Source organism: Humulus lupulus, chromosome 8 (assembly GCF_963169125.1).
Source record: "Humulus lupulus chromosome 8, drHumLupu1.1, whole genome shotgun sequence".
NCBI classification, from domain to species: Eukaryota; Viridiplantae; Streptophyta; class Magnoliopsida; order Rosales; family Cannabaceae; genus Humulus; species Humulus lupulus.
The window spans coordinates 11,821,951-11,893,149 of record NC_084800.1 but is presented as its reverse complement, the minus strand read 5'-3'; the positions used below and the strand labels follow the sequence as shown (position 1 = coordinate 11,893,149).

Genomic DNA, 71,199 nt, shown 5'->3' with positions numbered 1-71,199 from the left:
CAATAGAACTACACTTAAATTTTTAGAAATTATAATAACATTTAATATAATTAGTGGGGTGGTTGAAAAGTTGATGCTTATAAATTTCGAAATTATAATAGCATTAATTAATATAATTAGTGAGGTGGTTGAAAAGTTGATACTTACAAATTTCAAAATTGTAATAGCATTTAATATAATTTTGAAATTTAGAAAATATGTATAAATCCAATAATATTTCTAAATTTTCATTATAATTTTTGAAATTAGGGTTCAGATAACCACAATTGTGCAATATTAATTTTTTTTATTTAATGCTAGGATATAGATAGTTGGTTAGAGTCTTTGAATATAAAGATGTGCATTTAATATTTAACATATATTCAATAATTAATTGTTCAAAATAGTAATTAGTGTAAACCCTAATTAATGTATAATAATATAATTGTTATAATTTTCAAAATTTTCATTACAAATTTCGAAATTAGGGTTTAGAGAACCACAATTGTGCAATATTAATGTTTTTTTATTTAATGCTAGGATATAGATAGTTGGTTAGAGTCTTTGAATATGAAGATGTGCATTTAATATTTAACATATATTCAATAATTAATTGTTCAAAATAGTAATTAGTGTAAACCCTAATTAATGTGTAATAATATAATTGTTATAATTTTCAAAATTTTCATTACAAATTTCGAAATTAGGGTTTAGAAAACCATAATTGTGCAATATTAATTTTTTTTTATTTTAATGCTAGGTTATAGATAGTTGGTTAGAGTATTTAAATATGAAAATGTACATTTAATATAATTAGTGGGGTGGTTGAAAATTTGAAAGTATTATATTATATTTAAACATGATAAAAATTAATAGGATTTAGATAATAACAATTAAAAATTAATAAAAAATTAGAGAATATCATAAATTAATATGGGAAGTTGAACAATTTACATCCATAATAATTATCTTTGATGTACAAAATTATAAATTTCAAAATATTATTGGAATTTTTTTATTTTTGCATTACAATAGGGTATTTCGAAAATATGTATAGGTTCTATGAACCTTTGCCTTTTAATGTGAACATGTCATTTAATAATTGTAGATAAAGTTGTGTTGATAGAATAAATGTGGATTAGTTTATTTATAAATATATAACTATTATATTTATTTTTATTATTTTATTGGGAAGATGAATATGTATCTTTCAAATGAATAAGTCTTTCTAATTAAACATGCAATGTTTTGTTATATAAATATTGAAATTCAAATGTTCCCACATTTTTGAAATCATATGTAAAAATTGTAAATAAAATTCGGATTATTAGTATATAATAGGATTTAATACATGCTGAAATTTGTGTAACAAATATAAAAATGATTTTTTTAAACTATCTCAAATCCACACATTGGACAAAATTTACTAGTTTGTAGCCACTGAACAATACATTTTTCATGATATGTGTGTGAGCAAGGTAACTTTGTAGCTTCCAAACCAACATGAACATTCTCAAAGCAAATAGAACATACAATTTGATCATCTTTAATCAAAACTTTCTCCAATCTTTCAATGGATTGCTCGCTTGCCGCCACGAAATTAATAGTCATATTATCCATATACTCCTCACTATCAACACACCATCAATGCCAGAATCGTGTTGTGGAGGAAGATCATAAACAAAAACATGAACATCCACTTTTGCACAAAAATTAAAATTCTCTTCGTTCCACATCTTTCGAGCGTAATCAATAATTTTATCTGAAAGAAAAAATATAGAAGGATGGAGATAAGCCTCACCTAGCATCTCGTCAATGATAACTTTGGCATGATTATTTTCATTGGCCATCAACGTTTGTCTTGAAATAAATACAATAGTATCGCAGCAAATAGAGTCTTCCATGCCATTATCGACCATCCAATTTGTAAAATTTGGTTCGCTACTAGTTAGTGGATGTCGTGAAAATTTTGCGAAGAGGTGAATAACAAAGAAAGAATCAGAACCTTCACCTAGTCTAATGGTGTTATCAATATCACTTGTTACTATTTGGTAGTATGGATCACCTATAATTTTGGGAGGAGCCATAATCCGGGACTAGAATGGTTACTTTTCCGTTATAACTATAAGCAAAAGATGAGATAAAAAGGCCAACCCTACGTGTACATGCACAAAAAATTTAGTTTTCGTTGAGGGTAATTAATCTATGGTTAGTTTCATTTTTTAGGGAATCTTGGATTGAAATTTTGATATTCATATAATATCATAGAGTCTCGGATAATTGTACAATATATTTTCAGTTGATACAATTGAGAATTTAGAAGGGGATCCGATCCCGAAAAATTATTACTAGATAACATTGCACTAAGCAGACCTAATTATGACATAATGAACCGTTCCAACGTACACTAGTAAACCAATACTACCGCTAGGGTCTCATATAGTGGTCATTCTGAGTAAGATAGAGTAGTGAATTTAGAAGGGGATCCGATCCCGAAAAATACTACTAGATAACATTGCACTAAGATATAGTAGTGAATTTAGAAGGGGATCCGATCCTGAAAAATTATTACTAGATAACATTGCACTAAGCAGACCTAATTATGACATAATGAACCGTTCCAACGTACACTAGTAAACCAATACTACCGCTAGGGTCTCATATAGTTGTCATTTTGTGTAAGATAGAGTAGTGAATTTAGAAGGGGATCCGATCCCGAAAAAATACTACTAGATAACATTGCACTAAGATATAGTAGTGAATTTAGAAGGGCATCCGATCCTGAAAAATTATTACTAGATAACATTGCACTAAGCAGACCTAATTATGACATAATGAACCCTTCCAACGTACACTAGTAAACCAATTGTAATGCCCCAAATTTCCTAATAAAATTTAGGACCTTGATTAGGAGGCCAAGAGGGCCATAATTGATTTATTATGTTATTTAATGATAATATGCATGTTTAGGTGTATTAAATATGCATGTGAACCAATTTGTGATTAATTGGGTGATTTTCATATTTTGGCCATTTCGGGTATTTTTGGCATATATGTGAAATGGGCGTGGTGCTTTGTTATTATTTGGTTATGCCAGGGTTACACAGCACAAGACGATCCTAGGAGGTAAGCTAGTGGGAAAGTCACAACGGGATTTAAGCTTGACTTGGAGTAATTCAAGGGGTATTTAGAGCATTACCGGGTTATTGGGTAATGAGAATTAATATTTGGTGATAAATTGGGAGTTAGTAAGATCAGGGGGAAATTCTGGAAGTTTTGACTATAATATCCCCGTGGGTGTTTTCGGGACCCCGAGGATTAGGTTCTATTGGAAGCTACTTAAGCTTGAAGTAACCTTTTAAGAAAATAAAAGAACGTTCTGTACGTTCTCTCTCCCTAAAAGTTCCTTTTTCGTCTCTCGATCGCGTTTTCAAATATATCTTGAGTTCTAAGACTCGGATTCAAGCGAGGATTGAGGCATAGTCCTAAGGAGAATTAGAAGCTTATTATCCAGAGGATTTAGTTGGAAACAACTCAATCAGAGGTAATTTAAGTTTAAGTTTTAAGTTTTTAAAAGTTTTTAAGCTTGAATTGGATTTTGTGAATCGTTGAGTTTTTAGTTCGTTTGAGCCTCAGGTTTTGGTGGTTTTGGACCATTGGGGAGTTTGAGAACTTTGATTTGATGATTGGGAATGTTTAGACATGTTTTTGGGAGGTTTTAAAATGTTAAAAACAAAGGAAAATGGTTGCCCCGAAGTTGGGCCGCGGCCCTGTTCTTGGGCGCCGCGGCCCTTGCTCGATGAAGCAGGTGCCCTGTTTTGCTCTTGCTGGGCGCCGCGACCCTTGGTGTTGGGCGCCGCGGCACTTGCCTCTGGTTGTGCTGGGGGCCGTGGCTCAGGCAGGCTTTTGAGCCCGTTTGGGTGTTTTGACCCCGGGAACGTGGTTTTAGGCCTCAGGATCATTCCTACTACCCGGATTAGTGAGAATTGATGTCTTGGAGGCTAAGTTTTAGTTCAAGGATTGGTTTTAGAACTTGAACTCATTGGATCACCATTTGTGGTTGTGACTAGGTTTTCACTAGAGGCTTGGAATCGGGATCGTGCTTGTGGCTTATTTGTTGGTAACCTGTGCTTGGACCGAAGGTAAGAAAACTGCACCCCATGTATGACATGCATGGCTATTATTGATGCATGTTGGATGTTTAAATGTAAACATTGATAGCATAATGAATGCTTAGCAATCTTGCTCATTTGCATATGATTATTACTGAGGCATGCTGAATGATTAAGTGTGATGCATGTGATGCACGAGAAACATGTGATTAGGGCATGCCATGAATGATGAAAATGGGATCGGTCAGAGCTTGAGTCTCTGTGTTTGTGCATGATCAATATTATGCTCACAACTGTTAGGTAAGCAGGCTGAATGTTCTACTCTTGGATAAATGACATATGATATATATTGATAGCATTGCTTACCTGTGCATGGCTCTGACTAACTAGTCAGAATTGGCAAAGGTGTCAGTATCAACTGTGAAGTTGTGACTCACTAGTCAGGTTTGGCAGTGGTACTGGGCACTGGTCACATTGCGCTGACTCACTAGTTAAGACGGCCTTAGCGTGCTTCACGTAAGCCAACAAATATTAGATCTAATCGACTTTCTGCATTGAATGACTCAAATGAGCATTAGTGCCGGACCGACCTCAAGGTCGATGAATACTAAAAAAGCGCTTGTCTAGCCAAGGGCTAGCCATTTAGAGACAGGGCTAGTGAGCCCCATGACTGTTATGTCACATGGCTATGGGCACCGGCCCCACAATGACATGCTTGTCAGTCACTCATCTGATAAGAGCCATTGTAGGAAAGCCCAGGTAACGGTGTCGTTACATGGCTATGGGCACTGAGGCCCTAGTGACTTGTTTGTCAGTCACTCAGTATGGTTTACCAGAACCTCAAGTGATATTCACTCATTTGATCAGAGTTGTGAGCTCTGTATGATCATCTTGATCATCATATGCATGGCTATGGGCACTGGCCTCACAGTGACGTGCTTGTCAGTTACTCAGCATGGTTTACCAGAACCTCAAGTGTTGAGACACTCATCTGATTAGGTTTGACTTGATAGTCCTCCAATCAGAAGGGCAGGATTTCTTATCCTGGATACCCCAGCATTGGTTGAATTCATTTGCATGCTTGAATATATCTATGTTTGCTAGGCATGCCAGATATGATTTGATATCATGATATGTCTGTTCATGAGCATATGAGTTTTCTTGCTGGGCTTTGGCTCACGGGTGCTTTGTGTTGCAGGTAAAGGCAAGAGGAAGTTGGACCATCCTTGAGTTGGAGAGCTTAGGTGATGACGTGTACATATGCAGCTGCTCGACCAATACTTGGGCGAGGATTGAAAGAGGAACTAGGGTTAAACCCTGTTTTGCTGCTTAGAACGGCCTGTTGTAAATATTCTCTTGTAATAGACTCTGAAATTATATTTTTGGGATCCCAGTGTATATCGTAAACGTTCTAGGGAAACATTATATCTTAACCAAAAATTTTAATCCCTAAATCGCTAATCATACTTAGTTACACATTTATGGCCAAATGACTCGATTAGCAAGTTTAGCACTGTTTGCAATGTGCACTGTAGCGGTCCCTGGAGTTGGAGTGTTACACCAATACTACCACTAGGGTCTCATATAGTTGTCATTCTGAGTAAGATAGAGTAGTGAATTTAGAAGGGGATCCAATCCTGGAAAAATATTACTAGATAACATTACACTAAGATATAGTAGTGAATTTAGAAGGGGATTCGATCCCGAAAAATACTACTAGATAACATTACACTAAGATATAGTAGTGAATCTAGAAAGGGATCCGATCTTGAAAAATTATTACTAGATAACATTGCACTAAGCATACCTAATTATGACATAATGAATCGTTCCAATGTACACTAGTAAACCAATATTACTGCTAGGGTCTCATATAGTTGTCATTCTGAGTAAGATAGAGTAGTGAATTTAGAAGGGGATCCGATCCCGGAAAAATACTAATAGATAACATTGCACTAAGATATAGTAGTGAATTTAGAAGGGGATTCGATCACGAAAAATTATTACTAGATAACATTACACTAAGCAGACCTAATTATGACATAATGAACCAATCCAACGTACACTAGTAAACCAATACTACCACTAGGGTCTCATATAGTTGTCATGCTGAGTAAGATAGAGTAGTGAATTTAGAAGGGGATCCGATCTCGGAAAAATATTACTAGATAACATTGCACTAAGATATTGTAGTGAATTTAGAAGGGCATCCGATCCCGAAAAATTATGACTAGATAACATTGCACTAAGCAAACCTAATTATGACATAATGAATCGTTCCAACGTACACTAGTAAACCAATACTACCGCTAGGGTCTCATATAGTTGTCATGATAAGTAAGATAGAGTAGTGAATTTAGAAGGGGATCTGATCCCGAAAAATACTACTAGATAACATTGCACTAAGATATAGTAGTGAATTTAGAAGGGGATCCGATCCTGAAAAATTATTACTAGATAACATTGCACTAAGCAGACCTAATTATGACATAATGAATCGTTCCAACGTACACTAGTAAACCAATACTACCGCTAGGGTCACATATAGTTGTCATGCTGAGTAAGATAGAGTAGTGAATTTAGAAGGGGATCCGATCTCGGAAAAATATTACTAGATAACATTACACTAAGATATAGTAATGAATTTAGAAGGGGATCCGATCCTGAAAAATTATGACTAGATAACATTGCACTAAGCATACCTAATTATGACATAATGAATCGTTCCAACGTACACTAGTAAACCAATACTACCACTAAGGTCTTATATAGTTGTCATTATGAGTAAGATAGAGTAGTGAATTTAGAAGGGGATCTGATCCCGAAAAATACTACTATATAGCATTGCACTAAGATATAGTAGTGAATTTAGAAGGGGATCCGATCTTAAAAAATTATTACTAGATAACATTGCACTAAGCAGACCTAATTATGACATAATGAACCGTTCCAACGTACACTAGTCACCAAGATAACCTATACTATATGTAATAATATATAGTGCATTATATTTTTTTCAACTTGTGCTTACATTTTTCTAATTTTTTTATTTTTCATATTTTAAACAATACATATAAATAATATTTTTTTAAATATTTAAATAAATAATATTAAAAATTATATATATATATTAAAAACTTGTTAAAATAAGAGGCTTTTTCATAAAAAAAAGACATTATTTTTTAAAAATAATGATGAAAATAATATAAAATAAGGTTTTTGAAATTAACAAAAAAAAAATTAAATAATGTCAATAATTTTTTTTGAGAAAAAAGTGTTAAAAATGAATATAAAATTAAATTTTTGTTTAATTAATGGAGTGTCTTTATATATTATTGGAGTGCAAATATAATGTCCCTAATATACAAATATATATTTTTTATTTTGAAACAACAAACAAATTTTTATTTTAAAAATTTCAATTAAGGTTTTTTTAATTCTAATTTCGTTTTGTATTATTAAAATAATTCTCATTATTAATAAAATCAAATCAATACTATAATTTAATGATTTATTAAATTTTCGAATTTTTTTTAGTTTAGGATAAGAATTAATTAAATTTGTGAATATCTACCAATAATAAAATTATACAGTTTCACATTATCAAATTTTTATTTAATTTTATTTTTTTAAATTCATTAAATAAAAAAATTGTGGTAGTTGTATTAAGTGTCTTAAATTATTAATGCTATTTTCTATTTATTTTTTTAATGCATTTAATTGGTCAAATTTGTAATTAAAATTATAGTGGCTGAAATGAATAGGTGATTTTTATTAAAAATTTAATATTAAATTATAAAAATTGGTAGTAGCCGAAATTAATTTATAAATGATTCAAAAAGACAATATTAAATTAAATGTTGCTACATGATTACTAATTACATTTGGGAAGTAACAATATATTAATTATTTATTCATTAAATTAAGAAAGTGTGGTTCTTGCATTAAATAACATAGTTTAATATTGTTATTATTTTTTTGGTTTTTTATTTTTTTTTTTGTTTTTTTAATGCATTTAATTGGTCAAATTTGTAATTAAAATTATAGTGGCTGAAATTAATGGGTGATTTTTATTAAAAATTTAATATTAAATTATAAAAATTGGTAGTAGCCGAAATTTATTGATAAATGATTCAAAAAGATAATATTAAATTAAATGTTGCTACACGGTTATTAATTACATTTGGGAAGTAACAACATATTAATTATTTATTCATTAAATTAAGAAAGTGTGGTTCTTGTATTAAATGACATAGTTTAATATTGTTATTATTTTTTCGGTTTTTGGTTTTTTTTTGTTTTTTGTTAAATGCATTTAGTTTGTGAAATTGCTTATTAAAATATAGGTGGCCGAAATTAATGGGTCTCTTTTATAAAATAGAAATAATATTAATTAATGTGAATGCATGATTAGTGTTTACATTGGAAAGTTACCACATATTAATTATTTATTCTTTCAATAATATTTTATTATTTATTTTAAAGAAATCCAAAATATTTTATTAAGAATGTGAAATGTTGCATTGTTTCTTCATAACACACACTATAAATATATTCCCATATAACCCAAACGATTGTCCTATTTTTTTTTTAAAAAAATCAAGTTTTACAAACATTCAACTACCATGTCTATCATCAATATATCAGATTCAACCTATTCAAAAAATGAAGATAACTCTTCACCCTTTGATTCTAAAGATGATGAAGTAAATTCCCCATTGAAGAAGATCAAGGTTGAGAAGTTTGACAATGATGCAAAGTCTCAATTGAAGAATATCAAGACTGAGAAGTTTAGCGGTGGTGAGAAAGATGTGAATCCACTTGATGCTCAACTAAAGTACAATCCAAATGTAATATATTTTGATATTATGTTCCAAAAATTTAATGAAAATATCAGTCGTCTACTTGAATTGAAGAACAACATGGATGAATTTGTTCGAGAGATGACAAGATGCACTTTTGCGATGCAAACTCTGCATGAATCAGTGGCCAACTATTTTGATGCAGAGAGGAAAAAGAACGAGGTGTGGAAGAAATATTTGAAGGAGCATGAGAAGAAGATGACAAAGAAGAATGACAATTTCTAAAATGCTTCAAGTGTTTTTTTTTTTTTTTTAAATTTATTGTTTCTATGTGTTTCCTTAGGTCTTACTATAATATTTTTATTCTATTATGTTTTAATTTTTTTTATGGACATTTTCTTATGAGGATTTGTTATGAAAAGAAACTTTTATTTCTTTTTGGGTCTTCAGATAAAATCTTATTATTATTTATTTATTAATAATGTTAATAATTTTGTTGGAGTGAAATTGTCTAATTTTTTTTTAAAATTAATGCCGAAATTGTATATTAATTTTCGATTTTCAATGTAAAATTTTAATTAAAAATTAACAATTTACCATTAAGCAATCTCTAAATTAATGGATTTTATAAATTACCTAACCAATTATATTAAATGAATAAGATTCCTTATTGGGCAATATAGGACTAATGAATAAATATCTAATTTCAAAACAGCATAATTTGATTTTCCCAAGAGAATACAAAGAGATGCTTCTTTTAAAAAATCAAAATAGTATTTTAATGCTAGCCGATTTTTTTTTTAATTAGTGCATGCCGAAAATAATAATTTAAAAAAAGTTTCAATTAAAAAATATTTTCAAGGTAAAGAATATCAATAGTTATTGGTTATGATATAATCTTATCAATAAATGCTCATTTATTGATAATAGAAAATTTGAAAAGTTGTATTGTTTTGTAGTTTATGGAAAAAATAAAATTAATTAAGTTAACATTTTTTGGGAAAAAATGAAGAGTTGTATTGATTCATTTTACCTATAATCAAAGTACTTTAGCATAAATCAAAGTTGTTTTTTCTTTTTAAATTTGTATTTTATACTGTAATATGGAAATATTTATTTCTTATTTTTGTTTTGATGTTCTATTATTGTTAGAAAAACCAATAGTCATCCATTATTTTAGGGTACATAAAAAATCATTAACTAGTTGTGATTTCTAATATAAGATTTAAATAATAAAATCTCAAATTTGAAATAATAATTTCGAAATTAAAATTTAATACATTAAAGAAATTAAAAATATATATTTCAATTAGTTCATTGGAAATTACATATACTTACACCAAATAATATTTAAAATGCTACATTGGAAATTAAACAAACTTATTTCGATCAACAATATAAAAATACAAAAGTAGACCAAATTACTACTCCACATCTCCCTATTTATTTATTACATTGCTACTATCAATGATATCTTGATTATGGTCTTCAGATATTTGAGATGTTTCACATAGTTGCTGTACAAAACAATAAATAAATAAAATTAGATAAACATATACCAACCAGATAATGTTTCATACTGTAAAATTATGAAATTAATTAAGATATACCAACCAGACGACGACGAAGTTGATGGATAATATTATTTGAACCATTTAACCTATCTTTAGATTCAAGGATCTTTGTAACCAAAATATTTTGCAAACCAACAACCATTGTGAGCAAAGCATTTACTTTTGCCACCCCAACCTGTAAAAAATAAACTAATATAAAAATTTTAAAATAATTAAAATAATAATAATACATACACATTTTACATGGTCTGGAATTTGAAGGTTCCCTTTGTTTACATCTGATGGTATATTAATGGTCATTGTATCACCATCTTCATCAAGTATGACAAAACTCCATGGTGGGATAGGAACATCACGGTCTACCTCATCTACACATACATGGTTTTCGTATTCCTAATTTTTCAATAGAAAAAATATTTTAGAAAAATATAATCGAAGTGTTCTAACATAAACATAAAATGAGATCTCAATCATAAACACATATATGGATATGAAGATATTACCTTACAAAAAGAACAATAAGACTCATTATGAAGACAACGCCGAGTTCTACTTTCGAACATTGAAGAGGACGACTCCAAACTTTTCATAGGAGAACTATACCGACGAGCGCGATCTAAAAGCAATTTTGACCTGATTCGATTAGGAGACAATGGGTTATCATAAAAAATTTGTCTCTTCTTTCCAACCCTTCTTTCTAAATCCTTAGATCTACTTCTTTTATTCTTTATCCCCTTCCCCTCTACTCCCATGCGTTTTCTCTCTCTCCCCCTCTATTTTTTCCTCACACGTTTTTTTTTCTTCTTTCTCTTCTTCACATGCTCACGAAAATCATGGTACAATTCTGATTTTTTTTATGTTTATTTTTTTACTTTGAATAAAGAAGAAGAAGAAGAAGAAGAATAGAGAGTTTAAGAAATGAGTGTGCATTTATTATGAAACCCTAATTTTTAAAATTTTAAATTAATTCAAAACTTGAAAAGAGAGCTTACCTCTTATTGGTTGGAATCACCATTCCTAATGACAAAAAAAAAAGCCAATTTCGAAATTAATGCAAAAAAAAAAAAAAGAATATATGCCAAAAAAAAAGAATCTTTACTTGTTGGTAACTTGATGTACCAAGTCACCTACATGCCATGTCAGCATATTTGCACATTTATTTAGGTACCTATGTGTGGGTAATAACTATTGAGAACTTTTCCATATATATATATATGAAACTATATTCTTGATTTACTTAACAAAATAATAACAATAATAATTAAAATTACTTAATCATAATAATTTCCATATTAATAGAAAATCAATTAAATATGTATTTTTTTATAATTTATTTAATATATAATATTTTTTAGAAAACTGGACAGCACAACGGCTATAAAATGGACAAACCCAAAATCAAAACCTGTATCAGAAATACATATAATCCCAGACAACCAGTATAATTACAGAAAAATATTCAATATATCAATGATATATAATTATATACTATAAATACACATAATAACAATTACTCTAATCAATAACAATATAGGTCAGAGAATTTATACCACAATGATCGGGTTCCACAACAAGTCAAACGATGATATTCTGAGACTCAAAACATACTTCGGAACCTCGAACACTAAGTTTCGACCGTCGGTCTACGGTGGATCGCGATGGCTTGTGGTGGACCCACCACTCAACTATGGTAGATGTAGGAACAAGTTATTGGGTTTTGAAGCCCACAACACGAGGAACACGATGGTGGTGACGGATCGGGAAACGAATGCCCGAGGTGGCCGAATCGTAACTTTGAAGTCGCGGGGTAGTCGAACTTAAATTGACTAGTTGAGGTGTTTAATCGGCGAATGAGCTCTAGATTCCCGCGTGATCGATAGTTCGGAGGCCTCTGAATCCAACGGTTTGGCGCATGGCTATAAGTGGTGACCGCCAGTGGATGTTCGGTGGTCGGGCAGACGCACGCACGCGAGAGAGAGAGAGAGAGAGAGAGAGAATAAAATTTTTCTGAGGAGAAAGAGAGAAGAAAATTTTTATGAGGAGAGAGAGAGATGCTCGGTTAAAAGGCTGAAGCCTTTTCTTTTCTTTTTTTTTTAAATTAAACTTGGACCCAAAATACTAAAATTCTTTTCAAATAAGCCCTTTAGCAAAACTTTCTTAATTTTATAAAAATCCCCAATTAAAATTATATGACATTTGTGTCAAATACTTGACTACTCAAGTTTCTCTATCTTTAATCTCATTAAAAACATAAAATGATATTTTAAACACTATTTTTTCATTATTATTTCTTAAATTTGTAAACTTGTACATTTTATGTATTGAAACTCTGATTTATAATAAAGAAATGTATTATGAAAATGTTGGATATTACATCTAACACCCAATAACAAAACTCAATTCTTACCTTGGCCTTGGTTGAGTGCTCCTTGGTTAAAGCTGAGCTAATTCCTCAAACTTCAACTCAAATCACAAGATTTCTAGCTGAATTCACCTTAGTTTCCTATAGCTTTCTTGAGAGAGAAGAGAGAAGAGGAGAAGAACTATTAAAGGGTTGATTTATCTCATTTATTCCACTGGTTTCTATTTTGTTAAGTCTAACATTGGCTAATTAAATCAATCCCGGGGCTCGGGGTACCGAAAACGTCCTCGAGGGCAAAATGGTAAATTTCCCCAAAATTCTCGCTTAAGCTTCCTAACCTCAAATATATCTCCATATATTTATTTCCATAACCTGATAGTCTAAATAACCACCCGATTCCTAAAATACCCCTGACTTGACCAAAGTCAAACATTAAGCCCCGTTGTGACTTTCCCGCTATCTAGCTCCCTAGGATCGCCTCAAGTCGCTTGCTGCAGATCAACCCACATAATAACGTGGTTCTCACAAGTATAACATTTAACCACACTTACATCCATATAATCATACAAGCATGCTTATCACATAATCATGCGTTAAATCAATAAATTCACATACACATAAACCAATTATACCCTCCCGGCACGCTAATCAAGGCCCTTAAGCCATAACAGAAATTTTGGGTTGTTACAACTATCCCCTCCTACCGAGAATTTCGTCCTCGAAATTTACCTGAATAGCTTGGGATACTGATCTCACATCGCTGACTCTAACTCCCAGGTTGCTCCCTCGACCTTGCTATTTCTCCACAATACTTTAACTAACGGAATCGTCTTATTCCGTAGAACTTTGTCCTTCCGATCCAAAATCTGAACTGGTCGCTCTTCATAGGACAAATCTGTCTGTAACTCTAAGTCTTCATACTTCAGTACATGTGTCGTATCTGAAACATACTTCCGCAACATGGAGACATGGAATACATCATGAACTCCTGACAACGACGGTGGCAAGGCCAACCTATAAGCCACCTGTCCAATCCTTTCTAGAATCTCGAAAGGTCCAACAAACTGAGGGCTCATCTTGCCCTTTACCCCAAATCTCCTCACCCCTTTCAATGGTGACACTCGCAGAAACACGTGGTCCCCAATTTGGAACTCTGCGTTCCTACGCTTAGGATCAGCGTAGCTTTTCTGCCTACTCTGCGAGAAAAGCATTCTAGCTCGAATCTTCTCAATAGCCTCATTAGTCTTCTGAACCATATCTGGCCCTAAATACTTCCTCTCACCCCAATGAATGGATGATCTACACTTTCTTCCATATAACATTTCATAAGGAGCCACTCCAATCGTGGATTGATAACTGTTGTTATACGAGAACTCAATCAATGGTAGATACTTGCTCCAAGATCCCTCAAAATCAATCACACACACCCTAAGCATGTCCTCCAACACTTGAATCGTCCTCTCGGACTGTCCATCCGTCTGAGGATGGAAAGCTGTGCTAAACTTCAACTGGGTCCCCATAGCTCTCTATAGAGCTCCCCAAAACTTAGAGGTAAAGATAGGATCTCGATCAGATACAATAGACTTTGGAACCCCGTGGAGATGAATTATCTCTCTCACATACAACTCTGCATATTGTTCCAATGTATATGTCGACTTCACTGGCAGAAAATGAGCTGACTTGGTGTATTTGTATGCTATCACCCACACCGAGTCACAAAGTCCCACTGTCCTGGGTAGTCCTCCCACAAAATCCATCGTGATGTCCTCTCACTTCCACTCTGGGATACCCAAAGGCTGAAGCAATCCCACTGGTCGTTGATGCTCAGCCTTTACCTGCTGACATGTCAAACATCTAGACACATATTCTACCACATTCTTCTTCATCCCAGGCCACCAATATAATGTCCGTAGATCCTGATACATCTTCGTGGTACCCGAATGAAGCGAGTATGGCGCAGTGTGAGACTCATCCAGTATCTCTCGTCTGATCCCCTCATCTGCCGGAACACAAATCCGTCCCTGATATTGAAGCATACCAGTCTTAGAAACGGAATAATCTTTAGCTGTCCCAGCTAAGACATGCTGCCTAACGCCTTGCAACTACGCATCCACCAATTGTCCCTCCTTGATCCTCTCAAGCAGGGTCGACTGCAAGGTAATATTAGCTAACTGGCCCACCACCAATTCTATCCTTGCCTTGGCCATCTCATCAGCTAACTCTCTCGAGATCTGGGTGGAACTATACAATTGTCCTGGACCCCTCCTACTCAACGCATCTGCCACCATATTGGCCTTCCCTGGGTGGTAAAGGATATCGCAGTCATAATCCTTAACCAGCTCCAACCAGCGCCTATATCTCATGTTCAGATCCTTCTGGGTGAAGAAGTACTTCAAGCTCTTATGGCCAGTGTATATCTCGCACTTTTCCCCATACAGATAATGACACCACACCTTCAGCGCGAATACCACTGCTGCTAATTCCAAATCATGAGTAGGATACCGTTGTTCATACTCTTTCAGCAACCGCGATGCATAAGCTATAACTTTCTCATTCTGCATTAGCACGCAGCCTAAACCCATTCTCGACGCATCACAGTAAACCACAAACTTTCCTTCCTCTGAAGGAAGACTCAGCACAGGTGCAGAAATAAGCCGTCACTTCAACTCTTGGAAATTGTTCTCACACTTCTCTGACCAAACAAACCTTTGATTCTTTCTTGTCAATTCTGTCATCGGTGAAGCAATCTTTGAAAATCCTTCCACAAACCGCCTGTAATAACTTGCCAACCCAAGGAAACTCCGCACCTCTGAGGCATTCCTTGGCCTCGGCCAATCTCTCACCGCTTCCACCTTAGACAGATCCACCTTAATCCCTTCTGCACCAACTATATGCCCAAGGAAAGTCACCTCCGGTAACCAAAATTCACACTTCTTAAACTTAGCATATAACTGGTGTTCCCTTAATCTCTGTAAAACCTGTCGGAGATGCTGCTCTGCCTCTGAACTGGAGTATACTAGAATGTCGTCGATGAAGACAATGACGAACTAATCCAAGAAGTCCTTGAACACCCTGTTCATCAAATCCATAAAAGCTGTCGGGGCATTAGTCAAACCGAAAGACATGACCAAGAACTCATAGTGCCTATATCGTTCGGAAGGCCGTCTTCGGTATACCCTCATCTTTGATCCTCAGCTGGTGATAACTGGACCATAGATCAATCTTTGAGAACACCATCTTTCCCTGCAACTGATCGAACAGGTCATTAATAACTCTACAAAATAGAGTTATTTTACCACTTTTTATGTGCTAATTGTTGCTTAATTCTTGAGTTTTTAATTAATTTATTAAGTTTCAAAGTAATTTTGAATTTATTGGGTTTATTTTGATTTTATATATTTTTGTGTGTTTTTATAGTTATTTTGTTGTAAAATGTTATAGTCAATTATTTGATTTATTATTGTTTAGTTGAGGTAAAAAAAATATTGTATTATTGAATTTAAATGTTAAATATAAATTAAGTTATAACTGATATTTTCAAAGAATTAATTTGATTTATTTTATAGTTGAAAATATTTTATTATGATTTATTTTATATCTATTTTGTATGGAATTTATGACATTTTTGCTCTTGAAAAGCAAGCAAAATGAGAGAAAAGTGGTATTTTTTGGAGAAAAGCTAAGGAAGTGGGCCTTTTCTTTCAGCCAAGCCCGAAGCTGGCCCAGCACACACCCAGCCCATCTCCTTGGCCCAGACCGAAGTCTAGCAAGCTGTTGCTCTTAGGCACCAAGTAGCTCCCGTGCACCTGCTGCCACCTTCACGTGCACCAATTTCCTTCATCTCCATTCGACCAGCACTCCACAAGCATGCCCAGCTACATTCGGAAGCTCCAGCCACTCCACTTGGGCCGCACCTCAACTCCAGCACACGGGCCCAGGCCCAAACTGCAGCCACAACTGCCCAGCTGCCTCAACATGCACCCAAGCCCACGGTTTCCCTCCCAGCTACAACCTTCGGCCCAAGCCAGGCCCACATCTGCCAATCTCCCAGCTCCCTGATGCTTCAACCCTCCACCTACCATCAACACGCCACCAATGCCTCTCCACACATCCAACCGTGTCCTCTCTTCCCGCCAATGCCCAACATTGCACTTGCCAGGCCGAAGCTCCCACAGGTCCTGCACCCACTGAAGACCAAGCCTGCCACCATGTGCATTTTGAGCCCAACAAAAGCACCATTTGTCTCCTTGTCCAAAAATACCATATTTTTTACCCAAACTTTTCTACACATTTTATCCCAAAACATCATTATTACACCCTATAACTTACCCCTATTTGCCATATTATAATTAATTTAATCAATTTAATTAATTTAAATTGATTATTTTAATACCTCATTTTTTGGCTATAAATAAGGGATTTGGGTGCATATTTTGGAGGAGGTTACCACACTACACATTCTACACTTTCAAGACCTCTCAATTTTCTTCTTCTTCTTCTTTGTTGTAAATTTTCTATGTGTTTTTAGAGGAAAATTTTGGGGGTTCATCCTCCAAATTTTCCTATTTATGTTTGTAATTTTTAGTTTGTATTTGCTATTGTAGTTATGAGTTTCTAATCTTTTTAAGATTATTAAGGTGATGATGAAACAATATGTAACTAGATAGTATTTATTTTGTATGTTGATTTCCCATTTTGTGCAACAAAGTTTATGGAATTTTCTTCTTCAAATATCTTCTTTCATCTTAAATATCATGTATTTTGGATTTTTAGCACATATTTACACTTTGTTATTCATTAGTGCAAAAACATAATATTCTTTGTGTAAGATGTGTTATTAAATTGCACACATCCATGCTTAGAACAAAAATATTATGTTTTGCCTTATAAATAATGTTCATTGATTTATTTGTTATTTCATTAGATTGATTCACACTAAATGCTTTGAAATTATAATTTTGAAAAGTGAAGAAAAATCTTATCTTTTTAGAAGTAATTTGTGCTTAAAATTATAAATATATTTTGAAAATGATAGTTTGATTTATTTTACCTATCACTAAAACTTGAGAATCAATGTACTTATAAATATTATTATTACTTATATTTTGTAGATTCGATTATCTTAATAATCTTTCTTTTACCATCTTGATTTCTACTTTTAATTTATTGTCTTTAATTTCTTTATTATTGTCTTTTATTTTATTTTTATTGTTGCAAATTTTCATCAATCTTTGGAGCTAGGTTATAATTTATTAATTTTGGTTTAAAATAGTTTTCTTTTCGATTTTAGACAACTCCTTTGGGTTCGACATCCTTGCTTACACGATCACTATTCTATATGAACGATTCGTGCGCTTGCGATTTATAAATATTTAAAACATACCCGTTTTGGGTCCATCAGTCATCAATCCTTGGTAGAGGGTACTTATTCTTGATAGTCAACTTGTTCAATTCCCTGTAATATATACACATCCTCAATGTCCCGTCCTTCTTCTTAACAAATAACACTGGAGCGCCCCATGGAGAGTAACTAGGCCTGATGAATCCCAAATCTAGAAGCTCCTGCAACTGTATCTTTAGTTCCTTCAACTCAGCTGGTGCCATTCTATATGGTGTCCTTGATATTGGCTCTGTCCCCGGTGCTAACTGAATCTCCCTGCGCGGCGACAACCCTGGTAGATCCTCAGGAAACACGTCCAAAAACTCACACACCAACCTGGTCTCTCCCGGCCCTATTGGCATAACCCTAGTAGTATCCACTACACTGGCCAGAAAACCTATGCATCCCCCCTGCAACAAGTCTCTGGCTCTCAACACTGAAATCATGGGTATGCGGGGTCCACATACCGCACCCACAAAGACAAAAGGATCCTCGCCCTCAGGCTCAAAAGTCACCATCTTCTTCCTGCAGTCAATAGTAGCCCCATATCTGACCAACCAGTCCATCCCTAAGATCATGTCAAAATCCTCCATGTCTAACTCAATCAGATCTACCGAAAGTTCCCTACTATCATCCATCACTGGCAGTGCCCTAATCCATCTTCTAGAAATTACCAATTCCCCCGTAGGCAATAAAGTCCCAAACCCTGCAGTCCGATATTCACTAGGTCTACACAATCTATCAATTACTTTACTAGAAACAAAGGAATGTGTAGCACCAGAATCAATCAATACAGTAAAAGGAGAGCCAGTGCTAGAAAGCTGACCTGTCACTACCGAGGGACTAGCCTCGGCCTCTGCCTGTGTTAAAGTGAATACTCGAGCTGGAGTCAAGCATCCACCTTTCCTGCTTCACCTTTCTTCACTGTTGGGCAGTCTTTCCTGAGATGCCCCACTGTTCCACACACAAAACAAGCTTTGGCCCGACATTCGCGTAGGTGACGCCTTCTACACCTTGGACACTCTGGATAGGTCTGCCACGCCTCGCTGCCACCCTGACGACCACCCTGACCTCCCCAACCCCTCCTATCAGGACCAGCAGCGGTCGAAGTGTCAAGAGTCTTTCTCTTGAAGTCACTGGGGCCTCCGCCCCTACCTGTCCTTTAATAAGGAGGCATCACTCTGTGGCCCTCGCGCCTCACCGCACTTTCCCTCCAAATCTTGTTCTCCGCTTCCTCAGCGGTAAGATCCTTCTCAACGGCCTGGGCATAAGTTGTTCCTCCAGGCACCGATGTAATCCTAACATCCCGGGCTATCATAGCATTAAGCCCCCTGATAAATCTATCCTGCCTAGCAACATCAGTAGGCACAAGATCTGGTGCAAACTTCGCAAGCCTATCAAATTTTAGGGCATACTCAGTAACAGTCATATTACCCTGCACCAAACCCACAAACTCATTAACTTTTGCTGCCCTGACGGCAACATTATAGTATTTCTGGCTGAACAAGTCTCTAAAGCCTTCCCAACTCAAAGTAGTGACATCCCTGGTCTGTGTAGCCACCTCCCACTAGATGCGGGCATCCTCTCTCAACATATACGTGGCACAAGCCACTCTGTCATGTCCCTCTATTCTCATGAAATCTAGGATAGTAGTAATCATAGTCAGCCATTGCTCGGTCTTTAATGGATCAGGTCCTTCCTCAAAGATTAGGGGTTGCTGCTTCCTGAACCGCTCATATAACGGCTCCCACTTGTTCCCAACCTCCCCAGACTATACAACTGGTACCATTGCAGGTGGTACAATAGGGGCAGCGCTCCCTGATGGAGCCTGCTGTCGCAGTAGACGAATCTGTTTATCTTGGCTCTGTAATCGAGCTTGCATATCTGCCATGAGTTGCTGCTAGTTCTCAGGGACTGGCGGAGGAATCTGACCCTGGTCATCACCCCCGGTCCCTGACCTAGTGCCGGCTAGTCGCGTAGATTTTCTTGGATGCATAGCTATCCATGTCAATCTGCAATCAACGACTCGGCAATCAGATCATGATGACAGGGCAAAAAAACTTCTCCAAAATCCATAAAAGGAACATAACCAATCACAATCAATCAAAATGTAGGCATTTGTCCACATGCACCGGCTGCTGATAAGCATGCCTCAACATTACCACACAACAGCTAAGATAAAAGCATTCACCAAAACACAATATGCAATTAATCATCCAAATATTAATTTACATGCACAACGATGATAATAAGCATGCCTTAATATTTTCATACAGCAGTCAAGGGCCAGGCCCTATCAGTATCTCATGCTTCCTGTTGATCCAATAAATAATAACATTCATAGTTCATTCCAGACATACAAGCATATATGCACATATACACATTACCAAACCCTGAATTGAGCTTGTCTCTAGCAGCAAATGTACATGTCCAGTCGGTCTTCAGGAACCCTTAAACCTAGGATGCTCTGATACCAAGTTGTAACGCCCTGGATAGCCAGGACCACTACACTGTGTACTTATAAAGGTGTAGGACTTGCTAATAAAGTCATTTAGTTAAAAACGTGTCACTAACCATAAATGTGCTAGGGTTTAAAAGGGTTTTGGTCTCAAAAGATACATTTTATATAATTAAACAATTTTACACATGGGATCCCAAAAAGAAGTAGTGTTTAAAAGCCAGTTTATAGAATCTCCAAAATACAGACAACCATTAGTCATTCTAAGGCAAAACAGATGTTTATAGCTCTCCTGTTCATGTCATCCTCACAACTGTGGTGGCTGAGCAGCTGGTCATGTACATTCAGCTCATAGAGCCCTCCAAGTCAGGGCTAATCAAGTTTGCCCTTGCCTTTACCTGCACCACGTAGCACCCGTGAGCCAAGGCCCAGCAAGAAAACATAATATGCAGCACAACGAACAATAACAGATGAATAGTCTTATAAGCATGACCGAACACCTAGCACTCATATTAACCACATAACATGTATTCAGAATCAAAGATGCAACCAAGCATTAATATCAATCAAGTTACATGATTAACAGGGCCGACAACTTAGGCCGCACCCTCTGTTTACCCCATTGACTCCGGCCCACTTAAACCGAGCTCAGTGCATAATAAGCTGTCCTCGGCTACCAGTGGCCGAGCCGCGCCCTATGCGCTAGTGTAACCTTGGCACTCTTAGGCCATTGGTATACTGTTTACATGGCATAATACCATTCTTTCAAAGCATACATATTAGGGAACCCTTAGTCCCATTACAAATACACAACCGGGTGCAGTTTTCTTACCTTTAGTTTCCACGTTCACCGACTACGAGTGACGACTCTCGAGCACGATCTGCTTCCCGAGCCCTAGCTTAACACCTAGTCACAACCAGGGTAATGGATTCCATTAATATTCAAATGAAGGTTTCTGTAATGCCCCAAATTTCCTAATAGGGTTTAGGACCTTTATTAGGAGGCCGGAAGGGCCATAATTGATGTATTATAGTATTTATCGATTATATGCATGTTTACGTTGATTATATTATTATATGACGGTGAATGCATGCATATGGGAGAATTTATTATTGTGAGGGTATTTTGGTAATTTGGCCACTGTGAGCATAATTGTGTATTTTGGGTGCATGATTGTGATTAATTAATATAGCCACACTATAAGGTGGATTGGTTCGAGCTAATCGGCATGAGACGATCATGAGATGTAAGTGTTCGGTCTAGTCATAACGGGTTTAAGTCTGGGGCTCGGGGTGAGTCTCGGGGTGAATTTAATGATTAGAACATTACCGGGAATTAAAGGGTAATGGGATATGATTTATTGGTATTTGGGAATATTGAGAATAGCGGGAATTGGAGAGCGTTAATTATAATTAACGAGATAGGCGGGTAAGGACGATTTTACCCTCGAAAGCTTTTAGAGGGGTTTATTTGGCTTAGGGGCATTATGGTCTTTTGACCTTAAGGATTTATATCAGTTTTTGGGGGTTTGGAAGGCTGTATAAACAGAACTAAAACAGAGCCTATCCCCATCACTTCTCTTTCTCTCCCGTACAAGTCTTCCTTCATCATTTTCTTTGAATTTTGAGAGCCACCTTGAGGAGTTAAGCTTGGAGATCAAAGGGGGAAGCTAGGGAACTTGTCACAGCCATTAAAGGGGATTCAAAACCGTGTTTGAGGTGAGTTCCGGTTATGAATTTAATGGTGTGCTCTATTTTTGAGTTAAGTTTTGAGTTTCTTAAGTTTTTACGCTTAGAATTGGACTTTGGCAATTGTTGAGTTTTTGGTTGGTTTGAGCTTCAGGTTTTGGTGGTTTTGGACCATTGGGAAGTTTGGTAACTTTGATTTGGTGATTTGGAGATGTTTAGATGGGTTTTTGGAAGGTTTTAGAAGTGGAAAAACGAAGAAAAATGGCTGGTGCGAAGTTGGGCCGCGGCCTTATTCTTGGGCGCCGCGGCCCTAGCTTGAAGAAGGTGGTGAAGGCTCTGTCAGGGGGGCGGGCCGCGGCCCTTAAGGGAAAAATTGCCCAAAAATGTGTTTTTGTGATGGAAACTTAACTCTAAGGGCCTAGAATCGATCCTACTACTTAGTTGAGTGGGATTCGATGTTCCGGAGGCTTGGGTTGGGTTTGGAAGTATTTAATTACTCATTTTGATGATACTTATATTTTGGTTATGACTAGGTGACCGCTAAAGGACTGAAAGCTGATCGTTCTCAAAGGTCGTTTCTTTTATTAATTCTCGCTCGAACTTAAGGTAAGAAAACTGCACCCCATATGTGACATGCATGGCTGTGATTGATGCATGTTGGATGTCTAAATGTAAACATTGATAGCATAATGAATGCCTGACAATCTTGCCCATTTGCATATGATTATTATTGAGGCATGCTGGATGATTAAATGTGATGCATGTGATGCACGAGAAACATGTGATTAGGGCATGCCATGAATGATCAATATGAGATTGGTCAGAGCTTGAGTCTCTGGGTTTGTGCATGATCATGATTATGCTAGCAACTGTTTAGTGAGCATGCTGAATGCCCTATTCTTGGATAATTGGCATATGATACATATTGATAGCATTGCTTACTTGTGCATGGTACTGACTAATTAGTCAGATTTGGCAAAGGTGCTAGTATCAGCTGTGAAGCTGTGACTTATCAGTCAGGTTCGGCGGTGGTACTGGGCACTGGTCACGTTGCACTGACTCGTCAGTCAGAATTGGCAAAGGTGTTAGTATCAGCTGTGAAGCTGTGACTTATTAGTCAGGTTCGGCAGTGATACTGGACATTGGTCACATAGCGCTGACTTATCAGTCAGAACGGCCTTAGCGTGGATCACGCAAGCCAACGGAGATTAGATCTAATCGACCATCAGCATTGAATGACTCAAAGAGCATTAATGCCAGACCGACCTTGAGGGTCGATGAATGAAATAAGAACTTGGAGGCTAGTGGCTTACCTAGCAGCCACTCTCCCTCTTGAATCGTGTGATGTTCACTCACTGGTTTGAAAGCTTTATGCTCAGTGTGATTATAATGATAATCATTTGATAACGTTTATGTATAGTGTTATGTTTTCTTGCTGGGCTTCGGCTCACGGGTGCTACGTGGTGCAGGTAAAGGCAAGAGGAAGCTAGACCATCCTTGAGTTGGAGAGCTTAGGTGATGACGTGCACATATGCAGCTGCTCGTCCGCCACGGCCGAGGTTTAAAGTGGAACTAGGGTTGAACCCTGTTTTGCCGCTTAGAACGGCCTGTTGTAAATATTTTCTGTAATAAACTCTGAAATTATATTTTCGGGATCCCAATGTATATACTAAACGTTATAGTGAAACGTTACATCTTAACCAAGGTTTTTAATCCCTAAACCGCTAATCATACTTAGTTCACGATTTTGGCCAAATGACTCGATTAGCGGGTTTAGCACTGTTTACAAGGCACACCGTAACGGTCCCTGGAGATTGGAGCGTTACAGTTTCCGAGTACAATGCTAGCTTCCGGGTCATCGAATTCCACCAAACACGGTGGTGAAATCGATCCCAAGCACCCTAGGTTAGGTTCTCGCGCTTAAAATCCCCAAAAGATCAGAGATGCATCTAAGGGCTACGGCCCCTGAAACCTAGCCGTGGCCCGCCCCTAAAATAGAAACCAAGCCCCTCAGAGGGCAGACATGCGCCACGACGCTCCCCTTTGGCCGAGCCTCCTTGGCTCCTTAGCTTCGTAAGGCCGCAACGCTCTAGAACAGAGCCGTGACCCAACCCTTCGTGCCCAGAAAATCCACCATTTCTAACATCCTAACTTTATTCAAAACCATCCTAAAGCACCCTAATACCAAAACCCATTAATCACAAGACTTTTAGCATGATCCTAACAGCACAATCCAACAGAAATCCAGCTTTAAAAACTCATTAAAACTCCACTTTGATTTCTGAAACCCAGCAACTAAAGAACTCAAAATCCAGTCATGCAATCTTAGAATTTAAGCTCTAAACTTCGAATTGAAGCTTACCTTCTTTGATGGACCACTTCCTTAACAACTTCTGAGCTAAAACCCAAGCTTCTCAACTTTAATTCAGCCCTTAAACATCAAAACCATAAACACCTTAATATTAAGCCAAAACTCATAATTCTAACACCCAAGTACAAAACTCAATTCTTACCTTGGCCTTGGTTGAGTGCTCCTTTGTTAGAGCTGAGCTAATTCCTCAAACTTCAACTCAAATCACAAGATTTCCAGCTGAATTCACCTTAGTTTCCTATAGCTTTCTTGAGAGTAAAGAGAGAAGAGGAGAATAACTATTAAAGGGTCGGTCTATCTCTTTTATTCCACTGGTTTCTATTTTGTTAAGTCTAACCTTGGCTAATTAAATCAATCCTGGGGCTTAGGTACCGAAAACGTCCCCGAGGGCAAAATGGTAAATTTCCCCAAAATTCTCGCTTAAGCTTCCTAACCTCAAATATATCTCCATATATTTATTTCCATAACCCGATAGTCTAAATAACCACCCGATTCCTGAAATACCCCTGAGTTGACCAAAGTCAAACATTAAGCCCCATTGTGACTTTCCCGCTATCTAGCTCCCTAGGATCGCCTCAAATCGCTTGCTGCAGATCAACCCACATAATAATGTGGTTCTCACAAGTATAACATTTAACCACACTTACATTCATATAATCATACAAACATGCTTATCACATAATCATGCGTTAAATCAATAAATTCACACACACATAAACCAATTATGCCTTCCTGAGACGCTAATCAAGGCCCTTAAGCCATAACATAAATTTTGGGTCGTTACATTACCAAAATGCCCCTATCATGAAATGTGGACCCACATGCATGCATTTATCATCATATAATAATATAATTCACATAACACATGCATATAATCATTTAATGGTATAATAAATCAATTATGGCCCTCCCGACCTACTAATCCAACCATTAAACCTCATTAGGGATTTTGAGGCATTATAATCGAGGGCTATCGAGGCCAATGTACAATCAGAAAATGCACAGTTCTATCGAGGCAATGCAAAATCATAATATATCTATTTCTATTGAGGCCTATCGAGGTAGATGCTAAAACAATCATAAGTCTTATTCTATCGAGGCAGGTGCTAAAATCAGCCATATGTCTATTATCATCGAGCCCTATCGAGGCAGGGGCTAAATCAACCATTTGTCTAATCTCATCGAGGCCTATCAAGTCTTATCGAGTCTTATCGAGGTCAGTCGAGACGCATTCAAAAACAGAACCTAACGCATACTATCGAGTTATATCGAGGTATGTCAAGGCCTATCGAGGTGGGTCAAATTTTTTGAAAAAAAAAACTCGGATTTCTCAGTTACCCTGCCCCGATCTATCCTATGAACAAAACATCAACAAAAAACCAGACATTACAGATTAAAAAGAAAACCCTCACCTTCGCGTACTTGGAAGTTGTTTTGCCTACTTCGGAGTTGTTTGGTTGCCTCTGGGTGCTTCCGGTCCGATGTTCAAGTGCTGGTTCCGAAGACCTTCTCCGACAATGCTTCTCTTCTCCGATTTCGTTGGGTTGCGACAGATTCAAATTTGGGTTTTGAGAGTTTTTTTTGTTCAGGACCGAGAGTAAAGAGACCAAGAGAGAAGAGAGAGAGAGAGTTGGAACAAATGGTAGGGGAATTTTGGGAACTAAGATAAATAATATGACCAAAATGAGATTCATATGGGTTTTTTTATTTTTAAATACAATCCTTTTATATGCTTTAAAAATCAAATTTCTCATTTTAAGTGAAACATAAAGAAAAAAAAAATTTGAAAATAAAAAAAAGTGCAATTTGAAAACTGAATTTAAAAAAAAAAAAAAACTGAAATTTTTTATTCTTTCACGTGCTACTTCTACTAGTTTTAGTATTTTTTTTCTTCGAGAAAACTAGTTTTATTAGACAAAAAGCCTTATTAAACTTTTTTTTTAAAGAGAAAAAAAAGCCTTATTAAAACGATCGTTTTTGTCTTCTTAAGTTAACCTAAACGGTGCGTTCTGGTCTAACTCGATAATCCCTTTAAACGCTGTGTTTCCACCTCCATGTCTTTCCGGCTAAGTTAGCCTTCCCGCGCTCGAAGCTTTTTTTTTCTAGGGTTTAAGCTTTAGCGAGTCACTGTGATTTTCGGCTTATCACTCTTATTTTGAGTGATCAGCGAATATGGACGTCGACATGGATGCTTCTCCAAGATACTTCGATCCCGAAGACCAGACAATTAGAGAGCGATTTCGCCGATACGGGTGCGGCTTCAAACAACTTTCATTCCCCTTCATTTCATACTTCTTTTGTTAGTTTTGCATCAATGGTTTCTTGGTTTGGTTTGGAATTGCCTAGTTCTTATTGCATTGTTTGTTTGAAAAACTATCAGCTTAAAGTTTTGAAATCAATTCTCAAACATAATTATTTTTTGGTGAGTTTTGCCTTTTTTTTTTACTGGTACATTTGGTTATGCTCATATGTGGATTCTGGTGTTATAAAAACTGTTAGCTCTAACTATGAAAGACTCCTTGTTATTGATCAGTTTTGTGATTTTTGCTGTGCATATTTAAGGAATTATATGTATTATGTGCAGGAAGAGACCCTCAGCGTCAAGCTTATCACCCCACCAAGGGAGTTCACCTTCAAAATTCAGCGAAACGAGATTGTTTTATGATGGGAAAAGTATCCATAGCCCCACAAATGCTGCACTTATTCTAGACAATATTAAACAAGAGATTGAGAGCATGGATGGTCATGAAATCCCAGAAGCAGATGTCGGTTTTGATTCAGTGCGCTCTTCACTAAAAGCTTGCAAACGAGAGGATGAGTCGCTGTCTGATAGTGGATATAATACATTTGCAGAGTTCGCATGTCTACTTGATCCTGCTATTCAAGGTGCTTGAAGCAGAACTATACATAAGTGCACCCGAAGTTTTGATAGACCATAAAGTAGTGGCAAGATCAGGACATAATTTAGAATTATATTTATAGTGGTGTCAGAAGTTTTTTTAATTGTTAACAGTCATGGATAATATTGCAATATTTTATTTTTCAACATTGGCGTAATTTTATTTATAACTATTGACATCATAGTTACCTGTACATTTTGTTTTCAGGACATATTCCTATTCCCGAACTTATACTACAATTTGAGAAATGCTGCCGGACTTTTTCGAAGTCAATTAGGTTTGTTACCCAAAACTTATAAAGTATTAGAATTGCAACAGGTGCTTGTACTACTTCTGCTTATTATTATTATTTTTATAAGGTTAACAGGCTATATTCTAATGGGAATTGAATATTAACATAGGCAAAGGGGTAGTATAGATATGATATTATAGTTTGTTAGAATGGGCTGTAGTTTTCCTGGGAGGAGGAGGAATTAGTTAGTTGCTGTTAGTTTTAGCCTAGAGATTATTTTATAAATAGCTAGTCCTTGTTATTGGGAGATATATCTAGAGAATTGAATTGTCTAGGTCATCTTGGAGAGACCATGCCTCTTGAAAGCTTGGAAGTTTTGTATCTCACTATAGCACTTTCATTCAATCTATCCTACTTTCTGACTTGATAGAGTTCTAAGACCCTATCATATTTATAATGATTTTTATTGACACGAGAGTTTTAGTCCTTTTAATGAAACAAAATTAGAGAAAATGAGTACAGCTGATTTTAGCTGTAAAACTTTCTTACATTTGGCTTAATCCCATAATGTAGTTTTGCTATGGAACAAACATATCTATTAATTAATTATGATTTTTTTTGGTATCTTGGAATTTCTTTAATAGGGACGACTCCACTTCTCGGCACCGGGTTTTGGAGGACAAGTTAATGAGGCAAAAGGCCCAGCAGTTGCTTGATGAGGCTGCCTCCTGGTCCCTCTTGTGGTATCTTTATGGGAAAGGAAATAACCCCTAACCTTTAGATTTATGTTAGAATTGACATCCTTATGCCAAGTGCATGCACAGACTCAGAAACACACACACACATACTGTACAAATACATGTAGGCAAACAGATGATGCAGGCATTGTTCATTTGCCAATACATTGTAATATGGCTTCCAGTGCTTAACACTTACGTTGCTTTTGATGCCCACCCTCATCCGGTGGGTTCCATTTTTTAAAAAGAAAAACATATAAATATGTCCCATGTCTATTAGTCTTATAATGCCAAGTGTATTGTGAGCAAGCTATTTTTGATGTCTAAAATTGAAATGTCATGTGAAGTTTTAGGTTCATATCATAGCTATGAATCATGGTATCACTTGTTCTAATTTGCCGATATACAGCATCCATGATTGCTTCCATAGGTCATTCTTTGCATATTTATAATCACTGCGAAATTGTTCTTGATTCTGATGATGGATTTTGAGGGGACCTCAAGAAAAGTATTTTGGTCTCTATAGGCTATAACTAATATTTTATCTCTATTATTAAACTCATTTGCATACATACACTGCCTCTAGACCACTGTCTGTATTTGTTTTTGTTAATTTTGGCTGTTTTGATTCTCAATGTATGAGCTTTGTTCTTTTTTTTTTCTGACAGTTTTTCTTCTTCTTGCAGGAACTGAAGATATCCCCAGAGAGCTCATCCTGGTAATGCTTAAAACACACAGCAAAACATGTATTGTTTTATTGGAAAAATATGTCCACTTTCTTGTTTTTTGTTTTCTTCTTCTTTTTAGTGTGAAAATGCTTGAAAAGTGTTGAATAGATTATTTTAATTTAAATCATTCACTCATGACAGTTGCCCCCAACATCACATTTGGAGGCTTGTCAGTTTGTAGCAGAGGACCATACAGCACAGTTGTGCTTGCGGATTGTTCAATGGCTAGAAGGTTTAGCCTCCAAGGCAATTGACTTAGGATACAAGGTTGTCATTTTTGCTTACCTATTTATTCAGAATATCTATTTCTTTTTCGTAAATGTAATTGTCTAATATGCTTATTTTTCTTTCATGTTGTTGGATGGTTGGTAAAACTATTTCTTCATCCTCTTGTATGCTTGCCCAAAGATTTATTTTGCTGGCATATATTGACTAAGTAATTTGATAATCTAAATTTTGTAAATCTTCTGTTGTCATTTTTGTTCCTTTTAATGTGCCTGATCATATTATTCTTTTTTCCCTCTCGGGCTTGGAAGTATATTTATAATTTTTAGGTGCAGGGATCGCATATTGGTATGTATCTTCCAACTTCTGGTATTTGGCGTCAGACCCAAAAGTATCTTAAAAAAGGAGCTTCCAATTCAAGCACTATACATCACTTAGATTTTGATGCTCCAACACGAGAACATGCTCATCAGCTACCTGATGACAAGGTACTCTCTAACTTGGGTTAATTTTGCAATTCTGTGCCTCACCACCACCATTTGCCTCAGTTATGAACTTATGGTGTACATATGTGTATTTCTACTGAATAGTTTTTTTCACCTCTTTGCTACACAAAACTATGCAACTTTTGAAACTAGTTTAATTTTCAGCGATCTATGGTGATTGCTGAATTATTTTGAACCACGCCAGTAGTAGTAGGATTTTCAGTGGTTGGTGAATGTAATGCTTATATTCCCTTTTTTACATTGCGGTAGATTGTGCAAATTTGGTTCTTTCGTGATCTTGTCTGGCTCCTTTGCTGTAAATATGGCAAATGAAAATTACATATAGGACACTGGTTCAGAAGTATTATTATATTTTATGAAAGTATGACAAAGGAAGTCATGATTTTATGTAAGCAACGTAATTGCTGAATATTTATTTAACCGTCAAAAAAGAACAAAGATTTTTTTTTTTGATAAAAAAGCGCGATCATGTTTTTTCAAATCAAACATATGTTCAAATGTTTGGACCAAGAATCTGATCGTGTTAATGGTACGCTAGTAAACAGATAATATGGAGTAGTAAACTGAAAAGAGACCAAAAGATATTTGGAATAAAATTATATGAGTGTAACTTGTGAGTTTATTTTCTGGTGTTGAAATAATACTGGTGATAATAATTCATCAAAGCTTTGTCTATGACGTGCAATTGAATTTGAAAGTACTTAAATAGTACTTGATTTTGTTCACTTATAACTGATACAGTACTGTATGTAGATGTGCTTAGCATATATACTTCAATCTTTCGAATTTTAGTATCTCAGTTGTTTATTTTGTTAATAAAATGTTTTTTGCTCATTTTCATTGTAATGTAACCTAAGGGGACTTCTGGCAGTTTAAATTTCTCTGCTACATTTTTTGAAAATTTACTGTGGCTGACTAGGTTGTAATTCGGGTGATAACCCATCATCTCTTTTCTTATTAATACGACTTATGTTTCTTATTGAAGAAAATGAAGAGAAGAATACTGAATTTTCTTATTTTCTTGAGAAAAAGATGAATTACAAACTAATATATATACAGTAGGTGGTTGGCATACCAAATTACAGAAGATAAAAATATAGTCCCTAGGAATTCCACTAAATATAGGAAAACAGAAAGACAATAATAAAGAAAAGAAAACTTAAATATATTCTAATTAAAGACAATAAATAACTTCATAACTTTCTACACTTATATAAATATATATTTTTTGTTGGAAATTTACGAAAAATCTGACCTGTGAGTGTGTGTGCTCTTCTAAAGTTCATATTATGTTTCACATCAACAGAAACAAGATGAATCACTTTTAGAAGATCTCTGGACTCTTTTGAGAGCTGGTAGACTTGAACAAGCATGTAACGTTTGTAGATCTGCAGGACAAGTAAGCAGACTTATTAAATTCATGAAGTTATTACCTTAATTATGTTTTCAGTTTCTTTTCTGATTTATGGTGACATTTTGGCAGCCTTGGAGAGCTGCAACTTTGTGCCCGTTTGGGGGGCGAGATCAATTTCCTTCTGTTGAAGCTCTCTTAAAAAATGGGAAGGATAGAACTCTACAAGCCATCGAACTAGAAAGTGGTATTGGTCACCAGTGGCATCTTTGGAAATGGGCATCTTATTGTGCCTCGGAGGTAGAGTTCAAAGAATTTATTGTCTAGCAGAACAAGCTCACACATGCTCTATATTGAATTTTTCTCTGCCTATGTATCTGTACCCATTGGTAAATTGGATATGCATTTTTCTGCTGTAGCTCTTCAAAACTTTGAATTCACCTTTATTTTGGTTGTGTATATGATCTATTCCCTCGTGTATGTTTCCTTGTTCAGTTTTCTTTTTAATTTGTTATATGCGGGGTGCGTCTTTTTTGGGTGATTATAATGTGTGCTCCTGTCATTCTTTTGATGAATTAATATACTTTTTCTTATCTATCATGAAAGAAAATATCTCTTCAAGATGGCGGGAAGTTTGAAGCAGCTATATATGCAGCCCAATGTAGCAACTTGCAACGCATGCTTCCCATTTGCACAGACTGGGAGGTAATCTTTTTCCAATTTTCTCAGACTGATAAAAATCAGTAGGTAGTGCATTTATATCCTCGTTTGAGGATATATTTGTTATTTGCATTGTTTTTTTTCTTTCTTTTAGGTTCGTAATTTGTTCTAATCTTTAAAATTTATTAATATTTTGTATCATCTTTTGTAATAATTATATCAATAATCAGCTTTGTTTATTTTTTGTATATAATTATATATAAACGTGGAAGAGGGAATCAACTTTGAATATTCTGATATAATATTAGTAGCACAACCTTCAGGAGTCTTGTTTGTATTGTCTTGATAAAACACATGTCATTTATGTATATTGATGAGTTTATTAATCATAATTTTTATATTATGAAAGCTTTTGTTTGCCCATGAATGTTTGAGAAACTTTTCTGTGGTTTGCCATTGTAAATCCCAATTGGTTGCTATGCATTGAGTCACATTTGGCTCCGTTCATAAATCTTTGATTTTGGTGGCTTTTATTAGATTTCGTTAGTTTTTCATACATGTTAACCAACACTTATAGACCTGCGGCTAGACATCATTTTGATCCTTCATCTTTGATACATTGGTTTGTGATGCTTGTTTCCGAAGAAAACTAGAATAAATCATTGTAACTCATGGGGAGTAGTTGTCTTGTGTATCATGTAGGTATAAAATTATATATTCAATTTATTATTTTATCGAGGGGTCATAAGCTAAGCACAAAAGAATACACAGGACCTGATCTTCATCTTAAATGGTTAATTAACTTCTGTAAATTTTTATGACTGGATGATCGTTAGTGTTGTTCTAATAAGTTATGAGATATTCATCTCCAAGTGGGTTTTTTTTTTCTCTTTTTTTTTAAACGAGGTTAATCTCCAAGTGGTTTGTTGATGAAGTTTGTGTATATGGTAAAAATGTTTGATGCAGTATTAAAATTCATTGGCATGATTTCTATCCACTCACAGGTCACTCTAATCAATTTTGAAGCCACCAAACACACTAAAAAAATTGATACTTGATATTTTGTGTAGTCAGCATGCTGGGCAATGGCAAAGTCATGGCTAGAAGTTCAGGTGGATATGGAATTGGTTCATCTGCAACCAGAAGGCCTGGATCAATTTAGAAACTCTGGAGATGTGATTAGTGGAAGTCCTGGCCATAGTGACCAAGCTTTTCAGCCTTCAAATGGACCTGAAAATTGGCCACGGCAAGTTGTGAATCAGCAACCACGACAACTCTCTGATCTTCTCCAGAAGCTTCATTCAGGGTACCCTGTCGGTTTAGTTATATTCCAAAACTTTTTTTCCCCTCTTATTATGTTCCTTACTAATTAAGTATCAATCAATACGATTTTAGGGAAATGGTGCATGAAAGTGTGACCAGAGCATGCAAGGAGCAACAGCGTCAAATTGAGGTAAAAGTTTTTTTAGCTTGCTTGCTATTCTTATGCTTTACTAAATCATGGTGTGTTTAAGAAGTGCTTTTTTGTTCAAGACATTTTTGTAGCTGTGGACCTTTAATTGAACAATATTTTTCTCCAAAGATATGCTGTAAATTAAAGTATTATTTGATGCACTACTTATCCGAAGGAATATATATATATTTATATAATACATATAAAGGCAATTGACAACATTTTTCCCATCTTAGTCTGATCTCTTCTTTTGACTGACCTCTCTTTTCACATTTAACCTTGTTTGACAGATGATTCTGATGTCAGGGGATATACTAAGTCTTTTGGACCTTATATGGTCATGGATAGCACCTTCAGAAGATGATCAAAGTGTATTCAGGTACTGCTTAGACTGCATGTTGCTCTTTTTCGTTTTTGCCCAGAAACCTTGTTAAATGAGACAACTGGAAGGATCTGATTGAATGCAAATATGCATCACCATGAGCAAGGATGAAAATATCAGTGTCGATGGAAATGTCGGTTGTAATTTTACATCGATGGAAATTTCAAAAAATTCATAGATATCACATATATTTGTCTAAAAATATAAAAATTCTTGATAAAACTTGTAGAAAAACAATTTAATAATAAATAAAAGTCTTAATTATATATTATAACATCGTCTTGATAACATTGTCATACAAATATGATAATATTTGACATTTACACTCAATAAGAAAACATCAATACCAAAATGAACTCCTAGGAGATCTAAACAATATTGATACCAAGATATAGGGTTAGAGTATGTTTACATGTAATTGTGAACATGCCATGAATATAATACTGGGTGTTTTTCTATATAGAGTAGAAAGAGTGTTTTTCTAATTAAGAAGGAAAAGAGAGCAACAAAATAAATCAAAGTTGCTCCCTATATATAATATGCTAGAGTGTTGAAGTTTCCATTAAAAAAAAATACCAAAGAAGAGTTAAAACATATCTCTGCCAAAGATATGTTACATAGATATGATTCCTTATGCATTCACGTGAGGCGCCCTTCTTTATTTTTTTAATAAAAATAATTACTTTTTATAATAAAACCTAAAATCTGCACATTTGGAGTCAGTATCACGTTATACTCAACTTTTTCAGCCATTGTTAGTTATATATAAAAATCAATTTTTTACCGATGCACACCAATGTATTCCCGATATTTCTGTGAATACCCAGACCCAATACACATACTCAATCCGATAACACTGTATATTGATTTTGACTGATATGTCGTCGGAAATTCGAAGATATTTAGCTGGAATTTTTTTTCCTTGCTGCTAAATTATTGGGACCCTTCAGTATCCGATATATCTCCGAAATAATCGATTGAAAATTTCAATTTTTTCATCCTTGACTATGAATATATATGATTTGCAGAAATTTGTGGCTTTTAGTGCTTTTTCTTCCATTACATGTCTGGTTTACAAATTGTTATTTGTTTGGGGGAATATATTTACTTATCTCTTATATGTGCCTATGCAAATAACCGGTGGTTTGTTTTTCTAATTGTTTGGCATTTATTTTTATGTTAGGCCTCATGGAGATCCTGAAATGATTCGATTTGGTGCACATTTGGTTCTTGTTCTTAGATATTTACTCGATGATGAAATGAAGGATACTTCTAAAGACAAAATTGTAAATGTTGGTGACCTTATCCTACACATGTAAGTAGTGCCAGGTCACGCCCCTTGTGCTTTCTTCTTCAAATTTGATTAGTATGACTGCAAAAAACTAAATGTCAATGAATAAATAACTTTTTAACTGGAAATGTAGCTTCCTACATATTGTGCTTTTCTAGGATGTGTCCAGCTGATTAAGGTTTTGAACTTTTAGTCAGTAAAGATGCTGCATCAAGCGTCTTGACCTTGTTAACATTGTTGGTCCACAGCTTTTAAATTTGTACTCAATTTTTTGCTGTTCTTTTTCTCGTGGTCTTTAAAGGAGCATAAAGCCTAATTTATTTGTCGGATTGGTCTTTTTTGATTATTGTGTTAGATTTGGAGCATACTATTTATTATCTTTCCATTATTGGCCTTGTATTGCTTGTCATAAATTTGTTTAGAAGTTCGGATTTAGCTCTCAAGATTCTTTGTTGCTCCGCATAGTGCATACTGTAAGTGTAATTGTTCTGCTTAATCTAAATGCAACCCATGCCATGCCTTCACAACCAAATTATATTTTTTTGAAACATTCACAACCAAATTTTATACACATCCTATAGACTACAGTATCTAGTTTTATTCCTTAAACAATGCTTCTCGAGTTGATTTTATATGGACACATTTGGACATTATTTATCTGTCTGAGAACAAACATACATATGTCTTCTGTCATCAATGCAGAAGTGTCTTTTGTATAAAACCCGTAATTGAGCTCAATGGAGAGATAGGGTGGTTCTTCTGTCTTTTGGTGAATGACTCATATGGTATAATTAGTTAAACTGAATACTTGTGGTCTGTGTTAAAAGTCTAGTAGGGATGCAAAAATTTTCATGATGCTCATTATATAATTGGTCAATCTCTTCTAGGTATGCCATGTTTCTATTTTCAAAGCACCGAGAGGATTTGGTGGGCATCTATGCTTCCCAACTTGCACGTCATCGATGCATTGACTTATTTGTGCACATGATGGAACTAAGGTTGAACAGCAGGTAACAGATAATGTGAAGATTATTTTTCTTACATGTCATCTGCTGGAATGGAGCCTTTTTTCTTTTGAGATTGTAATCATGGAGTGGAGATCCAATTTAAAATGCATGATATGTTTTACTTGGAATTTTATACTAATATATTATTTCATACAAGAGTATCTTGACTATATTTTTTTGGGAAGGAACTGAATTTTTTATGTACAACTTTCTGATTTGTTTTGCTCAGGCATTATTGTTAATGATGGAAAAACGCAACATCTAATTAAAAGCTAATCAAGTATTGAACGACTTACATTGACACTCTTTTAACTTGTAAAGGAAATATTTACTACATGAACATAATTGACAGAAGCACACTCAAACATTACTGTGTATCTTTGACCTTCCCGTAGTTTTTTCTTCATGCAAGGACGTAATTGTAAACTTTGTACTGTGTGTTGATTAGTTATTATATTATCCATTTTTTTTCTCAAAGTGTGCAAGTCAAATACAAGATCTTCCAATCTGCAATGCAATACTTGCCATTTTCTGCCGGGGACGATTCAAAAGGCAGCTTTGAAGAAATAATTGAGAGGTATTTGTGTTTCTTCTTAAGCGTACTTGGCTTTAAGGTAGGACTTTTTAACGATTCTATGTATAATGTAGCTATTCAATCTTTATACTCATTCTGTTTGCGCAACAGGGTTCTATCAAGATCTCGGGAAATCAAAGCTGGTACAAATAACAAGTTATCAGATGTTGCAGAGCAGCATCGCCTGCAGAGTCTTCAAAAAGCTATGGTTATCCAATGGCTTTGCTTTACTCCCCCTTCTACAATTACAAATGTCAAAGATGTTAGCACAAAACTTCTTCTTCAAGCATTGATACATAGGTAATTGATATACTATGCTTTGAAGTTTTATGATAGTATTCCAGAAAAATGAAGTTGCTTTCTGGTGAATCTGTACTTCAAATATTTGTAATGGATAATTTAATACTTCTGAAAATTATTTGCTATCTATTCATCGATGATGAGGGTACAGTGGAAAATTTTGGTGTCTTTGGTGGCCTGATAATTAGATAATTGGTTCTTAGGTTTATAGCCTTACAAGTAACTGGATATATGTGGGTTATTTATGAGGGTTACTAATTTGCACAATGGAGTAGATTTTCACTCTCTTGCCCGCTTGCTGTTTTGGCTATTTTTTTTTCCTAAATTTTTCTCATAATCAACCAATTACATCAAATAATCTGGCCCTTGTTGCCTTTTCTCCATTTCTCACCCTTTTTGTATTTTAATTTTATATTACTTGATGAGATGAAATATTGACCTATATTTATGTTTCTTGTCCTTATAGCAACATATTGTTCAGGGAGTTTGCCCTGATTTCAATGTGGAGGGTGCCAGCAATGCCCATAGGTGCCCACACATTACTTAGTTTTCTCGCTGAACCTTTGAAGCAACTATCAGAATCTACTGATACATTGGAGAATTATAATGCTTCTGAGAATCTGAATGAATTCCAGGATTGGGTATGCTTATCTTCTCTTTCTGCCTCTCTATTCCAGTGCTCAATTTTGATATATTAATACCTTCTCTTTTAAATTAGAGTGAATATTATTCCTGTGATGCAACATATCGCAACTGGCTCAAAATTGAAGTAGAGAATGCAGAGGTTTCTCTGCTCAAGCTTTCATTGGAGGAAAAACAAAGAACTATTTTAGCAGCTAGGGAGACTCTGAACTCTTCTATATTATTGTTATTGAGTAAGTGCATCTACTTCTTCCTTTTTCTTCAATTTTATGCTAAGGAACAGAACAGAGACTGAATTGGCTAGAACTTAATTTAGCACCAAATTTTGGTAGATTGTTGAAATTTTTATCACATCATATGCAACTTCTTGAAGCCTTTCAGGATAATATGTAAATACACTGATTTATATTCTGTACTGTTTAGGAAAAGAAAATCCATGGTTAGTTTTTACTGAAGATCATAACAATGAATTGGCGGAGCCTGCATTTCTCGAATTGCATGCCATTGCAATGATTTGCCTTCCTTCTGGTGAATGCATGTGTCCAGATGCCACTATATGCACTACATTAATGAGTGCCCTTTACTCTTCAGTTAATGAGGAAATTGTGTCAAATCGGCAACTCATGGTATGCTATAGTATCTCAATCTTGCTTAATATGAAAAAGAATGATGAAAAGAAAAACCATATAAGTATTACTTAACAATATTGAATTAATGCTATCAAGGTGCAAACTGTCATTGGAAATACCAGAAAGCCATCCTTTCTGCATGATCTTTGACAATCATACTCTTTTTACAATTTTACTCAACTTATTCAGAAACTTATTTTTTGCAGGTAAATGTTTTTATATCATCTGTAGACAATTACTGTATTGAGGTAGTGCTCCGTTGCTTGGCAGTAGCTGGTGATGGTATTGGGCCACATGAGCTAAATGACGGGGGTATTCTTGGTACCATCATGGCTGCTGCTTTCAAAGGTAAGAAATTGCATTGAATCTGAAAGTCTAGCATGCTTTTCTAGTGTGTGTTGTTGTCTTGTGAAGTATAATCACCATATTGGAAGAATTTGTTTCGAATAAAAAAATTGGATAATATCAGCAAGGGCCTTAACCTTTCTTAAAAATATCACTTAATTCCCCAAATTTTATTTTGTATCTCTTAGATCTTCAAACTTACTAGATGTGTATTACATAAGTTCTTTATGTTAGAAAATGATTTACAGAATGTGCATCGGAAAATAATTTATGACCTAGTTAATTTCAAAAAAATTAATTGGATCATAAATCGCCTTTTGTTGAGACAAATCGCTTTCCGCTGTGCATTCTGAATGTCATTTTCTAACAGAAAGGACTTATATGATACGCATTTAGTAAATTTAGGGACTCAAGTGATACAAAATAAAATTTGAAGACTTAAGTGATACTTTTCAAAAAGGTTGGGGACCTCTCAAACCCAAAAAAATGTTTTTTGAACAACATCCAGGTGTGTGTGCTTATTCATATTTGAATGATTTTCTAAAAAAAATTGTCTGTTTTGTAGCTTATTTTAGAGTTGAGAATAATAAATTACATAATTTTAATTACAAAGTTTGAAATCTCCTTTTTTTGCAAAATGATAAGTGAAGTAAATGAGTTTCTAAAGAAATCATAAATTTAGTCTTTGAAGCTGGTATAAGGAAAATGAAGATGAGTACACCGATTCACTTGTTATCTTATGCAGGCGAGCTTCCTCGATTTCAAACGGGGGTTACTTTGGAGATTTCTCGATTAGATGCTTGGTATTCAAGTAAAGATGGTTCTTTAGAAGGTCCTGCAATGTACATTGTGCGGGGACTCTGCCGTAGGGTCTGTCTTCCAGAACTCATTCTTCGATCAATGCAGGTAATTGTGCGAGTTAGGGACTCCATTTTCAAGTTGTCTCTGGATTACTAAATTGAAATGTGATAAAAGCGCAACCTTTTGTTTTTTGGTATTGTTTCCTTATTTCTGTTTTTTCAGATGACGTATCACGTCATTTGCAATTTCCACGTACATTGTGTATTTGCACTTTCCATGTGATGAAGATTAAGTTACATATGCAGGTCTCTGTGTCGCTCATGGAGTCAGGTGTCATGCCTGAAAGCCTGGATAAGTTGATTGAACTAGTGGCTAGCCCAGATACAGGATTCCTTCATTTGTTTAGTCAGCACCAATTGCAGGTATGCTACTAAGCTTATTTTATAAAGGAACAAGATGCGAGTCATTTGCTCCATACTTTAAAGCGTACTCTTATTTCAAATGTTGAACTTATATCTTTATCCAACATTTTATGGGACCGGGTGGACTTCCTTCCCTTAAATTAACATGTCACACGTTCGAAATAGTTTTAACTCTCTCTCCTTTCCTCTCTTTCGTTCTTTGAAATGTATATTCTTTCCATGTGGGGTATTTTTGTGCGGGAAATAGTCTTTTCAGTCGGAAACTGTTCTTAAAGATTATCCATTTTCAAATTATAGCTTTGTAAGATTGAATACAAGTCAATTATATTGGTGGAGGCTTACTGCTAGGCTTTCTGTTCCTACTTCTCTCGTGTCTAATCTAAACCTATATTTTGTGTGCACGTATCATTAAATCTCATCTTAATATGCCGATTAACTAGATTCGTCTGTCATGCATTAGGAGTTTTTATTGTTTGCGAGGGAATACACAATATATCAATTGGAGTTTCAAGAGGAAGAACAGACATGATTGTATTGCTGCTGAAGATTACTGAAAGCCCCGCAATTATATTTTACATGTTACAGAATTGGGGTGAGTTGCTGCATATGTGAAATGAGAAGAAAAAAAAAAATTTATATTTTTCTTTTTTCTGTTGTATAGGGATTTCTCTCTCTTGGTATGCGAAATGGAGAACCTGTGATACTTAATTTTAACTGCGGAAATTTTGTAGATGTGTTAAAAGCTTCCTAGTATCGGACTATAGGGTAGTCAAATTCCTTGGTTATCATCTCTTTGTGCTGATTCAATCAAATTGGTTTTTGTTGACTACGGATACGTAAATCTGAGTCGAGTCTAATTTTAATAAACATTATCCATTTTCCGAATCAGACGATTGATGTGCTTACTGAAACTTAATAAAAAGAAAAACTTTTGACTTAGTGAAAGATATGAAACTAAATGGGCAAATGCTAATTTTTTGCTTACTCTTTTTTAATCTAACTTCTATGACAGTCATTTTTTTTTATCGATTTATAGCAAATAATAAATTGTTGGAGTTAGTAGCTAGAATGGGATAAACTATGTTATGGAGAGTGATAACTTAAATTATGTTGATTCACATTAGTAATTTTTAATTTGATGTTTCATAGATGTTGGGTGTTAGTTGAGTTTATGTGATGCTTATTTTTTATAATTATTTTTTGAGAAATCGTACAAAAAATTTAAAAAAACATAAAAAATAGGTTTTTTTTTTCTTATTTAAAAAAAAAAGCTCATATTTGTATGTATTCAATTTTGGGTTGTAGAAGTAAATACGTTTTACTCAATCAAGCATGTGACAATGTAAAAAAAAATTACGGTGTTTCAATGTATGGTTTTATTTATTTATTATTCTCTTAATAGTTTTGAAGTACCAACTCCAATGGTTTTGGATCCCTCTTTAATAGATGCATCAACATTTAGTTTAAGTTGACTCATAGGTGGAAGCTCCCATATACTTAATGATGTACGTTAATTTGAAGCAGAAAAAACCTTTGTAGTCTATGCCTGAAGATGTTCGATAAAATAAATACATAAAAGCTAACAAATAAGAAATAACCATGTTGTATTTAAGTTTCTAAAAAAACTTTCACAATAAATGGGCAGAAAAATAATAAACCAATTCAACAAATTAAAGGTGAGATCATACTTGAGAATACTCTTGAAACAATGTATTAATGTGTGGAACAATTATGTGAAGAGTTTGTGGAGGTCATCCATGAGTAACCTTTCACTCCAAATATACCAATATGAAAGAATAAATATCTCATGTTGAAAGCACCTCAGAAACTTTTAGAATTACTTATTGAAATGGAACATCGAACAACACATTTTGAAAATGCACAAAATTTGGAGTTTGATTGGTTCGGGATTAGAAAATTGTGTTTTCTAAAACTGTGATTCTGAAATAAAAATCTGATTTTAATTACTGAAAATATTTTTATGAAAATGTGATTGGTTCAATATCTGTAAACTATTTTTGAATTTTAAAAAACTCAATCCGTGATTGGTAGAAAATTTAAAAATATAATAGAAATAGAATATAGGATTGATTTACTAAATCTAAAAATTATTTTAATTTCTTATTTATATGCATAGGTAATCAAATATTGAATTTTAATTTATCAATACATTATTCTATATTATAATTATACATGCATTAAAAACAAAAACAATTATTTCAATCAATATATAATATCTTATATAGTAACTGATGCAAGCAATATTAATATTATATATTCTAATCTTTATTGTAAAAGATAAACCGAAAAAGTTCATATCAAACACATATATGAAAGGTGTTCATATTCTAATATTTTGGAGTTACATATACAGGTGTTCCGGAATGAATTTTTTCATGTTCTTATCTTAGTTTCACATGAAAGTAGATCAAACATCCACATCATTATAGGAGAGCCTCTTGAAGATCATTGCACTAGTTATTCTTGTTAAGGCAAACCAACCACAATAGAAATGAATATTTGAAAAAGCACAGACACAAGTATAGGAGTGTTGACTATTTGTACTATGAATTATGGGATCCCATGTGTTGAATCTCTACACCGAGATATGCTTATGTCTGCTCGTACAAGTACCTGATTAAGATCATACAGTAAGTTAGGACACACATATATATATATATATATAATAATTATGAAAAGAATTCTAAAAAAATTGTCATGATGTGTTTACCATGCACCAAAAGCTTGGCATTTTGGTTTTATTCAAATTTTTTGGTTTTGGACGTAGTGTTTTGTTGAATTGTTTTGTGTATAGTACCAAAAAAACAAATGCAGAACTTGAATCAAAATATAAATAATAAAAAAAAAAGAAAACTAAATTTTATACTAGCTTAACCAAAGATAAAACTTTGGTCTACATCTAGTTAAGCTTCATCATGATCAACCCACTATTAACATTAACATCACACCACAAATTATATAATATAGACCCCTGAATAATAAACTCTCCCAAACAAGATGTAACATCAATTTCAGCAAGGAAAACAACTAGTAATTGTAAATTATTGCGGTAAACAATTCCATATTTATTTCAGCAAGCGTGGAAAACTTAATTAAGCATAAGATCTAGCTAAATACAAACTCCAACTTCAACTCAAATACCAGATTTTCTTACATGTATTTTAATCCAAGCATCCGACATAACTTCTAAATAAAAATATTAAGACTATAGTCATTTTAGATTATTGCTGCCACTTTTCTTTTTTAACCATATAGATATAGATTATATGTATAAACATATAATCAATGTGCAGAAAACATGGTGAATTTGCATATCTATTTCAAGCTAGACTAACAGGACATAAATATGCTTAAAAACATGGTTAATGGACTAAAAAAGTACTTAGAAATGAAGTTTAAATCCAAACAGTTCTTGCCATGTAGGAAAAATAAGTATCAACAACTTTAACACAATCATAGATTACTTTAAGCATTGCTTTAAGTTCACCTTCAAATATATCGCCAAATATATCGCCAACAACAACTATCCCAGCTGCCAAAATCTTAACCAGACCATTGCAATCTTTGATAACCACCATGCCTTGTCCTTACCTTACTTGAAATTACAGTCTCTTATAAAAAATTTAACAAACATTTGAAGGACATATTTCATATACAAATGGAATTAAACACAACTTCTTTCTTTCTTACCCATTTCTGATTGATATTTTTAAGTCAACTCATCATTTATCTTGTCATTTTACTTTCTTTACTTCTTTTAAGACCTCTAATGGTAGTGGAGCTCTTAAGGTTTCTATATTCACAAAGTGATAAAAAAATCTAGGACTTGAGGAAATGGAGAGAATAGAGGGTTAGAGAAAAAATAATAAATATGATTTTAGGGTAATAGGATAAGGGCTAGAAACAGATTAACAAATATGATTTTAGGAGGGGAATTTACTCATTTGGTACTCTATGTTTTTGCAAAGTATCATTTTGGTACCATCTGTTTTCAATAATGCTTATATGGTACCCTGTATTTTAAAATTATACATATTTGATACCCTAGACTCAGATTTGATAGATAAAATTTTGTCAATATGATCAAATTGTCATCAGTTATATGTAATTAAGTAATTAAATTTAAATTTATAATTTACATAATTAACAGCAGTTTGATTAAATTGATAAAATTTTATTAATTAAATTTGCGTTTAGGGTACCAAATATGTAGGCTTTTAAAATATAGGGTACTATATGAGTATTATTGAAAACAGAAAGTACAAAAATAATACTTTGTAAAAACACAAGGTACCAAATGGTTACCTACCTTTTAGGAAAAAAAAATATTCACACTTTGATCAAGAGCAAAAACACATTCAAACTCAAATCAAGAGCATTTAAACTTAGATTTATTGCTCTTTCATATTTATTTCTCTTTCAATATCAAATATTAAAGTTCAGATCAATAGCAAATGTATTCAAAGGCCAAGTTTTCGAACAAAACTTTCAATGAATTTTTGTTTTTAGATGTAGAGCATAGAGAGAAAGAGAAAGAGCTCACCTTAGTTGGAGTGTTGGCAACTATGTAGCGGACTAGTCGACTCTGCAATGGCGTGGTAGAAAAAGACCGAGTGTTGAGCTACTTAGAAAAAAGAACGAAGTGGAGATATGTTTTTAAAGGATTTTTGAAAAGTGAGAAAACGTAGTTTTATTGTTTTCTCTTTTACAATGTAAAATTATGATCTAATTTTAAAAAAATATTATACCAATTAAGAATTTATATGAGTCCCGCAAATGTTAAAATTTGAAAATGATAAAAGTGGATCAAAATACACTAACAATAAGAAATATTTTCTAAATCTTGCATAGAATCCAAGATACCAAAAAATAGCATGACTATTTGGAATCTTCATAACAACTACACAAATGACAACTTGAATTAGAGAGCACCCTCCGATTTTGATTTTTGTTTTAGATATTGAATTGTTGAGGAATTCTTCTGAAACCCTTCTAATCCAAATTCGCACCAGAAAATTCCCATTCCAAATCCAAATTCGAAGATAAGTAGGTTGTGACACATGCGTTCCTCAATTCAAATCCGACACACCCAAATTTGATAAACTCATATATCTTTACAATATCATAAATACTGTGACCTAGATTAATTTTGTTAATTAAAAATAAAATTATAATTCCAGCCTTTTATACTACTTTCATCGACAATTTCTCTATAATAAAATTTAAAACTAAAAGGAAAGCATAAAATTAAATTATTTTTAAAAAAAATAGTGTTTTACGTAAACCCTAAAAACCAAAAACTTAAAAAAAAATTAAAATTAAAATTAAAATCCGGTGATGTTTGAAGCTTGATCCCGGCAGTGGAGAGGGTGGACAGTCGTGAAGAAGACACTGGACCTGTCCACGTCCACCATCCCGTCGCCGCCGCACATCACAAATCTTGCCAACCGCCGTGAACTGCGGACCGCCTCACTCCGCTAGCGGGCAAGTTTCCTTCCTTTTTCTGAACTGAAGCATATTTCTCTTTTTATTTGTGACCGTCTCTGGAGTATTTTTATTTTATTTAACTGAATACTCATGTGGTCTCATGGTCTTTAATGGAGTTTATTCTGATAATTTAAAATAGCTGGTTTGATAGAAGGTTATGTTTAAGGGTGTTTACAGGAATCTAATGGGTTCAGAAGCTGAAACTCTTGAAGAGAAGCTGACAACTCTGCTTGCTCAGCTCCAAACAGAGTGTGGCATTCTTGAAAGAATGGTCTACAAAAACAAGAATCAACATAGGCGTTGCTCTTATTTCCAGTACTTACTCAAGGTTTGCAGTGTTTACTCTTCAGTTTCGAGCTTTCTTCTCACAGAACAAATCAGTTTAAAATTTTTTGGTTTCTTTAGGCATTTAATGCATGATTAAGGATTTGTTTATACTTCCCACATTCTTGTGTAGTTGACATCAGTGCTTTGGGATGCTAGGTAAGGAGAAATTTGAGACTTCTACAATCAGCTAAGTTGGGAGAAATTCTGAGTTCTTGCTTCCAAGTTATCACAGGGAAGAGACCTAAACGAAAGATTCATCTTTTAGAAAGGTAACCTCTTCGTTTTCTTTTCGAACAAGTCCTAACTAGAAAATTAGGTTCATTTGTGATTTGGCTTGTGACTCTAAGCTGCTTGTCAATTACTGGTAATTCCCGTCGTCATAAGTCTTAGATGGTCATTCTGATTTTTTTTTTTTTTGATTATCAATTTGTGCTTGTCCACGATTAACTTTTGATCATAGAGTTGTTCAATACGGTAAATGTTCTCAATGTGAACTTCTCATGTTCATATGATAACATTATATACTTATTTCATCATTTTCTGCAGTTTGAAGAGAGGGAAATTTGAAGTTGAAAACTATCATTTCATGGAGCGTCTGTTAGGAGCTGCACGCCTTCTGTCTCAGGTCCTATTCTACCTTTATTAGGTCATTTATCTACTTTTAGACATCACATTGCTGCATCAGTACCTTTTTCTTTATCTCGTGATGAATGATAAATGCTTTCTATTCTCTTGCTCAATGAGAAGAAAGTGTATAGAAAATATGTGCTTGCATAGAAAAAATAATAATAAAGCTTTTCTCATTTTGGCCCATTTTCTGATGCAGTCTTCACTGATCAGAGCAATAAATTTCATAGTATTGATATTGTTTGTTTGTCTTTCTTGCAGATGGTTGAGCCAATTCTGAAGGCAGCTGTGTATCCTTTGCTTGTTGGTTTCATATTTAAGTTTAAAAGTTTCATTCTTGCACCATATGAGTCAATTGATAATATGTGAATTTTCCCTTGACTATTTTACAGTGAGATATCTGTCTTGCTGGCTCAATCATTCTTCATGGGATTTTGTTTGACGATTTTGGCTTTGCTTGCACGAATTCGTGTTTTGGTTCAACAGGCATGTCTTGTTCTTTTCCCAAGGCTTCAAAACTTGAAATGTTCAGAATAAATGAACTCATATGTAAACATATTTGTACTTTTTACATTAACTTAATACCCCTGTTGGGTGGTGTAACTTTGATCCAGTCCTTAGATTCACATGGACTCAGGACATAGGAGAGAATTGAATGTTTTATGCAAAGTGAAGATGTGTCTTATTGCTGATGATCTTTCGTGCATTAAACTTGAGCTAGGTGTTAGTGATAGTGTTGATTCCAAGTTATCTATTTAAGATGCCTGAAATGGAATCTTCAGATATTGGTTTCAGCTAATATTTGCTTTGTTCTGCAGATATTACTTGATGTTGTTTCAGTATTCAACACGGTTTCTTCTCTCTCACGAAAGAAACAATCTGTAAAAATAACTGAAGATGGACTTGAGGTCAGTCTTCACTCTTAGATTTTCTGCTGTTTCTTAAATGTGTTTTTTTTCCTTTTCAGAAGCAGGTTTCATTATTGTCTATTTGATTCAGGTTTTCAGGGAGGTTTTCCCAACAAAAGAGGAATTTCTTACTTTGGAATGTGTGTGGGAATCGGATAAATTCATATTACTTGAACGGATGCAAAAGAGTAATATTGCAACTCATGAAGTAGTAGAGTTTGATGAACAAATTTCTTCACATCCATCATCTGTACAGTATAAAAGTATCGAGTCTTTTCTTGGAGGTACAAATATGTGGAAATTTCTTATTCTGACCCTATATCTTTAGTTTCATTGCTCAGTTTGAGCTATGTTCGAATGGTTGTAAATTTTGTGGCTTATGCAGAAGGTGAGCTTCCTTCCAAGGGAGTGAATGAAGAATGCACAACCGAAAAAGATCCGAGTCATGTTAAGGAGAATACAGCTGATTTGCTTCCAAGCCCATCTATTAAAGACGAGAAAGAGAAGCTAGATGAAGGTTGTCTTAAGGTAGGAGGAGATGCATCGAGCATTGCAGATAGAGATTGCACCGGCAAGAAAGTCCCTCAAGGTGACTTGCTTTCATGCTCATCCTTTTCTTCAAATACTTTGAAACCGAAGCCTATGTCAAGAAAAGTAGCTTTTGTAGCGGTTAAAAATCCAGTTCCATTGACAACAAATGCAACGGGAACTGATTTCAAGGGAGCTGAAAGCAAGAGTGGTGACAAGGAAGACTCGTTTTTCAGCTTACTCACTGGTGGACATGTTAAAGATAGTCTGCTTTGATCACTCTTCAATATTTGATTTTATTCCTCTGTTGCTTGATCTATTGAATTCGTAGGAAAAGTTTTTTTTTCCTTAGATAAATTTAAGTCATTGGTATATGAATAATGCTACACATATTCATAAATTATACTTAATTAATGATAATTACACAATTCACATTAGCTTTAAGTGGAAATTACATCCATATAGCTTTTTTTTTAGTATTTTTTAAATTTCATAAATATGGGAATTTGAAGTTTGGCTTTTTTTTTTTATAGGATTAGCATATTTTAGTTTAAATTGTGAAATTTATTGTCCCATCTGTTTGTTTTTGTTTTGAAAAAATACCATTTTTTTTTAAAATTGTATTATATGCTTTGTGATTTTTAAAAACTTAATATTGTGATTTTACTAATGATTTTCCTTTTAAAGAGATTTTTTTTTAAGAAAAAATTATTTATGTTTATATTTATTATAATTTTGAGTTAAAAAAATTATGATTAAGTTTTTTTATTCATTAAAAAAATAATAAGTTTTTTAGCTGCAACTGCCAAAGCTTAAAAAATTTAGGTGTGTGAAAATATATTTTAAAAATTTATGATAAGCTTATGTAGAAAGAGGTTGAGAGGGAAAAAAAGTATATAAAAGCATACATAAACAAACACATTTTTTTTTCTCTTCTTTTATTTGTGTTCTAGTAAAAATAAAAATAAGAAAGATTTTGGTGATGTTATTTAGGGTTTCAAAAGAAAAGAAAAAACTTATAAACCCACAAAACCTTAAACAATAACTTAAGAGCTCTAATTTTCTGGAAGAAACAATTTTTTTAATAAATAAACTAAGAATAAAAAGACAGAAAGTTGAAGAAAAAGACAAGGGCTAGGATCAAAATTAATAAGCAGAAAAAATAATTTATTATTTTGTTTCATTTTATTGGTCCACTATGATCCAAATCATAAGTGCTGCAAAATGTCATAATCTGCATAAGCATAAAGTACTTGAAACAGACAAAAACTTCTGTCAATACAGACTCTACCATGGTTTTGAATCTTCAATTTCATTATGATAATTGTGTAAAGTTAGATATATATGATATAATGATGGCACATACTATTAAAGCATAAGATAAGTGGCATCAATATTTCTCATTTCACTACAAGTTTAACTCTTGCATGGCCTTGTGATATTTGAAATTGTTCAGTTAAACCAAAATGAGCCATCAAAAGCCAAACATGAGTGAGAAGCTCACCACCTCTTCTCAGCTGCTGAGCATGATGATTCCCTCTGCATTGGCTAGCAGCATATGCAAGCATCTCCACCCAAACATCACTAATCATTTCCCACTTCTTACATTTATCTGAGATGGCTTGCAGCTCCGAGGCAAGCCTGCACGCATCAAACAGCACAGATTTGCTTCTGTCTCCTTTGACTTTCACGGCTGGAACTGCAGTGTTGACTTTGAGCAACATGTTGCAGGCTTGAGATTTATCCAACTTGGGCTTGTTTCTAGCCCAAGAAAAAAATTTCACACGCAATCTACTACTACCATGAGAATGAGTATTAGTACTACTACTATTATCTAATGATGATGGCTTGTGTTCTTCAAAGAATTTTGTAATCTCAGCTTGAGTATCTCGAAATCGGATCATACCAATCCCCACTGGTAACATGAAAGGGCGCATCACTAGAAGATAAACCATGTACTGTGATAGCCTTTTGCTCAATTTATGCTTTAATGCGATGGTGTTATCAAAGATTTCTGTATGATCTTTGTAGTAACAAAGATGAGTAGCAATGTGCCATATAAGAATGCTTTGATCGAAATCCACCTTGATGCTCCAATCGAGTTCAGTACAATAATATTTTTCTAAGACACCCCCTCCTCGGCAGGTAAGCACGGTTCTAATATCTGTTGCCACAATGCTCGGTGCTACTAGATGCTCAAACTTCTCTTTGAGATGGTCAAAAATCAGCGTTCTCAACTCCCCGGACACTTGCTTGTGTTTCATATACCGGAATTTTTCTAGCAGGGAATCAAGGCAGAGAAGCTTTTGCATTTCATAAGAGAAAGTTGGTTTGTCCATTTTGAGGTAAAAGCTCAATGCATTGAACTGTGCTATGGAATTTGACCACCTGTGATTTTTATTAGGCAGCTGCAAACAAGTGATGGCTCGACGAATGGAGGTGTTTGCATGCTTAGTTAACCAATGATTTGTCCAGTCAGAAGAGATCAACAAGATTATTGCATATCCCTCTAAAAGTAGAGCAACATATAGCAGTAGATAAGATATTAGCAAATCAACATGTGAGTGTGAGTATTTATGTTCAGCAAAGGAGAAGAAAACCAACACACCAAAGGTGCAAGAAAAACTGATGAACCGGAGACAACACCCATGGAATAAATATATAACTGTAGCTTTGGTATATAGCACGTCATACACAAATCCCAGTTCAATCTCAATCACTTTGAAAGCTTTTTCTAATGAAATTCCTCTAAACAAGGATTGACTCTTTTCCCTATCATCAAAACCAAGGATGAGTTCCACGAAAAGGCGCTGGAAAACATGCAACAATTCATGGGCAGTGAGCAATTCTGCTGCATCAGGAATGGAGTAATTCTCAGCCAAAGAGTGATTCACAGGGGCTTGAGCCTCAATCACCTCATCAGCAGTCACATGATACCCCTCAAACTGTTTCAAAGTATATTCCTGCATAAATTTGGAATAGTTGGGGCCAGGATCAGCAGGAGTTAACATGGAGTCCCTGAATTTCTCGTTACTTGCTGACCTGAGAACCCAAGTTCTCTCCCCATACTTAATGATTCCTGCACAGAACACTGGAATTGACAAAAGAGAGAGTGGAGAACCAGTCCAAGCCATGAGGAAAATGTAGAGGGCCACCCCTGTTTGTACTCCTAGTCCAAGTAAATGCCTTAACCACAACTCATTATCTTCCAAGGAATAAGCTGTAACAGTGTCAGGACCGCCTAAATGAAGCAAAAGAAAAGGTGCCCAGAAAGCAGTTAACTCAGCATCAGCATCAAGAGAGCCACCTTTGTCAACGCTTTCCATAACATCACCAAGATTGTTCGAAATGACACCAAGAGCAACAGTGGCAACCCAGTCAGCCATCAAATAAGCACACCATAAAACAACTCTAACCCAGATCTTACTTGAGTATTTCCTGCGATTCCCAAAGAAGATGAGAATTATCTGCAAGCTGAGGCTAACTAAAACCATAACACGCAGTTCCCAGTCCTTCCATAGTTTCCTCAAGTTACCAGGAAACAACTCCATGACTTTTCGACCCTTTACATACATCAAGCTGCCAAAACCTGTAACAAACTTCATAAGAAACCGACAAAGGAAACATCTAAATTTAGACAAAAACACTTGAGATCAGAAACAGTAGAAGTTAATAAACTTACACGAGGGTATCATTTTTGCCTTTACTATAAGATATCAAATATTGCTTTTTAGAAATGTATACCGAGGAATTCTTTGTTTACATGTATGTAAAAAATTGGCATGATGATTTGCTTTTAAGTCCAGTTAATGTTGAATTAAAATAGCCTTTTTTTTAACATATTCTGTCTTTAGCTATGTCGTCACAACTCCACAACAGTATATTGTGGTGTGGACCATATACTTGAATGGACAACTCAACTACACTCCTCAGTTGTTTTCAATTTTTAGCTGAAATATTTAATTTGGAAAACAATCTCTAGTGCTAGAGTAGAATATAAATAGTACAATATAAATATTCGTCTCCAATTGCAGCGGTTGAGTTTTTTTCTCCAAAGGTCAATTCATCACAATATCATCAAACCACGTGGGTGTTGATAGTGGAATAAGATAGATTATAGTTTTCTTATTTTGATGATTTTTTTGTGTGGGAGTAGGTAAGGTGACAGGAAAAAAAATTATATTTGGGACATGATTTTGTAGATATAGCCAATTTAATTATTAGTTTGGTTTCTCTGAAAAAACAGAATAATGAAAAGAGAAAACAACTTTGACAATATAATCTCTTTTTCTTCTTTTTATAATTAGTCATCTTTTGATTCTAAAAGATTTGCAAGTACAGTACAGATATAATTAGTCATCAACTAATCAATAATTAAACAATACAGATAACAAGTACAGAAGTAAAGGAAAAATCAAAACAGTACCATGTTTATTTTGATGTTAGCTTGTAAATCACCCTTACATTCATGATAAATGAATTCAAACATAAAGAACCGATCATAAGGCCCAACTTTGAATTATTTATTGTTTGAGAGGGCATGGTAAGATTAAACTGCATAGATCAAAACTTCCACTCATTTACAGTGATAGATATAGCCTCATCCATGCTTGCCTTAACATTTTGTACAAAATGCAATGGCATATTTGTTAAGGTCAAATCTTTCAAGGTTGTTAGGTGCGTTAGCCCCTCTACATGCTTCAGATTTGGGCAGCGTCTGATCTCTAATTCTCTAAGATGGGGCATTGCTCCTTTCTCTATCTTCCATTCCTCCAACTCATCAAGCATCCAAAGTTTCAGAACAACAAGTTCTGCAAAATCACCACAAATACATTCCATTTGTCTACTTGAATATGAGCTGCCAAAAAGCCTAAGGATGTTTAAATGAGGAAGTTTTCCTAGCAATGTTATGGATTCTTTGCCTAGTTGCGATCCAGACAAAGTAAGAATTTTCAAGTTTGGTGGGTACTGAAATATTTCATTAGCTGCTAATTTTGGCAAAACTCCAAGCAAATACAAGTCAGTGAGCTTGTGGTGCAGAGCCATGTTGGCCAACTTGAGATCTGAAGGTTGACCAAATTCATCAATTGATCTCAATTTCAAAGATTGAAGATTAGTAAGTTTTGAAATCCAATCAGCTATGGCCTGAATTCTGGTTGAATGGCATGTCAATCCCAATTTTCTTAGGCCAACCAATTTGCTCAGCCAATTCACAACAAGGCTTGTGCTCCCTACAGACAGCCCCCATAAGGTCTGCAAGTTGGTTAGAGAGCCACGAGGCCGTTTCTGAACTGACACATCGAAATGAACCTCATTCATGTAGAGATGTCTAAGATTCTTGGCCTTCCAAATCGAAGTAGACAAAGTAGTTATATTGGTGTGCTTGACATCCAAAGTCTCCAAGTACACAAGCCCACCAACTGAATCAGTGAGTGAATCTAAGAAAGTCCATCTCAAACCAAGATATCTTAGCTGCAAGAGTTTTCCAAGGGACTCTGGTAGCCTAGGCTTGTAAACACCTTCTAGATCGAGCACTCTGAGCAACCCGAATCCACGCTTAGCAGTAAGCTTATCAAGAAAGATGCCTACTTCATGTGCAGGTGTATCTCTTCTCCTGGTATTGAAAGATATGTATGAACGAAGATGTTGGTTGTAAAAATCAGAAGAAGGATAGTTCTTCGTATCAACATACTCCACGAGTCGACGAACATGAAACTTTGGCGAAGTGACTGAAGTATAATCTGTGTACTTATGAACAAAGAAAAGACCAAGAGCCATGGATTTCGCTGAGAATACATCATAAAGAATACCTGGAATTCGACAAGTCTTGGGGCGTCCATCAGACTTTCTCCTTGTTACCTCTATCATGTTTTTATTGACAAGTTCTTTGAAATAGTCTTCTGCTAGATCTTCAGGTGTTTGAGCAGACCCCGAATCCGGTTTCACCAATCCCTCAGCAATCCATAGCCGAAACAATCTTCTAATTGGGATCTCAAATGCTCTTGGAAAGAGCCCCATATAAAGATAACATGGTCTTATCCTTGGAAGCAGGTTTTGATAGCTTAAAGTCAAGCTATATGAGAAACTAGACTGATGGCCTTGATCATCACCTGAACTTACATGATCATCAATCAATATCAGCAGTTCATGGTAGTCAGAACTCTTGGCTGGTAACAAACTACAAAGCCTAGTGACTGCTAATGGTGAACCATCACACTTTCTCAAAACCTTGTTCTTAAAATATGCCAACTCCGAATCGTTAAATCTATCTTCATTCCATCTCATATTTTTCAAAAACAATGCCCAAACATCTTCGTCATTTAGCCGGTTAAGCTGAATAAACTCACCACCCTGATCGGTCAATGAACTCCCACCCCGTGCCACTTCATTATCACAGGTTGTCAACAAAATTCTGCTACCACTTTTGGTGTCTGGGAAGACATGTTTGACTTCATCCCACAAGTGAGTTGACCAGACATCATCCATGACTATCAAATATCTGTTTTCTTCCAGAATTGTAGTAAGACCCTTTCTCAGACTGTAATAGTTTTCCTCTGACAAAACTTTTGCTTCATTCATACTCATAGCTTGTTTGCATATATCAATCAACAGATCTCTAACACTATAACTTCTTGACACATGAATCCAAACCTTGACTTGGAAATGCTCCTTTATATCTTTTCTACTGTATATGGTCTTGGCCAGAGTTGTCTTCCCACAGCCTACTATACCGACGATTGAAATGACACGAAGCTGACAGCCAAGCTCATCAGACCGAAGCATCTGAGCAACTAGAGCCTCTTCTTCTTTCTCAAGACCTATAACACCTGATAATAAGCTAGTGTCGAGGGAACTACTATAGCAAGAAGTTGTGTCACTTGAAAGATTTTCTTCAATGTCATGGCCAGATGTTGAGAGCCTGAGCTCCTCTAAGGAGTTGTTCCAAAAGTCAATAAAAGAAAGCCTGATATTTTTCAGCCCATCCATCAAGAATTTTTGGCTCCACACTGAACTGAAGCGGATGAGAGGGCGCATTAGACCTTTTTGTCTCTGAAAATGCATAGTTCTTGTGGTGAGGAAAATATCAGTAATATTGTCCACCATAAAACAATCTTGTAGAACTCTCAACTCAAATTCGGGAACCACTTTATCCATTTTGTGTTTCTGAGCTGAGTCTCTGAACCTTCTTAAATATTCATGGAGGTCATTGGTGGCCCATCTAACTTCACGTCTTAGTCTTGGGTGAACAAACACTTGCTGAGCTAGTAGATCACTCAGCTTCTCTGTCACTACTGAAACTTGTATGTCTACGTCTATGGAGTGTTGATCCATCTGTTTAGTCTCCTCCCCTGAATGAGATTAACACAATAAGAAGACTTCAACTTCAAATTAATGACTACATTATTGTAAATTTACCTAAATATTCAGTCTTCTAACTATAACAATGTATACGAGTTTCCTCCACATTCATTATCACTTTTAGCTATTGAGGACAAAATATAACCAATATATAAACTTAATTAAAATTAATTATACATCTTGACTGTTATAAACTATAGCACTGGCCTCTTTTATTCTCTTCTTAGAGCATTATTTATTATACCAACTTAATATTTGTAAAATAATAATAATAAACGAGTGAAAATTACAATCAATATGAACATAGACTGGGTCAGCCGAACTCAATCCTAAATTCTCTTTTCAAGACGAACCCCACACAAGATTAATAGTAAATTTTAACTCTCGCAATGAGCTCGTTCTAAATAATACAAATCGGAGTTTAAAGAAGAGACTATTGAAATCACAAGACTTCTAAATAAATAGAAGTAAAGATTTTGCTTAAATCTTGTTAAATGTGACTGAACGCGTATGTATGCTTATATACATACAAATACACAAGAAAATTATTTCTAATTATTATGCACATAACTATATTAAAAAAGATACCTTTCTCTCTAAGTGTCTGATTAAGTATACCAGAATTGAATCGACATCTTTCATCAGATGTTGAATCGAGCCTTATATGCCAAGTGAGCTGATAAGAAAGAAGAACAGAGGAGATAGAAACATATCGGTACGTGGTTCAGGCGGTGGACTTAAAAAGAGTCGCAACTCGTAACTGATAATATATGCTTCGGTGGACCTAAAGACAAAAAGGAAGTTCTAACGAATATATATTATGTTCTAGCTCTAGGAGCTGAAAGAGACTTTACTCAAGTCGGTATGTATATCATTACAACCTACACCAATAATTTTTGGGATTTTTAAAAATTAATTTATAAAAATATATCTTTACTATTTACCAATAATTTTTTTACATATTAATATTGAAAGAAAGCCATATAATATATGGCATTTTAAATAATTAAGTTTAAAAATTTACAACTTAATTAAGTAAAAAATTATGGCATATTTGTTTCCACATAATTTTTTTTACCCACCTCATTAACCTTTTGCTAGGAGCCTAGGCTCTAAAAAACCAAAAAAAAATCATTTGGATTCAAACAAACAAAAATTGAAAAAAAAAAAAGAGAAAAATAAAAAAAGTCTTGTTTTTTTTCGTGAACTCTTTTTCCTCATAAAATTTTTCTTTTGTAAAATTTAAGATCATACAAGGTCAAATTCCCACTGATACAGTGATAAGTTTTCTGCCTACCACTAGTGAAGAAATTAAAGAAAAGGCTGATGATTTTCCTTGCAGCGTATCAAAATTCCCACTAGAATAAATGATATCTATACTCAATTGGTTCTTGGAAAAAAAAAACATCTCCACTAGGAGAAAAGGCATAAATTATCTTTGCCACGGAGGAATCATTGCATTGGCTGGCTATAAAATAAAGTTCAACGATGCATGTGAAGTCTTTTCTCCTGTCTTATACTGAAAGTGAAGACATTTTTTTTTAGGTAAGACTATGACAGCCTCTTTAATTTTAGATATAAATGGTTAAAGACTGAATAATGGAGCCTCGTGTTGGTCAAGTGGGTGTGGCTCCTGCCTGGAAAAGCCAAGTCAATGACGGGTCTGGGGTTTTAATAACAATTATTTATAACATTGTCCAAATGGTGAAATTTAGTGCAAAAATAAATAATAATAATAATAATAATAATAAAAGACAGACATTACTAGGTTATCCCTCAACGCAGATAATTTTATTACTCTACATATCAAGTTTAACTATATTAAATTAAACATTAGTCTCTTTAGAAACAATAGTGCTCTAAATCTTGGAAAGAGACATATATAACATGCTATGGGCCTAAACTGCAATGTTAATAATTGAATTTTTTTAAACTCCCTGTCATGAGTAATAATTGATTGTAATCAATAATCACAGAACAAGACAAAGCATATAACTAAGGTACAAGAGACAAATAATTATCGGGTAAGTCAATTGTATGCAGATAATTCTTTTTTTTCTCTTCCACTATCAACTCTCCTTCTTGGCCAACAATAAGAAAAGAGTAATTAATCATGGAAGATCTGGAATTAATCAATGAAGGACCAAGTACTTGTGACCCTTCTGAAGTTGTTGGTTTTGAATCTTATGAAGCTGAACTTGAAGGTTGGTTATTAGACAATGAATTCAAGCACAAAGTGATTTTCATAGTCGGCATGGGAGGACTTGGAAAAACAGCTCTGACCAAGTTAGTTTATAACAAGACTCACATCAGTGAACACTTTAGCTGCCGAGCTTGGGTTACAGTCTCTCAAACATTCAGTCACCAAAAGGTCATAGCTTCAATGGTAAGGCAGTTTCATCAGGCAACTACAGATTCTGATCCATCCGAACTTGGCCATGATTTGAACAATGATGATCAAGATCATCAGCAACTAATACATGGTAAGTTGTTGCAACGCTTGTTGGAAGAAGAAAGGTATATGGTTGTGTTTGATGATGTGTGGGATGTAAGTTTGTGTGAGCATATGAAAAACGTTTTACCAAAAACCAAACGAGGTTGTACAATAATAATCACAACTCGGGTTTACAAGAATTTGGATATTTGGTGGTCAGAATATTTCTTTGTTCAATTCATGGAGATGCAGCCTCTTGAGCCAACAATGGCCTTGAAACTATTCAGCAAAATTGTGTCCCAACAAATCACATTTTTCCCACCAGAGATGGAGAAATTGTCTCATGTAATCGTCGAAAGATGCGAAGGCTTACCGGCTGCTTTGGTGGCTGTTGGTAGATTACTGTCAACTAAAGAAAAAACCTTCCTTGGCTGGGAACAGTTCGTTAAAGATTTTTCTTCAATGTTGAAGTCGAATCCTCTTCTGATGGATATGACAGAGAGTTTACTGCCTGAGTTTGGGTATCTACCTTTGAGTATTGAAGCTTGCTTTCTCTACTTAGGTGTTTACCCCAAGGACTATTTGGTTAGTTGGGGAAGGTTAGTAAGGCAATTGGTTGCTGAAGGATTTGTTGAAAGTGAAGATATGGGAGATGACCACTTGAATGAGCTTGTGAGTTTAAGCTTGATTCAGGTGTCAGATGCCAATAGTACTATTGATGGGAAACCAAGATGGTGTCGAGTTCAGAATTTAATGCGCGAAGCTATCCAATTGGTATGTGGTGGAGAGTCTGGTTTTGTTCGCAATAGGCAGCCAGAGACTAACAAAGATAGCTTCACTGATTCACTCATACGCCCTCGTTTTCCTTACATGGTTGGTGAGCTCATTGATCCTTTCAATAGTGCTAAATGGTATGCAAATGACAGGTACAAGCTCCTGAAGCTTTTGGATCTTGAAGGCTGCCGCGATCGAGTTTATGTTCCTGAAGAAGTTGGAAATCTGATATTTCTAACTTACTTAAGTGTGAGAAACACAACAATTATGATGCTTCCAAAGTCCATAGGTAAGCTGCAAAGGCTTGAGACTTTGGATTTGAAGTACTCTCTTGTATGTGAGCTGCCACACGAAATAAACAATCTTCATGAGCTAAAATACATTCTGGCATACTACTATGGCAAAAGAAGAGATACCCATTTGAATGGGGTACGAGGAATAAAGATAAACGAGGGGTTTGGCTATTCGGATGGACTGAGGAAGCTCTATCACATAGAAGCAAACAGTGATGTTGGACTAATGAAAGAGCTAAGAAAGTTTAGCCAGTTGAAGAAGTTAGGCATTACAAAGTTGACAAAAGAAACTTCAAGAGCTTTATGTACTTCATTTGATACCATGTACCATCTCGAAAACTTGCAACTGTTTACTTCGAATTCAGATGAGATTCTTGACTTGAGTTCACTCTCATTTGCCTCACATCTTCGGTCTCTCCACTTGGAAGGTTGTCTTGACAAGTTGCCAGACTGCATTCCCCGGCTTCAAACACTAGTAAGATTAACTCTACGCTTCTCAAAGTTGACAGATGATCCACTAGAGGACATTCAATATCTAATCGCATTGATCAAGCTGGAGCTCTACGAGGCCTATGATGGCGAGCAGCTGCGGTTCAAGAATGGCGGGTTTCAAAACTTGAAGGTACTAAGCATAAGAGGGTTGCCCAGATTGAATTCAATAAGTATAGATGAGTGGGCATTGCCTTGTCTTGAAGAGTTTACAATTGGAGAGAGTCCAAGACTGAAGGAAATACCCCTTGGGATCCAGCACTTGAGAACCCTGAAAAATCTTAAATTTTATGATATGGGAGATGATTTTGGACTGAGTATGGTACCAAATGGAGGCCAACATTGTTATGTAGTTCAACATATACCAGATGTTCGTTTCTATTACAAACGTGATGGAGTAAAACGTTATGACGTTTACCCTCTTCGTTGATTCAATCATGTTCATTTTGATTACTTAATTAGTTCAAATTGCCTCCTCTAGCTATCCAAGGGAAGTCATGGAACAATTTTTTTCTTTTTTAGCCAGACATGTCTTTCTTTTAAATGTCGTACACTACAAATAATGGATTTCTAACATAAAAACTCCAAAAATTTCTCCCCAACATAGAAAATTTGATTGTCATTTTTTTCTTACGAAAATTGAATTGCTAAAAAATATTTGTGCTAAAACCCCACTAGTTATCATCCTCCTCTTATTCATCTAACCAACAATATCAACTAATTTATATTCAAAATGAGCACAAGATTATAGCAGATTTCAAACATTTTGGGATTTTAATTTTCAGCAAATATTTTGGGTTAATTAAATTCACAATTCCACAGTGTTGGTAGTTATAAATATATGTGTGAGCAATACCCCTCTTATTTGTTGGACATTATTATACCCCTACAAAATTAATATTAATGCACAACAGGATATGCACATTTTATATATTTTTCACTCTTTTTAATACGTAATTATTACTTAGACTAATCACTAGAAAAATATAAAATATAATGTAATAACACATCATTCTCTATTAAAAAATGGGTTAGCTATTGACTATGTTCTCATATCTTATTTGTAGACTTTATTAGATATAATAGAATAGTTATAAAAACAATGGGTGAAAAGAAAAGCCCACGGGAAAATCCAGTGGTATTGAACGTAATTCCGTCGAAAAGTAAGGTTGTTTTGCGGTTCTACTCTAGGGGAATCGTTTGCAAATTAGTTCGACAAAGGCCACTGTGAGTTTTATCCGAAACGATGGCGGTGATGGTGATGGTCCGTAGCTCTTGCTTCCTCACTCGCCCCAACTCCTCCTCCAAACCCTTCACGGCCGATCAATTCTCTCCCAAGTCCCATCTTCCCGGTCAGTCCTCTTCTCTAACACTGATTTCTGTGTTTTTGTTCTTATCGTATACATTAACCTCCGACTTTCTGCACTTTGTCTTTTGGTTTTGAGGTACCATAGAATTATGAGATCAATTAAATTTTGAATTGTTTCTTTAAGAATAGTTGTTAATCAAACTTACAATGCGCTTTCTTTAAGCTGAGGTTGCTGCCATTGTTGCTACCAATGCCAAATAAACCATTGTGTTTCTCGTACATGTCTGGATGTTCTCGTTATTTTGTCAAGAAGCTTGTTGTTTACGAAACTTATCTGTAATGAAAATAATCGTAAAAGAAATGCTTTTGTAATGGAATTTGAAGAAATAACAAACAAAATAATAATAATAATAGAGGAAGAAATATGCATCTTTTCCCAATCGTAAGTAATCCCAATTAACATCCTTTTTAATAGCTCATAAGGATGTAATGAAAAAAGAAATGGGCAAGTGATAGAAAATCCCTCAAGTTTTTTTTTTTTTTTTTTGGTGTGTTTGGCTGGACGGTTTTGTTCATCTATGTACTGATTATGGTTTTTTTTTTCTTCTGTTTATTCCTGAGTCAGGAAAATTAGCTTCGTTTTCATTAAAAGTGGAAAAGCTTAAATCATCATTCAAAGATACTTACAATGAAGTGTTAAAGATACACCATATACTACCGAGCTCAAATAGTCAGGTATGATGGTGAGTCACCCATCAGAGCTGTATACTTGTGCTAATTTCTGGTTTGATAATATGTAATCTTAGTCAGCTTCACCAATGGTCTGATGAAAGGGTGTAAAGCCAAGTATCACCAAGTTCCACTAAAAGACGGCATTTCTGCCTTGTCCTGAAAATAATTGCATTCTTTCATTTTAGACATCAGTATTGTTTATTTTATAAGATATGTGAAGCAATTTCAAAAAAAATATTTATATGTGTGAAACACTTAGTATCCATCGTGTGTTGAAACACTTTTCAATGCGCATGTACCTCTTGATAATGTTTTCTTCTGCCCACGTTGACTTTTTTTTGGCAGGGAAATATGCAGGTCAACTTCCCGGCAGTGGCAATTTTTGTTAGCAATGCTCTGGTCACTATTCCTTTTAAAGCTTTGGCTGAAACATGTGAGGCTGATAATTCTATGTCCAACATGCCTGTGCTGCTCGCTGTAGCTCTTATTGGGGCTACTGTTGGAGGTAATGGGTTGGTACTCTCTTGTATAGGCTTAAAAATACGAGAAAGAAGTTGCTTATTCTTGCTGTTTGGTGTATCAGCATTGTTTGTTGAAGTAAGATGTAAAGTTTAAAGTAGAGAGAGAAAGAGAGGAAAAAAGTTAAAAGTTGTAATATTAGAGCTATGTTTTATGTTACAACATTTGTTCTTGACAATCTAGCATATCATATTGTAGGCTTGCTAGCTCGGCAAAGGAAGGCAGAGCTGCAACGACTGAATGAACAGCTTCGCCAGATAAATGCAGCACTTCGAAGACAAGCGAAGATAGAGTCTTATGCTCCCACTTTAAGTTATGCTCCTACAGCAGGAAGAATACCAGAGAGTGAAGTAATAGTTGATTCAAGGAAGCAGGAACTGATTTCTCGTTTGAAGGCTGGGAAGAATTATTTGAGGAATCAAGAACCAGAGAAAGCATTTGTGGAATTTAAGTCAGCTCTTGAACTTGCTAAAGATTTGAACGATGCTATTGAGGAGAAGAAGGCAGCGAGAGGCTTAGGTTCGTCTATATTTCCTTTGTGCTCATAAAACTTGAAGAGCGGCCCAAGCTACGTACATTTTTTAAACATGCTCTGATTTGGCCCTTTTTTTCCTTTTGGCTTACCCAGGAGCTTCGCTTCAAAGGCAAGGCAAGTATCAGGAGGCTATCAATTACCATTCCATAGTTTTGGAGATCTCTAACCGTGAAAGAGAGAATTCAGGAAACACCGAAGCATATGGAGCAATAGCCGATTGTTATACCGAGCTTGGGGATCTTGAGCGTGCAGCAAAATTCTATGACCAGTACATTTCGAGATTGGAAAAAGACTGATCAACTCATTTTGTTAAAAATGTTCCATTGTGTTAGAAATTTATTTGAGGGGCCTGTCAGAGACATTAGCCTGCGGATCTTTTCAGTTTGCTTGTGTTCAACCGTGTAGAATGCTTTAAACTCAATTTAAATAAAGATTTAAAGGGAGAGTAGTCAATTGTAGCGATTGTGACAAACAAGTCCAAATCAAATCATGAAAGATGATAGAATCTCAAGAGACCAACTAAAATCAGGCAGCAAAATATATCGTATTGTCAATTAATAGAATTCATCCGTAGCATCCCACAAGTACCTAAAATACGGAACAAAAATGGGGAAGCGGTAGGAAGTGAGGTTTACAACCCAAATTCAGCTAAAATGGTTGGAAATTTTTTTTTAAAATGATAAGCAAATCAGCAACCAAAAAAAGAAAAACTAAAGCCATCACTGCTTGTTCATACTATAACCAACTCCCTCTGATAATCATAACCACTCATCATAACAAAGACCACAAAATCATACACGATACACATCCATTACAAATAGCAATCACATTAGGCAGGGTGACGTACCCACCCCAAAAAAGGATAAAAAAGGGAAAAAGGATTACCTAAAGGTTTTAAGAACTCAGAAAGTAGTCTGCATAACACAGGAAATATGTAGGGCTTACAACGTTATAATTATGCATTACTGGTAGTACATGAGTTGCTGAGCAGCAGCAACACTCTGGAATCCCCCATCATATATAGCCTGGCTTGCTCCAGCAGCACCCATTCCCATTGCAGCCTGCTTAAGATGCTGTCCCTGTGGGTGCATGAGGGCATGGACACCCCCCATCTTGCTCATTTGTAGCTGACGCTCATAGGCCAAGATATCAGTCGCAGAGAGGCCAGGTAAAGGAGCAGCTGCAACAGGAGGAGGTAATGGGTTTGAAGCTGTCCCTGGTGGAGTGGGCTTGCTCCCCCAGGAGCACTGCAACCAAAAAAAAAAAGAACACATCAGTTGGTTGCCGGAAATAGAAAATAGAGAACATATCCATGGCACTAATCTTCAAAATGCACAACTGCACACTCAAGTTTCTCCAAATTTTTACCCAGGAGGTTTCAAGATTTCCTTTCTGACTCGATACCTTTACAAAACTTTAATGACTATTGATAACAACCTTCAAGACTAGGGGGGGAAAAAAAAAGCAAATTATTGTATTTCCACGAAATTGCATCTTGTAATAACAAATGGTTAGAAATCATACTCCCTGTTCCCCGGAGAGGAAGGAGTTGTCCCCTGCCCCTATGGATTGAATAGCCTAATCCAGTACTTTTGAAATCTCAGGGGTTGAAAACTAAATTGTAATGATGTCTCAGCAAATGAAGTAACTGGTATAATAGTAATCTCTAAGGAATGCAAATCAGACTTCACTGGTCCAGTTAAAAACAATTAATCAATTTACTGCAACAGAATCCATAAGCAAAAGCACACCTTAATTTGTCGTCCACATAAAAGCGACTGGGTATTTCCCATCTGAATTGCCAGAGCTGCCTCCGCATGAGTACTGTACCTCACAAAACCAAAACCTTTATCACGCTGAACTCGGACCTCTTCCAGCACCCCAGCACCAAGCGTATGAAAGTGACGATGCAAATCAAGCTGAGTGACCTGCAAATTAGACACCCAACAAAAAGGTGGTTCATATTAATATCAATGCTGGAACTTCTATGATCTAGCAATATCACCAGGATCCATGACAAAAAAAATACTTCGATCTTAAAAGAGTTCAACAGCTTTGATCAGGTGGAGTAAGCGACTTTAGTTTTGTAGCTAATCTTGACAAGGTGTTTACAACCAAGTTCACTTCTGCTACTGAATTATACACGCCTACCATTCCACACCAATACCATAAGGAGCTGAGTATATGAAAATAATTAATTACCTCAGGAGCAAGATTGCCAACATATACAGTGGTATATTGAGGGTTATTTTCTGGGGCCTCACTGTTTGTTGCCTCCTTGCCATCTTCTGCACGATCAAAATGAAAAATAAAGTTCATGTCTCAAGACAGTGGCCATCTATTTACCAAGGAGACCAAAGATAGAAAACGTGACTGAATAATAAGACATCTTGAATCTTTGTATTTCCAATTTTAAAATCAACAAAATAACCATAAACCATGTAAACAAAAAAATTTGAAAACCTGAAAGTAAAGAAATTTTGTACTGCAGCTTAAAGATAACTGTTTGTGCATAATATACTTGAAAATAGATTCTGACTTCAGCAGTTTACAAGTAAAATTAGTGATGGTGCACGCCTACCAAACTAGAACTATTAAAAGAAGCTAAAAATTTGCCTCACCTGATGAGCCATTTGTTAGTTCTACCACACTTTTTGCGTCTGTGCTCTTGGCATCCTCATTTGACACAGCACCTTTTGTAGCCCAATTACATCGAATCTGTCTGCTACCTAGCCACTTACCTGGAAAATGAAGTCAAAAAATTCATCAATAGGCTTGGAAAGAAAAAGAACGATAGAAAACAAGTGTTTCAAGTCTCTGTCAAATATAGGTGTTCATAAATATCTGATGGTCATGATAAATTTTAAGAGTCAAATTGCAATTGATATAAACATAAATATGTTAAGGAAGTTTTGGGAGACCATATTGTAGACTGGAAAAGATTTATAAACAAGCATAGTTACTCGAGAGTCATAAAAAATAGTCACCACGGTATTCCTCCGCCATAAGTGAGGGTTCTCAATTTATTTGAGAAGAGGTCACTCCATGACCTCTGTCTCTTTTTCAAAAAAAAATAAAAAATAGGCAAGTTAAAGTCCTACATCCTCAATAAGTTCAGCTAAAATTTCTATTTTTGTCAGAGAAAATATATATGATAGACAATAAAATCATTCTCACCAGTTAAGTCATTTATTGCGCTTTGAGCATCCTGAAAAAGCAATGCCACACATAGATGATAAAATTTATTAGCATAATAGAAGAGGGAGAAAAAAAAGATTAGCAGACCAAAATTAAAACAGTACCTGTTGGTTTCGGAATGAAACAAACCCAAAGCCTCTTGATCGCCCAGTTTTCTGATCCCACATAACCCTTGCATCTCTAAAAAAGAGAGGAGAAATTAGAGATGACTAAGAACCAAGTATATTGAGCTTACAAGGAGTAAGCTAAACAATGAAAGCATTATTGGTGATGTAATGTACGACAGCTGTAAAAGCAATTATAACAAACAGTAATCAAATGAGTTAAATGGAGTCACAGTGCTGAAGCTTACGAACAACTGGGATAAACAGAAAAGCACGCAAACAAGGTAGAATCAGTAACCTCAGGACTGAGATCACCAACAAAAATGTTGAAATGACCTGCACATTACAACAAACATTGTCATAAAGTAGCTACAAAGGTATAAGCTAAAGCATTCAAAAAACCAGTTCAACAGCAAAGCATGGTATTAAAATAAGCATAAACAAACCTGATGTATCCTCCCTCTGACCACTAGCGTATGCCCAATTTACTTTGATGGGCTGACCAAACCTGAATCACATAATAAGATGTAAGCAAAAATACTCACTAAATTAACAAACAGAAATCATTAAGACTTTCACTTACAGATGCCTTCCATTGAGAGACAATATGGCAAGGGCAGCTGATCTACGATCAAAATAGTGAACAAATCCATAGGATGACTGCATGAAGCAAAGAAGAAAACCATCAAGATGATAAAGAAAATAAAACAGTAAAACTAAGTTAAGAAACTAGTTAACTAAAAAAGTCCAAGTTCTACAAGATTTAATCTACAAAAAATTTTAAAATAGCAATAATAAAAAAAAACTTCTACTTGGGATAGAATGAAAAAAATACGGAAAATAGAAAGTAAATCAAATAAAAATTTATGAGATTACCTTTTCCTTTCTTATAAGCTTGCAGCCTTCAACAGCTCCAGTACTTGCAAAAACCTCTTGAAGAAGTGGCTCTGTTACCTGCGTATGAATGTTTCCAACGTACCTGCAATTTCTCAAAAATAAAAAAGCTGGAAGTTTTAAAAAAAGAAGAGAGAAAAAGAAAAAAAAAACAAAATGGATTCAGCCATAAGTGATTGCCCTCAACTGTGAAAAAACAAGGTGTAATGTAAGAAGAAACATTACAAGATATGGAAGATTGAATTACAGGTAAGCATAACTATGAAAGTGTGTGTAACTATGGAGCATATGGCCATAATAAAAAGATTTGCAAAATTAACTACAATTTCTATTTATGGGAAACCAAAAATAAAACCTGAAGTTTGTTGACAACGGCATGCGTGAAAACCAACAAACACAAAAATAAAGGTTAAACAGGCACTCACACACTGCGGCAACTACTTGGATCAAAACCAGGAGGTAAATTTCCACTTGGAATTGGCTCAATCTGCAAAAAATTTAAAAATTAAAAAAAAAAAAAGAGAAAAAAATGAATTAATGGTCCCTACTTTATCTACACCCTAACAGATGGCATATTTTAGGCTAAATAGCATGAAAACCACAAATAAATAATCAGCATTTTACAACAAGAGAAGCGAACTCACTGAATTTAAACTACATGTTATACATTTACTATGTAGGCAAACAATACACAATATTTGCTTTAAAAAATCCCTCTAATAAAAAGAGATTCATCAAAGCATTACCGCAAAACTCATCATTCAGAAAGGTTAACTACAAGTCTACAACAAACTTATTGCATTAAACAAAGTTGAATTAAACAATACCTTCTCTAATTAGAAAGTTAGCCAGCTATACTTTAGTAGAAGAGTCATTATTCATGTAGAAACAACGTTTAAGTCTTGAAATCCATTAATAATAGGAAAGTTGTTTGCTCGAAAGCATATGTGAACACAGCAAGAAAAACAATAAAATCAAATCGTTTTAAGATTTGAATACAGCCCCCCTAGAAAATTAATTAATAATTAACGAGGGACATATCAACTCATGAAAATTATAAGATTTCAAATAAAAATAATAACAATAACAGAATTTGAGAATATAGTGAAATAAGAAATTGTACCATCAAATCAAAGCAAACATTTATTCAATGGAAGACTGTTTGATCATTCAAAATTTTAAAGAAAAGATAAATAGGAGAACAAAGCAATTGCAAAGCGTCCGACCTCCTACAACTAAATGCTCATTAGACACCAGTAATCCATTTTGTGATACCAAAAATATACAGCATATCAGCTTCAAAATTCAAGAATGTTCTCAACCAAATACAAACCTCCTAAAAACATTATTGCTAAATCCAGAATCTAATGCCATATCAAAAAAAAAAAAAACAAAATATTACTGAAACAAGCTATGCAAATCTCTAGTTCGTCCATTGCCAATGAAATGAAAAATACAGAACCCTAGAACTCACAATCCAACCCCTGAAACTAGAATCAGAGCTGAAGATCAACACTAGAAAACCAAACCTAATCCAGCGAATTCGAAACAGAAATGGCAATCAGACCAAAATTCGAAAAAATAAAATTATAAGAACGAGACGAAATAGCTCGAACCTGAGGGGCAGCTAAGAGGCCAGGGTGGTAAATAGAGTGTTGTTGGAGAAGAGCCTGTTGCATCAGAGCTTGTTGCTGTTGCTGCTTCAGCCTCTGCTGCTGCATTTTCCCGGCGATTTCCCGAGAAAAATTAGAGAATTTCCGATAAAAGTTTGAAGTTAGGGTTTGGCGAAGAAAGAAAAAACAAAAAAAGCCCCTCGGGAGAAATGAAAAGAGGGGGGAGAGACGCGCGTGAGGTAAAGAGGAGAGAAGACGCCTCAGGGAAAGAAAAAACTCACGATGGCTCCGTCTATAAATATACAAACATACATAATGTAATTCCAGTCATGTCCCCACGAGACTGATTCCTGAAAAGTGTAAGAATAAATACATAAAATTATGATTATAAAAATACATGAAATTGACATTTAATAATTACTCATCTAATTTCCGTTTTTTTATAAAACAGCACCCATAATATATAACTTATAAGTTCTTTAAAAAAAAAATACAGCAACAGTGATTATAAGGTTGCGGCCAAGTGAGATTGATTCTTCAATATTCGATAAGTATTATTATACGAGAATAAGCTACTTTTATTTTTTTTTTCTTTTTTTTAGTGATATTTAATTAAAGAGGTGAAAAAATCAGATCAGAGTAGCAATACTGTACTATTATTTATAGAGCTGGAGGCCCAAAAGGAAAATAAAAAATAAAAGAGACAAAATAAATTGAAATATTAATACGGCGAACACACTTTATGACATCTTTAATTTCTATATTAGTTAGGAAAGTTAGAAGTATTTTTCAGTTTTGGATATTTGCCTCTCAAAAGTACTTATAAGTTGCAGTTATCAGTTTCAATATTTGTGACATGCTATTAAAAATACCAGATTAAAGAAATATTTGTAGTAAAAATACCTAATTTAATAGATATTTGTAATAAAAGTACTAAAATTATGAAATGTTTGCGGCAAAAATATTATAAGTAAATTTGATATCACGTGGTAGACTTAGCGACAAAATAAATAACTATAACAAAATATGAACAAAAGATAATTTTGCTGGCAAAAAAATAACTTATGTACTTAAGTGCTCCAAACATAATAATTTGGGTAATATCCTTCAAGTTTCACCACCCCAATCTTTAATACTGGTAAATAAACATGTGCATAATCATGTGTTATATATATTATAGACAAAATTACTATTTTTGGTTGGTTGTTAAATAATATTAGTATGATTTACGTGTATTCTTCCACAAATACAATAAGACCATTATATTTGTACAGTAAGAATTTACATAGACACCTTATTAATTAAAAAAAAAAAATTAACATTTTTTTTGTACTCTTTAATTTTTTTTTAAATTTCAATAATTTTATTTTATATTGTTTTCATAATTTAAACAAAATGTATAATTTTTTAGTTTAAATTTTTTATTTAAATATTTAAAATATATATTATTTATACGTATTTTTTAGAATATGAAAAAGAAAAAAATATATAAAAATGTAAACACAAGTTGAAAAAAATATATAATATATATTAATTTTTAATGAAAATAGGTGTACTAATCAAATTTTGAAGTGCAAATATAATGTCTATTATAATAATAACACTAATCAAACAACATCCACACATTTAAGAAGATAAAAAAATACCTAAAAAATAGGGTGGGTGTCTAATTTGACACTTGATTTAATTAATCAGTTTCAAACCTTTGTTCTTCGGTGCACTCCCAAAAAGGGGCACACTTGTGCATTCTTATCTAGATTTTGGCTCGGGAAGTATTTTTGGGGCAATTTTTTTTTTTGTCATGTATATTGTAGTTATTTAGAGAATCCTGCAAATTTTCAAGAAATTCTGAATAATTTACAGTGCTAAAAATAATGATCAAATAAGTTATTTTCCACTCACATAAAAAAAAATCAGTCACGAGTGCAATAAACTATTTGAATATTTGTTTTTTATACTGTAAATTATTCTGATTTTTTCGACAATTTACAGGAAGCTCTAAATAACTACATTATACACGATTATAAAAAAAACTGTGCTGAAAATACTCCCTCAGCCAAAATCTAGAGAGGAGTGCACTGGTGTGCCCCATTTTAGGGGGTGCACTCGAGATTTTCCCAATAAAATATATTGATCTATATTTGTATGTGGTTATTATTAAATCATTGAATATATATAACTTAAACAAATAACACTTTAGGAAATGAATATGGGCAAATATATAGGGACAATCTAGGGTGCACCCCCAAAAAGGGACACACTAGTGTACTACCTGTTATCCAAAAAATTGGCATTGATGATGTGGCAACTGATCCTTGGACACGTGACTGACATCTGGAGGAACTCTGCTAGTGTATCGACCAGAAGACGTATTAGAAGCAGTAAGCAGCCCAGTCTTACCTGTGACCAGTCTGGTTGATGGTTCCGCATGTAATGTAACACTACTGTGAAGATCTTTGTAAATCCCGAATTTAACTCACGCAATCTCCTGAGTATCCGATTATTTAGGAGAGAATATCTGTAACGATCTTATGTAATCCCCCTTGAACCTATAAATAGAAAAAGAGAGCTCAAGGAAGGGACTTTTGGGCTTTGGAATTATTGAAGATTAGAGTAATTCTCCTTGGAATATTGTATTGTTCTTGAGAGGTTAGTGAAACTCATTGAACCATTGTTCTTTGATCACTCATTTGATTCTTATATCAATAACAGTCTAAGTGGACGTAGGTCATTACCAAATCCTGGGGCCAAACCACTATAAAATATTGTGTTCTTATTACTTTTCGTCATTTGATTCTTCTTAACATATTCATTCACATCAAGCATATTCAGACTCCGTGTCAGTTGACCAAAATTCGGGTCAACATTCTGGTGCTTTCATTGAGAGCTTGATTTATCATTGTTGAGAAAATCAATGGTGAAAACTGGAAGGAAAGCTGGACAAGCGGCTGCTGCTGCGCCATCAAACCCACCTCCTCCTCCCCCTGCGAGCGTGGCGGAGGATGAGCCACATATGGACTTTGAGGAGGAAGAGATGGATGATGCAACGCTGAAGAGTACCCTGGGGGCGTTGCAGGAGGAGATGGCTAGTCTGAAAGCCAGTCAAGAGACTGCTGCCGAAGTTGTGGCGCGGCAG

At 34.8% G+C, this 71,199-nt stretch overlaps 7 protein-coding genes across 9 annotated transcripts; 4 read left to right on the top strand and 3 right to left on the bottom strand.

Annotated features, from left to right (window-relative positions):
- The first annotated feature begins 26,781 nt into the window (after positions 1-26,781).
- LOC133794574 (nuclear pore complex protein NUP107) lies at positions 26,782-40,797 on the top strand. Its single transcript, XM_062231872.1, has 24 exons — positions 26,782-26,979; positions 27,312-27,613; positions 27,835-27,904; positions 28,504-28,622; positions 29,286-29,314; positions 29,466-29,591; positions 29,885-30,037; positions 31,362-31,454; positions 31,539-31,706; positions 32,013-32,111; positions 33,137-33,372; positions 33,462-33,519; positions 33,810-33,898; positions 35,085-35,216; positions 36,080-36,202; positions 36,678-36,776; positions 36,885-37,073; positions 37,540-37,714; positions 37,792-37,948; positions 38,139-38,341; positions 38,551-38,692; positions 39,435-39,595; positions 39,796-39,912; positions 40,373-40,797. Exons 1-24 carry the CDS (start codon positions 26,900-26,902, stop codon positions 40,439-40,441), a joined length of 3,189 nt encoding a protein of 1,062 aa, XP_062087856.1. The 5' UTR covers positions 26,782-26,899; the 3' UTR covers positions 40,442-40,797.
- Positions 40,798-44,892: 4,095 nt separating this feature from the next.
- LOC133794573 (uncharacterized) lies at positions 44,893-48,247 on the top strand. The gene is made up of 9 exons (XM_062231870.1): positions 44,893-45,417; positions 45,598-45,748; positions 45,904-46,016; positions 46,294-46,372; positions 46,636-46,664; positions 46,767-46,860; positions 47,193-47,282; positions 47,374-47,566; positions 47,668-48,247. Exons 2-9 carry the CDS (start codon positions 45,605-45,607, stop codon positions 48,084-48,086), a joined length of 1,161 nt encoding a protein of 386 aa, XP_062087854.1. The 5' UTR covers positions 44,893-45,417; positions 45,598-45,604; the 3' UTR covers positions 48,087-48,247.
- Positions 48,248-48,934: 687 nt separating this feature from the next.
- On the bottom strand, positions 48,935-51,623 carry LOC133794572 (uncharacterized). Its single transcript, XM_062231869.1, has 2 exons — positions 51,493-51,623; positions 48,935-51,399 (listed from the first exon to the last, which is right to left on the bottom strand). The coding sequence occupies exons 1-2, from the start codon at positions 51,503-51,505 to the stop codon at positions 49,211-49,213; spliced, it is 2,202 nt and encodes a 733-aa protein (XP_062087853.1). The 5' UTR covers positions 51,506-51,623; the 3' UTR covers positions 48,935-49,210.
- Positions 51,624-52,213: 590 nt separating this feature from the next.
- Positions 52,214-56,005, bottom strand: LOC133794571 (protein RECOGNITION OF PERONOSPORA PARASITICA 7-like). The gene is made up of 2 exons (XM_062231868.1): positions 55,758-56,005; positions 52,214-55,159 (listed from the first exon to the last, which is right to left on the bottom strand). Exon 2 carries the CDS (start codon positions 55,140-55,142, stop codon positions 52,374-52,376), a length of 2,769 nt encoding a protein of 922 aa, XP_062087852.1. The 5' UTR covers positions 55,143-55,159; positions 55,758-56,005; the 3' UTR covers positions 52,214-52,373.
- Positions 56,006-57,282: 1,277 nt separating this feature from the next.
- Positions 57,283-59,589, top strand: LOC133795013 (disease resistance protein RPM1-like). The gene has a single exon (XM_062232469.1). It carries the CDS (start codon positions 57,283-57,285, stop codon positions 59,587-59,589), a length of 2,307 nt encoding a protein of 768 aa, XP_062088453.1.
- A 723-nt stretch (positions 59,590-60,312) lies between these two features.
- LOC133794570 (protein FLUORESCENT IN BLUE LIGHT, chloroplastic) lies at positions 60,313-62,707 on the top strand. 3 transcript variants are annotated; one of them, XM_062231866.1, is made up of 5 exons: positions 60,313-60,511; positions 61,094-61,203; positions 61,558-61,705; positions 61,918-62,238; positions 62,348-62,707. In XM_062231866.1, exons 1-5 carry the CDS (start codon positions 60,406-60,408, stop codon positions 62,548-62,550), a joined length of 888 nt encoding a protein of 295 aa, XP_062087850.1. In that variant the 5' UTR covers positions 60,313-60,405; the 3' UTR covers positions 62,551-62,707. The 3 variants fall into 3 exon arrangements, with proteins under 3 accessions (XP_062087850.1, XP_062087849.1, XP_062087851.1); XM_062231865.1 differs by having other exon boundaries at positions 60,317-60,511; positions 61,546-61,705; XM_062231867.1 differs by lacking the exon at positions 60,313-60,511 and having other exon boundaries at positions 61,094-61,211; positions 61,546-61,705.
- Positions 62,708-63,004: 297 nt separating this feature from the next.
- On the bottom strand, positions 63,005-68,343 carry LOC133794569 (oligouridylate-binding protein 1B-like). The gene is made up of 12 exons (XM_062231864.1): positions 68,067-68,343; positions 66,876-66,937; positions 66,433-66,535; positions 66,140-66,216; positions 66,003-66,064; positions 65,805-65,892; positions 65,557-65,632; positions 65,432-65,462; positions 64,876-64,995; positions 64,457-64,542; positions 64,006-64,182; positions 63,005-63,501 (listed from the first exon to the last, which is right to left on the bottom strand). Exons 1-12 carry the CDS (start codon positions 68,169-68,171, stop codon positions 63,217-63,219), a joined length of 1,272 nt encoding a protein of 423 aa, XP_062087848.1. The 5' UTR covers positions 68,172-68,343; the 3' UTR covers positions 63,005-63,216.
- Between the last annotated feature and the right edge of the window lie 2,856 nt (positions 68,344-71,199).

Excerpts from the sequence above, each read along its gene's own strand:
- LOC133794574 (XM_062231872.1), top strand. The coding sequence starts at position 26,900 with ATGGACGTCGACATGGATGCTTCTCCAAGATACTTCGATCCCGAAGAC. Across the intron at positions 29,592-29,884 it reads CAATTGACTTAGGATACAAG|GGATCGCATATTGGTATGTA; the intron begins GTTGTCATTTTT and ends TTTTAGGTGCAG. Across the intron at positions 36,777-36,884 it reads TTTGAAGAAATAATTGAGAG|GGTTCTATCAAGATCTCGGG; the intron begins GTATTTGTGTTT and ends TTTGCGCAACAG.
- LOC133794573 (XM_062231870.1), top strand. The coding sequence starts at position 45,605 with ATGGGTTCAGAAGCTGAAACTCTTGAAGAGAAGCTGACAACTCTGCTT. Across the intron at positions 46,373-46,635 it reads CTGCACGCCTTCTGTCTCAG|ATGGTTGAGCCAATTCTGAA; the intron begins GTCCTATTCTAC and ends TCTTTCTTGCAG. Across the intron at positions 46,665-46,766 it reads CCAATTCTGAAGGCAGCTGT|TGAGATATCTGTCTTGCTGG; the intron begins GTATCCTTTGCT and ends ACTATTTTACAG.
- LOC133794571 (XM_062231868.1), bottom strand. The coding sequence starts at position 55,142 with ATGGATCAACACTCCATAGACGTAGACATACAAGTTTCAGTAGTGACA.
- LOC133795013 (XM_062232469.1), top strand. The coding sequence starts at position 57,283 with ATGGAAGATCTGGAATTAATCAATGAAGGACCAAGTACTTGTGACCCT.
- LOC133794570 (XM_062231865.1), top strand. The coding sequence starts at position 60,406 with ATGGCGGTGATGGTGATGGTCCGTAGCTCTTGCTTCCTCACTCGCCCC. Across the intron at positions 60,512-61,093 it reads TCCCAAGTCCCATCTTCCCG|GAAAATTAGCTTCGTTTTCA; the intron begins GTCAGTCCTCTT and ends TTCCTGAGTCAG. Across the intron at positions 62,239-62,347 it reads GAAGGCAGCGAGAGGCTTAG|GAGCTTCGCTTCAAAGGCAA; the intron begins GTTCGTCTATAT and ends TGGCTTACCCAG.
- LOC133794569 (XM_062231864.1), bottom strand. The coding sequence starts at position 68,171 with ATGCAGCAGCAGAGGCTGAAGCAGCAACAGCAACAAGCTCTGATGCAA. Across the intron at positions 66,217-66,432 it reads AGCTTATAAGAAAGGAAAAG|TCATCCTATGGATTTGTTCA; the intron begins GTAATCTCATAA and ends TGCTTCATGCAG. Across the intron at positions 64,543-64,875 it reads ACTAACAAATGGCTCATCAG|AAGATGGCAAGGAGGCAACA; the intron begins GTGAGGCAAATT and ends TTGATCGTGCAG.